We start from the raw sequence: 72,089 nt of genomic DNA, 5'->3' as shown, positions 1-72,089 counted from the left end.
CCAGGTGTTTCACCTCCTCCCTGTAGTCCATGTCGTTGTTGTCACGGATGAGGCCCACTACTGTTGTGTACTTCACAATGTGGTTAGTAGTGGACCTGGCGCAGCAGTCATGGGTCATCAACGTGAACAGCAGCGGACTCAGGACGCAGCCCTGTGGGGAGCCGGTGCTCAGGGAGATGGCACTGGAGGTGTTGTTGCCCACTCTCACAGACTGGGGTCTGTCTGTGAGGAAGTCAAGCAGCCAGTTGCATAGGGGGGTACTGAATCCAAGGGGGGCCAGTTTGCTCACCAAGTGCTGCGGGATGATGGTGTTGAATGCCGAGTTGAAGTCCAGAAACAACATCCGCACGTGTGTGTCCTTTCCTTCCAGATGTGCTAAGCTCAGGTGGAGTGCAGAGGAGATGGCGTCCTCTGTGGAGTGGTTAGGGCGATAAGCAAACTGGTATGGGTCGAATGTGGGGGGAAGTCTGGAGACAATGTATTCCTTTACCAGCCTCTCGAAGCACTTCATTACAGATGTTTTTTGGGATAAGTCAGTATTTTAACATAAAAGTGTTTGATTGTGAGGCATTAAAAGCCATAAAATGCAACGGGTCCATCAGACCCACGAACACTGGCTGAGTAACAACAATATGAACACCACACAAGGGTTAACTTACCTTTCGCTTAAAATACCTGTCATTGTCTTTTAAGTAGCAAATGCTCCACACACGTCATTGAAACGGTTGTGGTGAAGGATGCAGCCGTACAAGGTGAAGGGCGCTTGGCTTCTTACTCAAACACACTTGAAGCTTTTCAACAGAATGCCAAAGTCGATAACAAGCTGAAAGAGAGACTACTTATCCTTGTCGCAGCTTTTACTTGACATTCATTAGTGGTAGGCCTTCGTGTTCATGGTTCGGTTAGAATACTAAAAATATTCAGTATGAGGGACTGTACCTCTTTACCTTCTCCATTTTATGATCATTCCTATTATACTGACAAGTTGTCTGCTTCTGGTTCCCCTTCTCCCCCATTATCTGGCCACCGTTAATATATTTTATAACATGGAACTCCAACTTTCATCATTATGAGAACTACTTTGACAAAAACAAAGGACAGAAGAGCTATTTGTGATGTATCTACAGTAGGTGATATTGACATTTTTAAATTGTACTGTATTTTCAAAACAGATCTGGCAACAGTGTTCAATCCAATCAACAGCTTCCCTTGTTCTACTCAGTAGGAGTAGCAAGAACACAAAGTGCGGAGCAATGGAGACGTTTCTGACAGATGTGACGAGTCGTTAGAGACAAGTAAAACAAGTAACAATAACCGGAATAAAAAGACCCGGAAGCATACAGTCGTGGTCAAAAGTTACAAATACACTTGTAAAGAACATAAATAACATTTTTGTTTCATCTGACCACAGAACTTTCCTCCAGAAGGTCTTATATTTGTCCATGTGATGTCAGATGAAACAAACATTTAGCTGTTTGGCTACAATACTCAGCAATATGTTGGGAGGAGAAAAGGTGAGGCCTTTGATCCCCGGAACACCATGCCCACCGCCAAGCATGGTGGTGGTAGTATTATGCTCCGGGCCTTTTTTGCTGCCAATGGAACTGGTGCTTTAAATGGGACAATGAAAAAGGAGGATCACCTCCAAATTCTTCAGGACAACCTAAAATCATCAGCCAGAAGGTTGGGTCTTGGGCGCAGTTGGGTGTTCCAACAGGACAATGACCCCAAACACACGTCAAAAGTGGTAAAGGAATGGCTAAATCAGGCTAGAATTAAGGTTTTAGAATGGCCTTTCCAAAGTCCTGACTTAAACGTGTGGACAATGCTGAAGAAACAAGTCCATGTCAGAAAACCAACAAATTTAGCTGAACTGCACCAATTTTGTCAAGACGAGTGGTCAAAAATTAAACCAGAAGCTTGCCAGAAGCTTGTGGGTGGCTACCAAAAGTGCCTTATTGCAGTGAAACTTGCCAAGGGACATGTAACCAAATATTAACATTGCTGTATGTATACTTTTGACCCAGCAGATTTGGTCACATTTCCAGTAGACCCATAATAAATTCATAAAAGAACCAAACTTCATGAATGTTTTTTGTGACCAACAAGTATGTGCTCCAATCACTCTATCACAAAAAAATAAGAGTTGTAGAACTTATTGGTAACTCAAGACAGCCATGATGTTCTTTACAAGTGTATGTCAACTTTTGACCACGGCTGTACATAGTTTTTGGATTCACCGTTACTTCGCTAGGGAATTGAGGAAAGACTTTGTGTTTTGTCATTCTACTACCCTTTGCAACAGGGTGTTATGTGCAATAAAAGCAAAGTACATATCTGAGTTCAAGAGCAGCAATATCAAGTTTTTTTTTCAGATTTTAAAAAGGATGTGCAGCGCAAAAATGGTTCCCAGCAGGCACTAAATAGCAGTAGAATAATCTATTTTTTAGTTGTTCTAGATCAGGGGCCGCATGGAGGAAAATCTGTGCACACGTGTGCCGGACTATTAAAATCAAGGCATTTAAACTAAAAAATAAAGACAACTTCAGATTGTTTTCTTTGTCTTACTTTGGCCAAAAATAGAACAAACACATTCTGAAAATTTTACAATAAAAATATAGAAAAAAATACCGGCAGCGGTAAAGTTTGGATCCATGAAGGAAAGAAGAAAATGAATGAATGTTTATAACTGAATACATTTACATATGCATAAAAATGTGTTTTCTTTTCTCTTATTTTTTTTTAAAATGAATTAAGTAACGTTTATGACAACCTTTTTCCAAAACACAATATAGAATGTGAGATATTACAGGATAATGCATACATTCATCATTTGTTTTCAAAACGCTTACAAAAAAGTGGGACCCCAAAAATTTACTGTGGGACCCCATTTCTATGACTTGATGGGGTCCCTGGGACCCCATTTTGAAAATTCCTAGCGCCAACACTGATGAGTATATTGGTGCGTGCAAAACAGCATCAAGCGGCTGTGGCCTGTGGGCCGGTTCTAATACTAATCAAATTTCATCCCGGGGGCCATAGATCATTCATTGCGGCCCGTGGGCCTTGACTTTGACACCTATGTTCTAATCTATATTGTCTGTACCTTTGGCAAAGTAATGTCAAATTGCATTGAAATTAACCTTCTGGGGCATGCATATTGCAATTAAATAGCAGGTAAGTGCAGACAGTGTGAAGTCCTCAAGGCATTCACTCACAGTGCATAAATATTTGTTGTATTCATATTTTTTTTCTACTTTTTTGTGTCCTTTGTGATGCAAGGACACATAGTCGAGTTTTCTTCCAAGTAAACCCAACAACCTGCTTTCTAGATCCAATTCCTACATCACTGTTTAGAACATTTGATGGATTATTTGAGGAACAGCTTTTATGCATTGCTCTATTCAGAGGGTCATCTTAGATGAAAAGTTGACATGGAAAGCTCATATATTGCATGTGAAAAATAAGGTATCTAAAAGTTTATTTATTTTGAACAAGGTTAAATACAGTTTCCTGTATAATACAATGAGAATGTTATATTGCTCAATTATTCTACCGTAATTCAATTATTGTGCAGAAATATGGGGAAATACATATCACAGCAACATAATGCCTTTATTTCTTTCACAGAAAAGAGCAATTCGTATAATTTTTACAGTAGGATATAGAGACCACAAATCCACTCCTCATTAGGGCAGGATTATTAAAACTAAAATACATTGGCGTTGTTAGGCCTATTTTAGGGGGGCTCAAGCCCCCCTAAAATGTTCTTAAGCGCCTCTAAATAATTTGGTGTTAAAAATATATATATATATATATATATATATATTTTTTTTTTTTTACAAATACATGCCGACATATTCATTATAAAGTGGCCCGAATATGAGTTTAAATAAATAATCATATAACCTGTCATTATTCACTCAGTTTCCCCTCACTTCATAGTGTAAGGTAGAGAGCCCCTTTAGTGCGTCGGTATCCAATCCATTCCACTTGTTCATAGAGAAAATGCCCACATCACTTAAAATCCAGTCCGCATTTTCTCTGCAACCTTGCTTGCGGTCCTGCAGGTGTACGAAGCACATTAGCACACAGCACTGCAGAACAAGAACCTTGTGTCTGCAATTGCAAATAATTTAGTTTTTAAGTTTTGTGTTTCTTGTAGAATCTATATAAAGTAATATACATTAGCCTATTGTTAAAATAATGAAAACAACATCATTAAATATATTTGTTTTATTGTATTGTTACATTAATAGCTGTTGTTTTATTATAGGATGGCTTGTTAAACATTGCATAGGATTTTCAGAGGGTGGAAAAACCAAGACATTTAATATAAAATGTAAAATGAATAAATAAATAAAAAGAAAAAAAATGGTTAAAAGCCATCGTCCCGGGGAGCATTTAATTTCGTCCCGTGCATTTTTTTTACCGTCCCCGGGACGACGGGACTACATTGATGTCAAGCCCTGGAAGTTACATTTTATTGTTTGCATTATTTGTTTCAGCATTGCACTTTGAAAATGGTCCCTCAGCTCTTTGACAGCTTTGGCTCTTTTTCAGATCAGCAGACTAAGTCTTTCTTATTTACAGTATATGTAAATGTTTCTCATTTCTATTCAGACTTCCATATATATTTAATTTCCTTAACGGCTTGCCATAATATATATATAAATATATTATATACAAGCCAAATTATCCCGATCCAGATATTACTTTAATTCAAGTAATTAAGTAATATTTCCAGGGCTTGAATTTACAACCATTTTAGTCACATATGTGCCCAAAATGTAATCTGTGTAACTTCAAAATATTTGGGAACAAACAATTATTGTATTGTGAGCGAAAGTTGTTGCATTAGCCTCTATGTTGTGAATTAAAGGCCTACTGAAACCTGAAACTACTACCGACCACGCAGTCTGATAGTTTATATATCAATGATGAAATCTTAACATTGCAACACATGCCAATACGGCCGGGTTAACTTATAAAGTGCAATTTTAAATTTCCCGGGAAACTTCCGGCTGAAAACGTTTCGGTATGATGAGGTTTGCACGTGACGTCACGGGTTGAAGCAGACATTTTGGAATAGCACGGTGGCCAGCTTAAGTCGTCTGTTTTCACCACATAATTCCACAGTATTCTGGACATCTGTGTTGGTCAATCTTTTGCAATTTGTTCAATTAACAATGGAGACTGCAAAGAAGAAAGCTGTAGGTGGGATCGGTGTATTAGCGGCTGGCTGCAGCAACACAACCAGGAGGACTTTGAGTTGGATAGCAGACACGCTACCGTGAGTACAGCTTTGGCTTCCAAACATTTGATCGCTTGCCCGTACGTGCGTGCCGCTATGTGCATGTCACGTACGTAACTTTGGGGAAATATATGTTTCTTGCCGACTCTGATGGCGGCCGGGGTGTCGTCAAAAGCTACAACGCCGCCGCGCCGCTGTCCTCACCTGTCTGGGTTGACTTCCTCCGTCTCCGGGCCGCCGACCGCACCGATCATCGTGGTGAAGTCCTTCGTCGCGCCGTCGATCGCTGGAACGCAGGTGAGCACGGGTGTTGATGAGCAGATGAGGGCTGGCGTAGGTGGAGAGCTAATGTTTTTAGCATAGCTCTGTTGAGGTCCCGTAGCTAAGTTAGCTTCAATGGCGGCGTTAGCAACAGCATTGCTAGGCTTCGCCAGGCGGCACAGCATTGACGGTGTGGTTACAGGTCCAGGGTTTGGTAGTATTGTTGATCTTCTGTCTATCCTTCCAGTCAGGGGCTTATTTCTTCTGTTTCTATATGCAGTTAAGCACGATGGTATCATGTTAGCTCCGTAGCTAAAGTGCTTCGCCGATGTATTGTCGTGGCGATAAAAGTCACTGTGAATGTCCATTTCGCGTTCTCGACTCTCATTTTCAAGAGGATATAGTATCCGAGGTGGTTTAAAATACAAATCCGTGATCCACAATAGAAAAAGGAGAGAGTGTGGAATCCAATGAGCCCTTGTACCTAAGTTACGGTCAGAGCGAAAAAAGATACGTCCTGCAATGCACTCTAATCCTTCACTCTCACTTTCCTCATCCGCGAATCTTTCATCCTGGCTCAAATTAATGGGGTAATCGTTGCTTTCTCGGTCCAAATCGCTATCGCTGCTGGTGTAAACAATGTGCAAATGTGAGGAGCTCCACAACCTGTGACGTCACGCTACTTCCGGTACAGGCAAGGCTTTTTTATCAGCGACCAAAAGTTGCGAACTCTATCGTCGATGTTCTCTACTAAATCCTTTCAGCAAAAATATGGTAATATCGCGAAATGATCAAGTATGACACATAGAATGGATCTGCTATCCCCGTTTAAAAAGAAAATTTCATTTCAGTAGGCCTTTAATAACATAGAGGCTAATGCCATGACTTTCATTGTGTTTCAGTGTATCTTGAAGGATCATGCAAGTAATTGTTTCTTGTTGATGCTGTAAACAAAATGTCACTGTGCAAACCCATGTTTGTTGTTGTACTGAACACAGATTGAAACTAAACCGCCTGAAATAATAATAATAACAATGACTAATTTCTAAGTCTTTGTAAGCCGTTTGTGAAGTTTTGTGCTCGTGCGCTACGTTGGCTCGCATCCTGCATCTCCTGGGGGCTAAGCCCCCCCTGTCCTTAAAAGCTAGCGACGCCCCTGCTAAAAGACATTGTAGAATTGCATACTCTATTAGTGATGTTCAAAGCTAGAAATAAAGTTCTTACGAAGGACTTAGAAAAGTTATTTGTGTTCACGTCTGAAGATGAGAATCCCAGAAGGCCGTATGACTTGAAACATCCGAGAGCGCGAACAAATTTGAAACAAATGTGCTTGTCTGTTGTTGGTGTGAAAGAATGGAATTCTCTAAACAAAGACTTAAAAAGTTGCAAGAATATCTTTGAATTTAAAAAGAGTTACAAAAAGAGACAACTGGAATTATATCAAACTGATTTTTGATTTTGATTGGACGTGTCATTGTGAAAATGCTTAAACGAAAATTAAAAGTATGTTGGTGTTCGGGTGTTGGTGGAGGGAACAGTGATCGAGTCATCTAAAATAATTTCTGTTAAAAAGGGGGCAGATAAATATAAGAATATTATTCTTCCATCTGCTCCTTTCTGATCATGGAAATGTATGAGAAACAAAAAAACAATGAAAGTGTCAACTGTATATGGTTTGTATTTGCATTTTCATGAAAGGAATAAAAAGAAAATGATGAAATGAAAAAATGATGATTCAGAGAAGGGGTGAGGCCCCTTCTGAAGAAGAGCAGTTTGGATCCAAAAATAATTAATACCTACTGACCTGTATCCAACATACAGTTCTTAAGAGCTTAGAAACACTGTTTTTTAACCAAGTCAACAACTTTTCAAATAGAAATTGTGACAATCTGTCGCTTCATTTCTGGTAAAGGTTCCTGGTTTGGTGTTTGTTTCCTGTCGGCGCTCTTATTTTTATTCCCCTTGCTGCTTTTCTCCCCGTGCGCAGTTTCCCCTCACCTGCTGCTGATTGGCAGCCTGGCCACACCTGGTGTTAATCAGCAGGCTGCTATTTATGCCTGCCTCGCCTGCTCCTCAGCGCTTAAGGATGGACTATTGTTTAAAAACCTTACATGCACGACTGCTTCCTTCTCTGTTTTAGAGTATTAAAATCCTCTTACCTGATCATCACTCTCCTGGTTCCTGCATCTTGGGGTCAGAAATACCACAGCCATGGAGTTCCCAACAGAAATAACTTTTTAGAAAGACATCAGTCTGGTTTTAGGATGACCCGCGGTACAGAGACACCGCTTTTAAAGATTTTGAATAACATCAAGGGGTCTTAGGGGGTGTTATGATATTTTGTTTTTTTTTGTTTTGTTTTGTTTTTTTTGTCATAAAAAAAGAAAATCATGTGTGCTTACGGACTGTATCCCTGCAGACTGTATTGATCTATATTGATATATAATGTAGGAACCAGAAATATTAATAACAGAAAGAAACAACCCTTTTGTGCGAATGAGTGTAAATGGGGGAGGGAGGTTTTTTGGGTTGGTGCACTAATTGTAAGTGTATCTTGTGTTTTTTATGTTGATTTAATTTTAAAAATATATATATATATTTTTTTTAATTTCTTGTGCGGCCCGGTTGGGGACCACTGCTTTAGACTATTGTAATGGCCTGCTCTCTGGCCTTCCTAAAAAGAATATCGAAACTCTAAAATTGTTGCAAAACTCAGCTGCACGCGTGCTGACAAGGACCAAAGGGCGGGATCACATAACACCAGTTTTAAAGTCACTGCATTGGCTCCCGTCTGCTTCAGGGTCGATTTTAAAGTTCTATTATTAGTTTTTAAATGGTGTAATGGCCTTGCGCCTTCTTATCTATCTGATTGCTTTTACCGCATCAACCCTCGCAGATCCTGAGGTCCTCTAGCACCGGCATTTTATCTTTACCAAATAGTGAAAAAAAATATGAATCCAAAAATGTTTTATAAACTCTTATCTCCTTGAGGACTATTTCATCCTTGCGACACTTAACTGGACTAAAGTTATTTTCAAGCGTATAATTGATATATGAAATAATTTGAATAAAATATATATTAAAATCGAACACGGAAAAAAATAAAATCCATTTGGAGTAACGCAATTTACTTGAAAGGTCGGAAAAGTCTCTATGTACTTTTAAGGTTAAATGTGTTAATTTTTTTATTTAACCAGGAAAAATCCCATTGAAATTAAAAAACTATTTTTCAAAGGAGTCCTGGCCAAGAGTCAGCAAAGTTACACATAAAGTTACATTCACATTACACATAAAATGACAGGATGGACATCAAGTACAAAACCCAAAACCAGTGAAGTTTGCACGTTGTGTAAATCATAAATAAAAACCGAATACAATGAAATGCAAATCTTTTTCAACCTATATTCAATTGAATAAACTGCAAAGACAAGATACTTCACGTTCGAACTGGTAGACTTTGTTATTTTTTGCAAATATTAGCTCATTTGGAATTTGATGGTTAATTGGGAACAGGTGGGTGCCATGATTGGGTATATCATTGTATCATTCACAAACAAGGATGGGGCGAGGGTCACCACTTTGTGAAGAAAGGCAAACTCTACTATGCAAAGCGAAAGCCATTTATCAACAACACCCAGAAACGCCGCCGGCTTCGCTGGGCCCGAGCTCATCTAAGATGGACTGATGCAAAGTGGAAAAGTGTTCTGTGGTCTGACGAGTCCACATTTCAAATAGTTTTTGGAAACTGTGGACGTCGTGTCCTCGGACCAAAGAGGAAAAGAACCATCCGGACTGTTCACGCAAAGGTCAAAAGCCAGCATCTGTGATGGTATGGGGGTGTATTAGTGCCTAAGGCATGGGTAACTTACACATCTGTGAAGGCACCATTAATGCTGAAAGGTACATACAGGTTTTGGAGCAACATATGTTGCCATCCAAGCAACGTTTTTTTCATGGATGCCCCTGCTTATTTCAGCAATATAAGTATAAATATAAGAGTCCCTACTTCTTCGTGTAATTAATGTACACATGTAATCGGGCAATAGTCCCAGAAGAGCCTTGTAAATAAAAGTGTACCAGTGACAGTGTCTCCTAGTGGACAGAGAAGGCCATCCCACCCGAGGGTACAAGTCACAGTGGGGTGTCATGGCTCTACAGCAGGGGTGTCAAACTCAAATACAGAGTGGGCCAAAATGTAAAACTGAACAAAGCTGCGGGCCAAGCTTGAACAAATTAACCTTTTAATAGGGACCCAAACAAGTTTTGCATTGAATATTGAACAAGCAAGGCTTATATAACTTTATAGTGACATGCAAAATCGAGTTTCAAATAATAATAATAATAATAATTAAAAAATATCAATGGCACATCAAATAAAATGTAAATAAAAATTGAATGCCTCTTTTCTATTTGCAGCCTTCCGAGGTAAATATCAAAATACACTTTTTCCACAGGCTAATAATAAATTGGAAAATAAAATAACAATAATGAATGAATCAAACATTCAAGCCTTGAAGTAGCAAGAGAAAGTGCATGAATAAAACGTTAATTATTGCTCAGTTTGCTACACTGATTTACTTTAACACTGAATATGGAACAAGCAACGCTTATATAACTTAATAGTGCAAAATCAACTTTCAAAAAACAAACGAAAAAACATCAATGGTATACTAAATACAATTTAAATAAAACAAATTGAATGCCTATTTTCTATTTGCAGCCTTCTAAGGTAAATATCAACATTAACTTGGTGGGCGGGGGCGGGGTTTGGTGGTAGCGGGGGTGTATATTGTAGCGTCTCGCAAGAGTTAGTGCTGCAAGGGGTTCTGGGTGTTTGTTCTGTTGTGTTTATGTTGTGTTACGGTGCGGATGTTCTCCCGAAATGTGTTTGTCATTCTTGTTTGGTGTGGGTTCACAGTGGGGCGCATATTTGTAACAGTGTTAAAGTTGTTTACACGGCCACCCTCAGTGTGACCTGTATGGCTGTTGAACAAGTATGCCTTGCATTCACTTTTGTGTGTGAAAAACCGCATATAGTATGTGACTGGGCCGGCACGCTGTTTGTATGGAGGAAAAGCGGATGTGACGACAGGTTGTAGAGGACTTTGAGGAGAGTGCCTTTAAGGCACGCCCCCAATAATGTTGTCCGGGTGGAAATCGGGAGAAATTCGGGAGAAAGGTTGCCCCGGTAGATTTTCGCGAGGGGCACTGAAATTCGGGAGTCTCCCGGGAAAATCGGGAGGGTTGGCAAGTATGAGTATTAGCAGTGAAGGTGCCGCTGTATAATACCGGCGGGCCAGCTCTAATGTTAATTTGATATTGCCTCAAGGGCCAAATGAAATTACACGGCGGGCCAAATTTGGCTCGCGGGCCGGAGTTTGACACCCATGCTCTACAGTTTGTGATGAACCTCAAAGAAGCATGGTAAACAGAGTCCACCATCTGAAGACAGGAACCAGTAACAGTCATATAAAAAAGATCACCATAATCTAGCACGGATAAAAATGTGGCAGAGACAAGGCGCTTTTTTATTTACTTATGCCGACTTCTGGGGCATAGGCCGTCAACAAGTGATCTCCAGGCTTTTCTGTCTTGTGTCTTTTTAAAAAAACATGCTCAAACATATATCCAGTAGTTTGTAATGTTTAGTTATTAATTCCACAGACTGAACAGTCTTGTGTAAATGTTACAAATTGACTTTATAAACTTTTGAAATTGGTTAAAGCAGGGGTGTCCAAACTTTTCCCGCTGAGGGCCGCACACTGAAATATCAAAGCAAGCGGGGGCCATTTTGATATTTTTTATTTTAAAAACCAATACAATATATGTATAAAAAATATACATTTAGGCCTCCACTCAGGCTTGATCCTGGGGACCCCAAAGGGTTTAGGTAAAAAAAATATTTAAAATGTGTCATTATTTAGTATTATTATTATTATCCAAGGTTTAAATCTCCAGATCAACATTAGGTCTATCTGTCAATATAACGTTTTTTTTTCTCCAAGATTTACGCTGTATGCTCTTTTTGTCAAAGAAAACCCTGTTTTTTTTATGGAAAAAAACACAAAATATGCAACATTTTCCCCCAATAACATTTTAAAGTGGAATATTTGAGATTATATAATAATTGGAGCTCATAGCATAACTCAAAACAACATTGATTCATTATTATTGTTTGAGCAATGACACTTAAAATTTTTTTTTTAAAAAAGTCCCACTAATAAAGGGTCCAAAAGGGTCCTGCTCAGTAAAGTATTAAAAAATAAATCATACATTTTTTTTTTTTACTTTTAACAATAGTCTCAAGATCAACTTCAGATCCATCCGTCAACTATAACTTTTATTGTTGTTTATGTTTTTTGTTTGTTTGTTTTAGGCCCTTGTTTAAAAAAAAACGCTTAGTTTTTTTTATGGCAAACACAAAATATGCAACATTTTCCCCAAAAAATGGCTCAAAGTGGAATATTTAATGTGACGTAACTGGAGCCTTGAATAGGTCAATAATTCATAATGACATTGATTTTGATTCATCATTATTTTTTAAAGAAAGAAACAGCCTGCATGGCAGCTTTGTGTTATTAGAGTAAACATTGAAACATTTTATTGTTACATTTCACCTGTTTGCTCTTTTATACCACTTTTTATGTTTATAATTTTTTTAAATCGTATTTTTAGAATGTGCCACGGGGCCGTTACAATATTACCTGCGGGCCGCAAATGGCCCCCGGCCCGCACTTTGGACACCCCTGGGTTAAAGTTATTGCAGACGTTATCTCCGCTTATGTTAATCTTGTTTGATGATTAGATGATTACATAACAAATGTAACTCCCACAGTGCATTGTACAGATAAATAGTATCAAGTTCTCAATAGTAATTTAATTAAAGGCGTTTCGGAAACATTTCCGTCCCCCAGGAGGGTCATGACAAAATAAGTAACAAGGAGTTGAAGCGAAAAGAATTTGATCCTTTGGTGAGTCACTTAAAATCATGTGGCAAAGCTGGCAGCACCTCATTATTGTTTGGAATTTTGGATCGCTCTTAAAAATGTGTTTATTCAACAGGATGTGTAAATGGTAACATCCATCCATCCATTTTCTACCGCTTATTCCCTTCGGGGTCGCGGGGGGCGCTGGAGCCTATCTCAGCTACAATCGGGCGGAATATTCAACTGAAAACATGAACAACTTTTATTTTTTGAAAGGCAGCAAAAACATTTGAGAAAGGGCCATGATATAGTAATGATAACGTTCCAACGAAACAAACATGGTGCATTTTTGCTTATATAACTTAAGTGCATGAAATAAATACAAACTACAAAGTCCATCAGTTCGTTTGTTTGGAGAAACTTTCTTTTTTCACTAAATCGTTGTGGTCTGAAGTTGTCCTTCATGAGTTATACTACATCTTTATATGGTGGCAAACACTCCCCACTGGTGTATAAGCAACGAAACCAAACTCTTGGGGGAACCCAACTGGTGGGAAGCTGGAATGTTATTTTATTTGTGTTCTTTGCAACAGTAAAGGAAGTCCCAATTATTGGCTGGAGAATAAAAGACAAAACAACCCCTTTTATGGAAACTGACCTTAGGAGATTCCTTTTAAATTCTAAGTAAACACAAAGGAATTTGAAACATCGAAAGCAAGTTTTAAATACGGAGTCAAAATATATGTATTTCAGAGTTTAATACAAGCACGATGAGGCCTAGATATACTGTACTTACAACAACAATGTCAGATTGTGACGACTTCACAGATTAGAACATTTGCATTTCAAACAACAACAACAATATTAAGATAGTAACAACACTTCCATTGGTTTCAGAGACAAATCATATAAACCGCAGATGCATTTATTCATTCATTCGTTCTCTACCACGAATCCTGTTGTGTCTTTGGTGAGCTGGAGCTGATCCCAGCTGTCTAAATTCTAAACGACTGGCATGGTACAGCAAACATACAGTCATGGGCAAAGGTTGACATACACTTGTAAAGGACACAATGTGAATTTTTGTTTCATCTGACATCACATGGACAAAGATAAGACCTTCTGGAGGAAAGTGCTGTGGTCAGATGAAACAAAAATGTAGCTGTTTGGCCACAATACCCAGCAATATGTTTGGAGGAGAAAGGTGAGGCCTTTAATCCCAGGAACACCATGCCCACCGTCAAGCATGGTGGTGGTAGTATTATGCTCTGGGCCTGTTTTGCTGCCAATGGAACTGGTGCTTTACAGAGAGTAAATGGGACCATGAAAAAGAAGGATTACCTCCAAATTCCTCCTCTCTGAGCTGCCACCTTACCGTGGTAGAGGAGTTTGCGTGTCCCAATGATCCTAGGAGCTATGTTGTCCGGGGGCTTTATGGCCCCTGGTAGGGTCTCCCAAGACAAACTGGTCCTAGGTGAGGGATCAGACAAAGAGCAGCTCGAAGACCTCAATGAGAAATAAAAACTATGAACCCAGATTTCCCTCGCCCGGACGCGGGTCACCGGGGCCCCCCTCTGGAGCCAGGCCCGGAGGTGGGGCACGATGGCGAGCGCCTGGTGGCCGGGCCTGTCCCCATGGGGCCCGGCCGGGCACAGCCCGAAGAGGCAACGTGGGTTCCCCCTCCAATGGGCTCACCACCCATAGCAGGGGTCATAGAGGTCGGGTGCGATGTGAGCTGGGCGGCAGCCGAAGGCAGGGCACTTGGCGGTCCGATCCTCGGCTACAGAAGCTAGCTCTTGGGACGTGGAACGTCACCTCGCTGGGGGGGAAGGAGCCTGAGCTAGTGCGCGAGGTGGAGAAGTTCCGACTAGACATAGTCGGACTCACTTCGACGCACAGCAAGGGCTCTGGAACCAGTTCTCTCGAGAGGGGCTGGACTCTCTTCTACTCTGGCGTTGCCGGCAGTGAGAGGCGACGGGCTGGGGTGGCAATTCTTGTTGCCCCCCGGCTCAGAGCCTGCATGTTGGAGTTCAACCCGGTGGACGAGAGGGTAGCTTCCCTCCGCCTTCGGGTGGGGGAACGGGTCCTGACTGTGGTTTGCGCTTACGCGCCAAACCGCAGCTCAGAGTACCCACCCTTTTTGGATTCACTCGAGGGAGTACTTGAGAGTGCTTCCCCGGGTGATTCCCTCGTTCTACTGGGGGATTTCAACGCTCATGTTGGCAGCGACAGTGAAACCTGGAGAGGCGTGATTGGGAAGAATGGCTGCCCGGATCTGAACCCGAGCGGTGTTTTGTTATTGGACTTTTGTGCCCGTCACAGATTGTCCTTAACGAACACCATGTTCAAACATAAGGGTGTCCATATGTGCACTTGGCACAAGGACACCCTAGGCCGCAGTTCCATGATCGACTTTGTAGTTGTGTCGTCGGATTTGCGGCCTCGTGTTTTGGACACTCTGGTGAAGAGAGGGGCGGAGCTTTCTACCGATCACCACCTGGTGGTGAGTTGGCTGCGATGGTGGGGGAGGATGCCGGACGGACCCGGCAGGCCCAAACGCATTGTGAGGGTTTGCTGGGAACGTCTGGCAGAGTCTCCTGTCAGAGAGAGTTTCAATTTCCACCTCCGGAAGAACTTTGAACATGTCACGAGGGAGGTGCTGGACATTGAGTCCGAATGGACCATGTTCCGCACCTCTATTGTCGAGGCGGCTGATTGGAGCTGTGGCCGCAAGGTAGTTGGTGCCTGTCGTGGCGGTAATCCTAGAACCCGTTGGTGGACACCGGCGGTGAGGGATGCCGTCAAGCTGAAGAAGGAGTCCTATCGGGTTCTTTTGGCTCATAGGACTCCTGAGGCAGCGGACAGGTACCGACAGGCCAAGCGGTGTGCGGCTTCGGCGGTCGCGGAGGCAAAAACTCGGACATGGGAGGAGTTCGGGGAAGCCATGGAAAACGACTTCCGGACGGCTTCGAAACGATTCTGGACCACCATCCGCCGCCTCAGGAAGGGAAAGCAGTGCACTATCAACACCGTGTACGGTGAGGATGGTGTTCTGCTGACCTCGACTGCGGATGTTGTGGATCGGTGGAGGGAATACTTCGAAGACCTCCTCAATCCCACCAACACGTCTTCCTATGAGGAAGCAGTGCCTGGGGAATCTGTGGTGGGCTCTCCTATTTCTGGGGCTGAGGTTGCTGAGGTAGTTAAAAAGCTCCTCGGTGGCAAGGCCCCGGGGGTGGATGAGATCCGCCCGGAGTTCCTTAAGGCTCTGGATGCTGTGGGGCTGTCTTGGTTGACAAGACTCTGCAGCACCGCGTGGACATCAGGGGCGGTACCTCTGGATTGGCAGACCGGGGTGGTGGTTCCTCTCTTTAAGAAGGGGAACCGGAGGGTGTGTTCTAACTATCGTGGGATCACACTCCTCAGCCTTCCCGGTAAGGTCTATTCAGGTGTGCTGGAGAGGAGGCTATGCCGGATAGTCGAACCTCGGATTCAGGAGGAACAGTGTGGTTTTCGTCCTGGTCGTGGAACTGTGGACCAGCTCTATACTCTCGGCAGGGTCCTTGAGGGTGCATGGGAGTTTGCCCAACCAGTCTACATGTGTTTTGTGGACTTGGAGAAGGCATTCGACCGTGTCCCTCGGGAAGTCCTGTGGGGAGTGCTCAGAGAGTATTGGGTATCGGACTGTCTGATTGTGGCGGTCCGCTCCCTGTATGATCAGTGCCAGAGTTTGGTCCGCATTGCCGGCAGTAAGTCGGACACGTTTCCAGTGAGGGTTGGACTCCGCCAAGGCTGCCCTTTGTCACTGATTCTGTTCATAACTTTTATGGACAGAATTTCTAGGCGCAGTCAAGGCGTTGAGGGGATCTGGTTTGGTGGCTGCAGGATTAGGTCTCTGCTTTTTGCAGATGATGTGGTCCTAATGGCTTCATCTGGCCAGGATCTTCAGCTCTCGCTGGATCGGTTCGCAGCTGAGTGTGAAGCGACTGGGATGAGAATCAGCACCTCCAAGTCCGAATCCATGGTTCTCGCCCGGAAAAGGGTGGAGTGCCATCTCCGGGTTGCGGAGGAGACACTGCCCCAAGTGGAGGAGTTCAAGTACCTCGGAGTCTTGTTCATGAGTGAGGGAAGAGTGGATCGTGAGATCGACAGGCGTATCGGTGCGGCGTCTTCAGTAATGCGGACGCTGTATCGATCCGTTGTGGTGAAGAAGGAGCTGAGCCGGAAGGCAAAGCTCTCAATTTACCGGTCGATCTACGTTCCCATCCTCACCTATGGTCATGAGCTTTGGGTTATGACCAAAAGGACAAGATCACGGGTACAAGCGGCCGAAATGAGTTTCCTCCGCCGGGTGGCGGGGCTCTCCCTTAAAGATAGGGTGAGAAGCTCTGCCATCCGGGGGGAGCTCAAAGTAAAGCCGCTGCTCCTCCACATCGAGAGGAGCCAGATGAGGTGGTTCGGGCATCTGGTCAGGATGCCACCCGAACGCCTCCCTAGGGAGGTGTTTAGGGCACGTCCGACCGGTAGGAGGCCACGGGGAAGACCCAGGACACGTTGGGAAGACTATGTCTCCCGGCTGGCCTGGGAACGCCTCGGGATTTCCCGGGAGGAGCTGGACGAAGTGGCTGGGGAGATGGAAGTCTGGGCTTCCCTGCTTAAGCTGCTGCCCCCGCGACCCGACCTCGGATAAGCGGAAGAAGATGGATGGATGGATGGACCTCCAAATTCTTCAGGACAGCCGAAAATCATCAGCCCGGAGGTTAGGTCTTGGGCGCAGTTGGGTATTCCAACAGAAAAATTACCCCAAACACACATCAAAAGTGGTAAAGGAATGGCTAAATCAGGCTAGAATTAAGCTTTTAGAATGGCCTTCCCAAAGTCCTGACTTAAACGTGTGGACAATGCTGAAGAAAGAAGTCCATGTCAGAAAACCAACACATTTAGCTGAACTGCAACAATTTTGTCAAGAGGAGTGGTCAAAAATTCAACCAGAAGCTTGAGGATGGCTACCAAATGTGCCTTATCGCAGTGAAACTTGCCAAGGGACATGTAACCAAATATTAACATTGCTGTATGTATACTTTTGACCCAGCAGATTTGGTCACATTTTCAGTAGACCCATAATAAATTCATAAAAGAACCAAACTTCATGAATGTTTTTTGTGACCAACAAGTATGTGCTCCAATCACTCCATCACAAAAAAATAAGAATTGTAGAAATGATTGGAAACTCCAGACAGCCATGACATTATGTTCTTTACAAGTTTATGTAAACTTTTGACCACGACTGTAAATGATCCAAAGAGCACCTTTTATGTTGTGTGCCCTCACCACCATACTAACACATTTCACATTATTATCTACTATACAAATCAGCATCAAACTTTTTTTTTAAAAATGTTATTATATTTCGAAATGAAATATTTATAAATGTATATTTAATCTTATAGTATTGATAACATGTACATATATATTTTTACTATGGTATTAAGTACCAGGAAAGGGTGCTTAACAATCATAGTATGTGTCATTTACAAGTTTAAAAGCCTGGCTCAGTGAAAAAAAAGGCAACACTAATGTGAGTCAGTGTCTTTGCTAGCTACTGTATTATAATAGACCCTTAATAACCACACACACTTTTTCTAATGATGCAGTTAGGTATTCAAACAAGAATAAAGCAGGAAAGCTCTTAGTCGCCGCATTGATTTTTTTTGTCATTGAAATATGTGGGAGTGTGGAGCGACTAAAATTGGAGATTCCTGTCGCAACTCGCTTCAAAAACAATGTTTTTCTTTTTCAAACAATACAGAAAAGCAGTAAAACGTTCAGTATGGAATATTACATTATTCTACTGCGATACCATGTGGTATAGTACATCCTTTTAAAAGCCCAAACAACCCAACATTGCAGTATTGAGGAACTTACAAAGTAAAATCCAGACGTAGTACAATTTAGAATTTGACCAACAATTTCTGAAAAATATACATACAAGTCACACAAAAAGGTTGAACCGGTGTTTTGGCGAGACATGCTCCACATTGGAATCCATGCACCCCCTGCATGAATTTAATTGCACATTGAAGGATTCTTTTTTTGATTGATTGATTGAGACTTTTATTAGTAGATTGCACAGTATATTCCGTACAATTGACCACTAAATGGTAACACCCGAATAAGTTTGTCAACTTGTTTAAGTCGGGGTCCACTTAAATCAATTCATATCTTGTGAGTGCAATTGTTATCCAATGTATGATTTGTGAAGATGTCAAATATCAATTGCCGCAAGGCATGCTGGGAGTACTGTCAGTTTTCCAGCAAAAAAACCCATAACCTAACAAATCATACATTTGATCATTTGTAGTCTGAAATGTCTATATTAAATGACAAAATACAAAAATATAGTGTTATTTAGGCCAACCATTGTACTCAGGTTGTATATTTCTTTAATGCATAATAAGATTTCTGCAATCCCTGGATCCATAGAGGCAGGGGGTGCATGAATTTCAATTGGGAGCACGTCTCGCCAAAACACCGGCTCTATACATAATAGTTCAACAATTATGTCGTGTGTAGTGAGATTTTTAATCATTTGCATTTTCTATTTGTGTGTGTGTGTGTGTTCTTGTATTTCAACCCTTCTTGAGACATCAACAAGGAAAAGTACCTTCCATATGAGGACCGGTGAACAAGTTACAGTAAGACCGAAATCATGGTCCCAGTACGGAAAACCATTGCATCTAATAGAGAGCCAAATACTAGAGTCCGTGAACATTGCTCCAAAGTCAGGATTTTTTGTTCATTTAATGTGCATACAAAAGTAAACATTGACAGGTGCAAAGGCAGCAATATATGATAAAACAAGACGGCAGCTGAAGACGGACTTCCCTATTCATCCCCCCAAAAAAACACCAGCTGATTTTACGACTTCCGGTGCTGACGTAAGACAACCCGCGTTCCATATGTGACTATAAGATGAACAAATACATTACGCTAGTAAGACTATAGTGGCCATTAACAGTTAGCTTCTACAGCTGGGTTGCCCAATGTGCGGCACAGGGGCCATCTGTGGTCCGTGACTTGTTTGTCATCGGGCTCAAGCACATTACCAAAAAAAAAAAAAAAAGTGGAGATCTCATTTGCACCCCTGGTGGTGAAATCTACCAAAATTAGGGTGGTCCTAAAGAGGTAAGCATTTTTTAGAGGTCTCAAGAAGGTAACAAATACAACAATGTGTGCGTGTGTGTGTTCTTGTATTTCAACCCTTCTTGAGACATCAACAAGGAAAAGTACCTTCCATATGAGGACCAAAATCATGGTCCCAATACGGAAAAGTATTGTATTTACGTATTATCAGCTGGGATATATTGTTTTAGAACTGATATTACTGTATTACAGAAGCAGAGGTTTTTATACTGTATCTAAGGTTTGGAATATTGTGTTTGCAATTGTGGGATGTTGTGTGTTAACATTTGTAAATAATACAAAAACAATCCATAATTTTGTTTGGAGGTATAGGTTGTCTGTTAAGAAAATGTAAGCATTACATAAATGTGTTCACTGACTGCATACTGTGTTAAAACAACATGAAATGTGTGAATGGTATGGCCACAAAGGACCGATGTTGTGCTAATCGTGTTTAGAGTTTTGAAAATGTGACTACTGTTTAGAAAAACGCTTGTTAGCGACTGAAAAAAACTGTAATAGAGAACCAAATACTAGAGTCCGTGAACATTGCTCCAAAGTCAGGATTTTTTGTTGATTTAATGTGCATACAAAAGTAAACATTGACAGGTGCAAACGCAGCACTATATGATAAAACAAGACGGCAGCTGAAGAAGGACCTCCCTATTCATCCAGCTGATTTTACGACTTCCGGTGCTGAAGTAAGACAACCCGCGTTCCATATGTGACCCTAGGATGAACAAACAGACTACGGTACTAAGACTATAGTGGCCATTAACAGTTAGTTTTTACAGCTGGGTTGCCCAAAGTGCGGCACAGGGACCATCTGTGGTCCGTGACTTGTTTGTCATCGGCCTTAAGAACATTACCTAAAAAAAAAAATGTAGATCTCAATCTGACAAAATTAGGGTGGTCCTAAAGAGGTAAGCATTTTTCAGAGGTCTCAAGAAGGTAACAAATACAATAATGTGTGTGTGTTTGTTTGTTTGTTTGTGTGTGTGTGTGTGTGTGTGTGTGTGTGTGTGTGTGTGTGTGTGTGTGTGTGTGTGTGTGTGTGTGTGTGTGTGTGTGTGTGTGTGTGTGTGTGTGTGTGTGTGATACAACCACAGTAGGGTACCAATTATGGCGAAGAGGAAAAAAGTGATGATCACCACAGAACCATAATCATTTTTTTGTGATTATTTAAACTGACAATTTACAGCAATACAATACCAGTCGGTGACAATATTATTTCTGTCTATGCACAATTATATGTTTCCAAACTGTACATGAACTTCAACAAAATGTTTGTTTTATTTAGTAATTTTTTTTCCCTTTGGAAGAGTGAATGTTAAAAAGTGTGATTGTCGGAGTATAAAGCCTCCTACTGTATCAGTATTTTTGTTTAGTTTTATCTGTACAATTGGTAACAACTCTGTCCAGCTATAAATTGTATCGAAGTAAGAATGTTATCTAAGACATACATTGCACAGCTAATACATGTTGTATGATTGCCGCATGGTCTGCATCCCAACATGTTTCTATCTTGTTCAGTTCCTCTTCTGCCTGATAGTTTTTAATGGTTTTGACTTGTTTTGTTTGCTAAGTTCATTTACGGCCTATTTTTTTACAGGTACTTTATTGTTTATCTGCTGTCTTATGTTTTAACATCAGTGAAATTTAAATATGACTATGAGCAGATTCGGAGCGTCAAACTCAACTTTAAAAATTTCACATTGAAGAAAATCAAATGCATATATATTTTATAAAATAATCAAGTTTTGAAAATAGTTTTTTTGGGCCATATCTGCGCTTACTAGCTGTGCGTTTACGTCATACGTCAGCAGCTTTTGTAACCTGTTTTGAAATTTTATCATAATTTTATACCAATTGATATATTTTGAGGATTTAATCGAGAATTGATTTTGGATCAAATTGTCACCCCAAGAACCGGAATCGAATCGTGGGCTGTTGCAAGATCCCTAATTGTTAGCATTCTCTTTTTTAGTATCATAAGCCACAAGTATCAATGATTGGCAGTACTCTGATTGGTTGGTCTGCTTCAGCCAATCAGAAATGACAATTGACAATTTACACATAAAAATGTTCTTATTTGGCTAACCATACATTCACATATAACTTTGTGATTTTTCCTATTCCTCAACTATCAAGTCATTGACCCAGTAGAGGATTATTTCACTCACTGAAGGCAACAAGACACACAAACCACTTGTGCAATTATCATCACAATGAACAGCGCTTACGTGGAAAAAGGAATATTTACATTTCTGTGCTGCTATTGTACAGCATCTCACAAAAATAAGTACAACCCTCATAGCAACCCTTTGTATTATTATTCATCAAGGGACAACACTAAAGATATACTTGGATAAACAACCATTATTATCTAATGAGCTGGCAACACAAGTGTATATGTGTCATACTGCCGTAACCCTCAGGCGTGGACTTCATTACTTTCTTACTTGCGAGCATAATTTAAATAAACTTTAAAGAAGACCACAATATTTTGACAAAAAGACTGTAAGCACATGCGCTGAAAATGAATTGGGCGATTAATCTGCGTTTATACATGATTCATGCGGTGTTTTGTTATGAGTCAAAGCGTTAACTTTAAAAGACGTAGTGGCAACATAAATTCATAATTAAGATGAACACTTTTCAACTGTAAAACAATCGCGGAGAATGCCTACAGATTGTGGTCGATAGAGCAGACAATAAGAGAATGTGGAAATAGTGTCTAAGTGCTTTGAGTTCCTTAAAAAAAAAGGTAGAAAAGCGCTATACAAGTATAACCCATTTACCATTTTACCTTTATTATTAACAGTACAGTAATTTGACAATGAACTCAGAGAACATGTCAATAAAACAAGTGAAACATCAATACTAGAGGTGTCGCGATTCCTATTTGAAAAATTCTTAATCATTAAAAAAAATTGATTTTTAAAATATAGATTTTTATTTTTATTTATGTATTTATTTTAAATTTGTCCTGTCCAGACACTCGGACAAATCCTATTGTTGATGTAGATGCCCATATCTGCTGTGCAGATTTATTTTACCAAAGAGACATTTGGGATACTTATCTTCTTGCCTTGTTTGAATTTGAATTTAGTAAATATTTGGGAAGAATTAATTTTAAGTAATATAAAAATGTATCACAGCTGTTTATCTATTTTATGGAGGAATGTAGTTATTCATAGAACTGGCACCCAATGTTATTAAAAAAGTATTGATTTTGAATCGAGAATCGATTCTGAATGGAATCGTTACCCCCAAGAATCAAATCGAATTGTGTGGTGCCCAAAGATTTACAGCCCTAATCAATAAATGTTTTTGTTTTGTAAACTATGCACACATTTGTCATCTCTTGTACAGAGTTGTGTTACATTTGTTGCAATCATGTGTTTTTTATGTTCAAGGTTACAAAGTGCACCTAAAGCAGGGGTGTCCAAAGTGCGGCCTGGGGGCCATTTTTATTAGAACTGCGACGCATTCGAATGAAAAAATAAACAAATACCGGATTAAAAATTACATTAAAAAAAAAGAAAAAAAAGAAATGCGACTCACCCAAATCTTCGCAAAAATGGAATTTAAGGACCAAAATGGCCGACGACCTGTGTGGCTTATTGTCCATGGCATTTGATGATTTGCGTGCGTCCTGTCATGTGTGCACTTTTCTTGCAAGATAACACTTTTCAAGTGTGCTAAAGCCCTCAAAAATGACTTAGTTGACGGATTAATAAAATTTGTAAAGAATCATTGTTAATGAATTAGCTCAAGTGGTTTAGATTATATATTACACCAAGCTAAGATGTGGATGTTTTGTTCACAAAGTGTGACATACATTGTTGAACTTACATTATGTTGGTATTAGCAGGGGTGTCCAAAGTGCGACATAGGGGAAAATATTTTAATGGCCTGCGACACATTTAAAAAATACTATTACTTAAAAAAAGAGGAATAAAAGGGCAAATGTGTGCTAAAAACAAGTCAATACCAGGACAGATCACTTCCTGCTTCTTATGATACCAGTAACTTATATATTATTTTTTTTAAATTTGGATTAACTGTAGTTTATGTACACTTTATTTACAGCTAGCTTTGTGGCATCTTCTCTAGCAGCAGTGGAAGGTTTTTAAAACACCACCGTAGCAATGCCGACTGATAGGGTTTGATGTGTTGAAGCGTAATGCTTCTTTTATTTTCTCCTCACGGAATGTTTGTAGAACATTTTTTTGCAAATAGCACACGAAACGTCTTCCTCTGAAACAGTGAAGAAGTCCCAAGCGATCAATGCCATGTTTGTTTACAATGGAGGACCTGACGACACAGCACAGTACGGGGGAATCTCGCCTCGTTCGAGCAGTTTTTGTTTTAAATCAGCTACCAGAGCTATTTTTTTTAAATGCCACAAAAAAAAAACGTTTTCTGCAACCTTCTGAAAAAGCTGTCGCAAATTCAGCCATGCAAGGCCGCGACAATCGTTAAAAAAAGCTGCAAAATCCTGGAGGGACTGATGGAGTAAGTCAAGCTGTACATTGACTACTCAAAAATCTATAATATTCTTCATTAAGAAGATATATAGAAATGAACATGGTCGCAGAAATGTGAGGGATGTACTCACTTTTGTGAAATACTGTTCACAATATCACTATTGTGTTATTCTAGCACCCATCCCCCACCTTGACGGTCAAACATTGGTGCAGTTCGTTGAAGGCGGTGTGTCCACCTTATTCCGCATCTCCCGCATCTCATTGAGCGGCGGGTCTTCCGCTCCAATCTGGCATTTGAAGACCTGCTTGTACGCCTTCCTGAAGTTCTCGGACAGGAAGGCGTAGATGACCGGGTTGACGGACGAGTTGCTGTAGGCCAGGCAGTGGGCCGCCACGCGTAACACGAAGGAGGCCTGGTTCAGGGGGAAGGTGCCAAACTCTGCCCACAGGTGGACCACATGGTGAGGCAGCCATGACAGGCAGAAGACCACCACCACCACCAGCACGGTCTGGGCAGTCTGAAATCAGCAACACATAAATAGAAATGAACACAGAGAATTATAGTGCTTTTATTATTCGATTGATATTTGATAATCCATAAGTGAGATTGGCCGATGCCGATCACATGTGTTAACTGTACATTTTTAAATGTATTTATGGTGAGTGCTATTGACAGTTTAACAGAGTCAGCACAATGTTTAAACTTGTTCTTTTATTACATACAATTGTTTGAGCAAAACAAAGTCAATAGTACACAATAACTAACCAAAACGATCAACTACTATCTACTACTCGTTGATTTGCTTGATTGTAAAAGATGTCGATCGAGAAAGTGGTCTGCAGTAAAAAAAAAAAAAAAGGAGCAACGTTTATATGTTCTTAATATTTAGTGTTTTATCGTTCATGGTTAATATTGTAAATCTCACTTCTTTATTTTCATGTACATTCAGTACACAAATGAAAAATTCTAATTAGTTTTTTGAGGTTGTTGTACAAAAAACAACTTGCTTGAGTGTAGATCACTTCTACAACACTGGAGGGCATTGAACGCATCATTGCATCAGCAAGCTCTGAAAGTTAAGGTGAACTTCATGTCAATTGTATAATTGGCAGAGTGCGTCAATACAAAGTGAGTTACTTTATATAGACTTTAATATCACTTGCTATGTGCTTAAAACTGATTTGCAACTCATTTTGTCCATTTTATTGTAGTCTAATAGCTGTTTGGGGTCAAGTTCACAAGCTAACTGCTAGCTGAATATCATACCCTTGTTGGGGCCTGTTTGTAGCATTGGACATGTTTGTTAGCCCCAATTTACAGTTGTCATTCAATCAGACAGAGGAGTACACTATGTGTGAAGACACATACAGTAATTAGCTGGGGACTTAAAATAAATACAGTGGAACCTCAATTTACAAACCTAATTGGTTCTTGAACATTCTTCGTAAATCGAAAAGTTCATACAGTGAAGCAAAGTTCTCCATGAGAAGCAATGTAAATATGAATAATGAGTTCCAGCCTTGACACAAGTCCATATTTTAAGTTAAAGTTAAAGTTAAAGTACCACTGATTGTCACACACACACACTAGATGTGGCGAAATTATTCTCTGCATTTGACCCATCACCCTTGATCACCCCCTGGGAGGTGAGGGGAGCAGTGGGCAGCAGCGGTGGCCGCGCCCGGGAATAATTTTAGGTGATTTAACTCCCAATTCCAACCCTTGATGCTGAGTGTCAAGCAGGGAGGTAATGGGTCCCATTTTTATAGTCTTTGGTATGACTCGGCCAGGGATTGAACTCACAACCTACCAATCTCAGGGCGGACACTCTAACCACTAGGCCACTTTAATGAAGGTTTGTACACTTTGAACACAATAAAAAGTGCTATATGGTATCAAACAAACATTACATGGGGGTGATGCCGGATTAACTTTCTAATTAAAAGAAAAGTTTAAAAAAAAAAATGCTCTGCTCTGCCAACACACACACAGAAGTCACTATGGTGCCCTCAAACAAAATCACAAAACTTAACATTAACAACCACATGGCTACAATAATGAACATTTTAAATATTAAAATCCACCAACATTATCATCGGCATCGGAGCTGACGAGAAGCAGCAGACGGAGGGAGAAGGAACGGGGAGGGAGGAGTCGAGTATGCGTGTTTGTGCTTTGGAAGAGCTGAGACCGAGGTGGAACAAAAGTGTCTGATATAAGTCTGCTCTGGCATATTTTTTCAAAAAAGACCAGACTCATCACAGTTAAAACTTGATGTGGTTACTTGCTGTGCTATGCTGTGGTTATGCTTGTGAGCGCCATTAATCTACTCCTCGCAAAGAGCCTCTGTGTTTTACTCCACAGCGCTTCCTTCCCTTTTGGCCACACTGGTCTGTTGAGTTTTTGGGACTCTTATTGAGTTTTGGCAACCCAAAATGTTGAAGGAGCCAAAAATACCCCCAAAAATATGTCTGGAGATGCAAAAAATTAAAAGGCTTTCATAAGTGTTATAATGAAGACAACACATGATGTAAGGGTCTATATTAGCTATATTAGCCTACTATCAAAGGCTGACGCAAATCTTTGTTGACAGAAATTTTGTATTCTAATTTTTATTCTACACATTTTTGCAACTTTGGAAATCATTAGTAAAATGGAGGCTTCTCACAGGATAAGATAACTTCTGGAAATTAAAGGTATAGATGTGTGTGTCTAAGTTAAAGGAAACGGCAATAGATTTATTACAATCTTTGCAAGCTGGGTAACGTTTGCTGTGGTCTGAAACAACATGACACACAAAAAACTATGAGAAATGTAGACGACTATACATACAGATAATGTGTCATGAGACATGCAAATATAAATTAAATACACAGAGGACATAAGTAAAGGAAATTAAATGAGCTCAAATATACCTAAAACGAGGCATAATGATGCAATATGTACATACAGTTAGCCTAAATTGCATGTTAGCATCGATTAGCTTGCAGTCATGGATTGATCAAATATGCCTGATAAGCACTCCAGCAAATCAATAAAATCAACAAAGCTCACCTTTGTGGATTCACGCACAGCATAAAACGTTTGGTGGACAAAATGAGACAAAGGAGTGGCATAAACATGTCTTTCTGTGGCAGCATCGCATAAATTTGTACAGGTAAACAAACTACGATGAGTTCAAGGATCGCTGAAATAAGTAGGACAAAACGGTGCTTGCCAAATACTCTCATCAGTGAAGCATGTATAACGTAAACAGTGGGATTTCTAACAATTAGGAAGGGTTGTTTCATGTTTGTTCTTCTACAGAAAATATATTAAAACAACATGTATTTATTTTTTCTTTATCTTTATCCATTTTCACACATCTCTGAAAGAGGTCCAGGGAGCCACTAGGGCGGTGCTAAAGAGCCGCATGCGGCTCTAGAGCCGCGGGTTGCTGACCCCCGAATAAGCAGAATGGAAAAAACTTGTCAGTAGGCAAAAAAACGAAGAAAAGGCACACATGCTAAAGTGTCCAGACGTGACTCCTCCTGTGCAGAAAGTGAAGTGGAGGGCTTTGCCTTTGCAACAATGTTTCGCCCTGCTTTCTTCCCTGCAGGCGCCTGTATGAAGCATTTGTACACAGAGACATGGTTCGCACACAGGGGCATATTTGGCTTGATCGAAAAGTTCGCAAATAGAGGGGTTCAAAAATCAAGGTGCCACTGTATTAGTATTAGCCAGAGAGGATCAGAGTTTATTATCACATTATATTGCATTAATCTGCAATGGTAATTCCTGAAAATCGGCCGATACTGATTGGTGTCAGGTCGATCGGCTCATCCCTATTGAACATAATACTATTCCCTCAATGATTAACAATGTTTTGTTCTTAAAAAATATCTAAACCTTGGGGACTTTATTACAAAGCACGCATTGCAGTAATGCCAAAAGGCACCATCTTTCAAGATCAGGTTAGCACAAAATTAATGTTTGTGCTAATTAAAATTCAAGGCTAACGACCGTAAAAGGGACTATAATAGAGGAACATGAAGGTCACATGTGCTGCCTTTCAATGCACACAATTACATTTCACAAGCGTTGACTGAAATTCAATGAATCCCATGTATTGGAAATAGATGTAATAATAGACAAGCAATCTCAAGGCTCAGCACACTGGACAACAGCATCCACAGTGAGGGCAGTATTTGGCAGACGTGATCGAGTTTTTAACAGCCTGGTATCCCTGGCAATATGTCTACACAAAGAATCAGCCTATGATGATCTGACAAGCAAGTCAGCCATCATTTGTATACCACTTGTGCTCATTAAGGTGAGCTGGAGCCTACCCCAGCTGACTTGAGCGAGAGGTAGGTACACCTGAGGCTGGTCTCCACTTAATCCTGTTTGGCACCCTGGGGTAAGAACCCCCTCACAACAATATTTTGTTATATATCATCTTAAATACAAAAAGGTAACGAGAAATATAATGTAAACACCAATGTAAATTGCACAAATACAAATGAATAAAATGAAATGAATAAAAACATTATTGTTAAGCATGGTTATGGTTTCGGTTTATTTCGAACATGCATACAATTACAACATGATACATCACAATTTCCTGTTTCTGTTTTTAAAATGTTTAAAAAAAGAGAGGAATAAGCAGAGCTTATTTAATCATACTCCTTTTCCACTACATAGCAATTTCTAACACCTTTGTTCACTTCCTATTCTCAATGTATTCACAATATGCACCCTGAATAATGCAATAAAAAAATAAATAGTGAAGTAAGTTGTATTTCTTATTTGAGATAAATAATATTATCAATATAAATAATATTATCAATATGCTTGAAATGTTTATCATGGTTCTTCTTCTTGGTATTTGGTAAACAGTTTGAGTTTGAACAGTTTCTTAAACTGGATCATATTAGTACATTGTTAGATGTATTTACTTAATCCATTCCATGATTTACTTCCATATATTGATATAAACTAAAAGTTTTAAGTGTTGTACGTACATACAAATGTTTTAAGTTACATTTTTATCTGAGGTTATATGTCTCTTGTTTTGTTGAGAAGATGTTTTGTACATTATTGGGTAGAAGGTTATAGTTTGCTTTGTGCATAATTTTAGCTGTTTGCAAATTCACTGTATTGTTGAACTTCAATATTTTCGATTCAATAAATAAAGGATGTGAATGTTCTCTATATCCAACATTATGTATTATTTTAATTGATCTTTTTTGTAACACGGTTAGTGACTGAAGTTTACTTTTGTGATTATTTCCAAATATTTCTACACAATAAGTCAGATATGTAACACTAGCCATTAGTAGGACTAGATAGCAAAGGTGTAAAGTGCAATCTAAAACCTGATTTTTTTATGCCTTCTTTGATGCAAAAACATCAAAGACATCATCATACAAAATCTGTTGTGCAGTTGTATGATTGATAGTGATGAAGTCCGGAGAGACGTTCATGGGACATAGTGGACCTCAGGTTTCAGCTTGAAAAAAACTTTTGTCCATGATGAATTCCGAGTTCATCCTCAGGCACAGGAAAAACAAGAATCTATGCATGCGTCTATGTGACGTATTAACTAGGGGTGTCCCAAACCGATATTGATAACGGATATATGTCTGATATCAGAAAGGCTTGCATCTAAAATCGCTTATACAAGCGGTCTTGCAAAGCTGGACAGCAAGTTAACATCTAAATGTCCTCCATTAAGCACAAAAGGTTGGTTGTTTCTTGTATTTCAGTGAAACCATTTACAAAAGGTAAACATGGTATCTAGGCTACTAGAAGCTAGCAGCTACACAACAGCGAAGCACACAACAGCACACAAGCCAGACATATGTATTAAGTGTCCTTAATTAAACAAAATTGCAGGCTAAAAAAACACATTTGTCAATATAAACAAATATCAAATAAATATGAATGCATATTACTTATACGTACAACATCTCCAAAGCAGAAGTGTATTAGAAAGTGCCCCGTAACAAACGTGTCCGCATCATTCAACTTACTGCGTCATGCCCTAAATGTAATGAATTATTGTGACCACAGAGCGTCGCCAAACACAAGTCAACACTTCACTTCAAAAGCATACATCTGCCATAAGGTTAGTGTTTTTCATATCTACCATTGTTTTCTAAATTATTCCACACCACAAAATAATAAATGTATATACTATCAGTCCTGCTGATATCGTATCGATATGTAAGTGAAAAAGTCAAATAAGTTAATAATATTAACCCACCTGCATGTACAGGTGTGAGTTTTTTGTACTTTTTTAAAAACAAACTTTTTATATGACCCACTAGATTACATATAGCTACAGCATGTGGGTCTATATCAGACCTGGGAAAATTAAGGCCCGTTAAGTTTTTTAATCTGGCCCGCCGGACAGTCCCAAATATTTTTTTTAGATCTTCAAGATGGAAAGTGTAGCTGCCATTATGATGTGCAGTCATGTTTTCTAACGATCGTAAGTCTTGAACTATAGAAAGTATTTCAATGGTTGGAATCTGCGCTTTTGGATGATATACCAGTTATTATGGTAATCTAATTACTTACTATGGTCATCTAATTAGTTACTATGGTCATCCACGTCACAGCAGCTCAGACGAGGCACCAAGCAGTGTGGGCGGGAAGCGTTTCCACAGACGCGGAAGGAGATTTTCACAAAAAAGTTCTAAAGCTTAGTGATATATCAGATGTATCAGATTGTAGGTGGGTTCACTGTGTACCCTTCGCGTTCCTATTTCACTGTTTGTTGCATTTTTGTTGCGTTTCACTTGATTGTAAAATATGTCGATCGAAAGGGGGTGTGACGTTCATATTTTGTCAATGTTCAGTGTTTTATCGTTCATAGAGAAATTTAAAATTCCATTACGTTTTTTAAGGCGGTCTGTCATAACGTTTTTAGCATTCGATCAGACATTATTGTGAGGTTTTGTATAAGTGTTCTTAAAAATAGATATACCAGCCCCCAGACACATTTTTTTCTCTAAATGAGGCCCCCGAGTCAAAATAATTGCCCAGTCCTGGTCTATATTAATTTTACGAATAAAATACAATTTAGTGAGTTAATCCCTCTCTCTCTCCACCTTTCAACCTCTGCAGTCGCAAATTGATGCTCCGCCTGCCAGTGACTCACACACACAGCCTCATGACACAACTTCTCATATTGTAATATTGTAAAAATAAAATGTATTCATTACCAATGAAATCAATTATTAGGTAATACACTAATTTGCTACATCACTATAATAATAAATAAAAAAAACTACAGTGTAGATTAGCATACAGTATATTGACCTAAATTAAAATGGCCACAACATCCTTCCATTTTTCTGAATGCGGCCCTCGATGGTTGAAGTTTAGACACCTAAATTAGACAGCATCTGCAGTAAAAGGCCATTCTACAGAATAGTAGGATTGTTTCACATCGATGTTCCCTCTCAGCAGTAATTTTAATTGAGACAGAGAGATTTTTGAAAAATCTGGAACTCCTGACTGCAAGGTAGCGAGCGATCATATATTCCAATTAAAATGATGAAATAATGGATACGAGAAAATAACTGGGTACTATTGCTACAGGCGATACAGTTAGTCATGCAGCTGGAGCGTGTCATTGTAGACAAAAAACTAATTGCATGCCTGCTCATTTGAAGTACTAAGAAGCCAGTCAATTGATTCCAGAACTAATTAGTCACCATTGTGGTAAACACAACTACTAAATAGCCCTTAAAAAACAGAAATACTGCCGCTTTCTTCGTGTTTTTTTGTATCAGGAAGTCAATAAATAACTTCAAAACCATGTAGAAAAAAAGTAAAACAATAAAATTGGTCCAAAACAACACAACATGGACTAAAGCAGGGGTGCTCAAAGAGGGGACCCCCGGGCCAATCTTGGCCAGCCGAGTCGAGTCGATCTCCCCTCCATTTTTCATGTTCATTTAATTTCATTTAATAAACAGGAAAGATTAAAAGCAACATTCATGTTCAAATTAATGGGGCCTGACTCTGCAGTACAAAAAAAAACACAATCAAAACAGGAAACACACATACAGGAAGGCAAAGGTATCCAAACTGCGGCCAAGTGCGCCAAGTGCGACATCACAAGTATAACAAGAAAATTGGTCCGAGCGTATTTTGCCCATATTTATTCCAGTGTGGATTGAATTTAAGTGAACTTGCCGGCCTCCTGTGGGCGAAGACGGAACCGATGGTCAAAGACCATGAGCTTCACTTGAAAATGATTGAAGCACAGCATCAATTTATACGACCCAATCCAAACAACTTTGCACACTCATGGTGTAAATGAACTATAACCAACAAATAATGTCAACACATATGACACACCTCCTGCTCCTTGAGTTTTGTGGACATCATAAAACACGTATATATGAATTAAAATTACACATTTATAAATCCATTATAGTGCATGATGGGTGATAAGCAAAACACTCTCCACACTTCCATGTGTTTGGCGCTTTTTAGCTGCTTGATATTTCTGATTGATTACAAAACTTTAAAGAGGTCGTCAGGGAAAGAAACAAGGTAGGGGTCGAACTTTCACATACTCTTAATATTCAATGTTTAATCGTTTATACTTCATATTGCATCGTCGTCAGGGTCTGATGTGGGGTAGTTGGTTAAAGTTGAAGTAATGGAAGTTATGTGATGTTGTTCAGTCTGTTATAGCTTGCATTAATCAATGCAAACTGAAGTGTTATTTTGGTACGGATTGTTGTTACATCATAATTAACGCTCTGCCGTGTGGCAAAAAGCATCGTAATGTGTGTATTTGTGATTACCCTCGAAAATATTGCTTTACCTCAGTTTGTACTGTTCAATTCGGTATGAAATGAATATGCAGACTGGAAGCATTGCAATTGCAGATTACGTGTAAAAACAGCTGTGTAAACGTGATCACAGATCACTCTGAGACAGCACACATTTGTAATAAATAACAATTAAAAAACAACTGAATTTAGTGTAGTGATTTTGATATCAAATGTATTTAGATGCTTATACACATATATATTTACACATACAGTACTTCAGAAGTGTATAAATATACATTTTGTAAATACATGGTGTGTATGTGTATATATATATATATATATATATATATACATCATACTTGCCAACCTTGAGACCTCCGATTTCGGGAGGTAGGGGGCGGGGGCGTGGTTGGGGGCGTGGTTAAGAGGGGAGGAGTATATTTACAGCTAGAATTCACCAAGTCAAGTATTTCATTTATATATATATATATCTACATCCTGAAAATATGCAAACAAAACTGTGTTTAGATAATTGATACTTAAAACTTGCATAAATCAATCTTAAGGAATATAACATAACTTGGCTTCTGAGAGCTTCAAAATGTAATGAAGAAAATGCTAAAGTTGTTGATAAACAAGCAATTATTTTAATAATTAAATATGGTCATTTTAAATGAATTATTATGATCATTAATTATTTCAAATATGTTTATTTTAATGTATAATTCTATGGCTGGATGTAATAAGGAGTCAGAAATAATACAAATAAAAATACAATTAATTTTGATGTTTTTAGCAAAATATAGTAAACATGTATTTAGTTGTTTTTTTTTAATTAATAAATATATTTATTTTTTGGTAAGATAAACATTATAATACAATTTATCTCTAGTCTGGATGATTTAGTTCTTGTCACCCTGTTGTCCTCCCGTCTCTTCCCCGAGGATGGCTCCATGAGCTGGGCAAACGCCTGGAGATGCCCTACGTCAGGGGTCGGCAACCTTTACCACTCAAAGAGCCATTTTGGCAAGTTTCACACATTAAAGAAAGTAATGGGAGCCACAAAATATGTTTTTAAAATTTAAAATGAAAAACACCGCATACAAAGCTTAAACGCTTTGTGCTATGTTAACTAGGGGTCCCAGACACACGCACCGGCACGTACTTTAATGTGGAAATTTGATGTTAGTGCAGCCCGCGAGTTTAGAATGAATGTCGCTTGCGTCATACTTGCCAACCCTCTCATTTTTCCCGGGAGACTCCCGAATATTAGAGCGTGATGACACTGCATTTGGTGCCCTCTAGAGTCTGCCCAATCAGTGTATCTGCTCGGCCACAAGTGGAATGCAGCTTTGGCTTGATAGCGTTACAGACAGCAAGGCTACTAAGTCAACAGCCACACATCTTACACTGACGGTACCAATACCCAGAATCCCATGCAGCCCTAACTCTTCCGCTCAACCAACGCACGGAGAGGGGGGGTTGATGTGTGGGGGGATTTGGTGGTAGCGGGGGTGTATAATGTAGACCGGAAGAGTTAGGGCTGCATGGGATTCTGGGTAATGGTTGTGTTGTGTTTATGTTGTGTTACAGTGGGATGTTCTGCAGAAATGTGTTTTTCATTCTTTTTTGGTGTGGGTTCACAGTGTGGCGCATATTTGTAACGTAACAATGTTAAAGTTGTTTGATACGGCTACCGTCAGTGTAAGCTGTGTGGCTGATGAGTAAGTATGCTTTGCTGTCTCCTGTGTGAGCAAGTAATAACAACATGCAACATGTGGCTGAACTGGCACGCTGTATGTAAATGCAATAGAGGACAATTACTGCAGTGCAATTAGGGCATGCCCTTTATATAGTAATTAGAGTATAAATAGGATTATTTTTTCCTGGGAGTAGTCTATGAGAGACACTGACATCCATAAGTCTCCTGGGAAAATCGGGGGGGTCGGCATGTATGTAGCTGAGCCGCATCAGAGTGGTCAAGGAGCCGCATGCGGCTCCGGAGCCGCGGGTTGCCGACCCCTGCCCTACGTCAACAACACGGTCGGCGGCCCGTCGGTGCGCAGCTCGTACATCGCCGCCCTCAGCAGCCTGACCAGCGTCGGCTTTGGCAACGTGTGCGCCAACACGGACGCCGAGAAGATCTTCCCCATCTGCACCATGCTCATCGGCGGTATGCCGGACGCCTCGTATGGAATAACGTGATTGGGCAGGCACGCTGTTTATATGGTGGGAAAGCGGACGTGAAAAAGGCTGTCCTCACTCAGGTCCGCATGGGGCTGGAGGGGGCGTGGCCTCCAGCTCCGGCTGAAAATCGGGAGATTTTCGGGAGAATATTTGTCCCGGGAGGTTTTCGGGAGAGGCGCTGAATTTCGGGAGTCTCCCGGAAAATTTGGGAGGGTTGGCAAGTATGATATACATGTATCATACTGTATATGTATATAATATATTAATATAAGATCGATATACAGTATATGTACACATATTCCTTAGGTGAGGAAAAAAGTGGATGAAATAGCCTCCATGCGTTTTTTCCTGACCGAAGCAATATTAAGCTCTACTCCGGTATTGAGCACTGTTTAACGGATAAACAACAGCATATATATGTACACATATATACGTATAGGCTGTATACAGTAATGTGTGTATATATATTGTTACTTTGCATGCAGTCGGCTTTCGGCCCCCGGCCAAATTGTTTTAGTCCAATGCGGCCCCCGAGTTTAAAAGTTTGGACACCCCTGCAGAAAGGCAACAAGGGCCATTATGCTTGCATCACATCCACACATACTTCAGATCAGGTCTGTCAGTGCTCACAGGAGAAGCTGTTCAACAGAAACAATCTGTGTTCTTTTTTGAAATGTGAAAAAGTACCTGTATGTGTTGTCCTAATTTGGAAAAAAATACTGTTCCACACTTTAGTGGAAGTATGAAAAAAATAAGTTTTTGGAAAATTGTTTTTAAAAGCCAGGACAAGGAGATGTTCCTGAGAGATCTTATGATAAGGGCATGTCCAGTGCTCACATTTGTAATGAGAGCACTCAAAACTTGACATAGAGAGTTATTTTTTATCTGGAAGTAAATGTTACCAGCACCGGACCTAGGGCAATCTGGACCAGTAGCAAGGGTTATAAGGGTCTTGTCATTCCTATTCTATGTTTCAACATGCCAATACTGGTGTCTGGTAGTAATAAGGTTCAGGACTGAATGGGTAAAATGTCACGGGATATGAAACATAAGCAAACTATAAGCTATTGCATTCTTGGAAGGAGTTCGCAATGCCTTCGAGCCCAGACCCTTGTGTGGAGCTCAGTGAACTACAAGGGTCTGGCGAGAGTCAGGTTAGGCTTTTTGGACACATGATGGACTTTCCTTTTTTAATGGCAGTTTATTAACAGGTAACAGAAGGTTACGGTGCAGAACACGGAGAGACTGGTCCCGTGTTTGCGGTTGAATCCTGTATAAAAGCCCATCTTCAATTTTTTCAACAACACAATGGATTATTTTCTCCCAATAAGCGCAAAGTTTACCTGGGCCTCCTCTCTCGGACAGATTTCTGACAGGCAGCCTATCACCTGGTAGCATACAGATGCCCTTAACAAGTTGATTGTAGTATTTCTTTCCCTTTGCTAAACTCTTTTCACTGATATCAGAAGCGATTTTATATGCTTCCTTTATTCGATTAGCCCATTTTTGCGCATACTCGTGTGTGTATTGTACTTCCTTTTCCGCTTTAAGGTCAAAGAGTAAATCAATCGGCAAACGTGGGTCTCTTCCTTACAAAAAAAAAAATGGTGAATAACCTGTTCCCTCGTGTCTTGTACAATTGTACGCATGGACTATGGTAGATGATCCTTCCACTCTGACTTTTTTTCGTCTTGCAGCGTGCAAAGCATCTGTAGAAGTGTCCAATTTAAGCGCTCAATTGGATTCCCTTGTAGGTGATATGAGGTACTTTGGGAATAGGAAATGCCAGCTATTTGCTGATGTAGGCCCTGTGATGAGGTGTACCTCGCCTACCACCCGATTGCAGCTGAGATAGGCTTCAGCACCCAACGCAACCCCAAAAGGGACAAGCGGTAGGAAATGGATTGATGGAAGTTCAAAAGGGGCCCTTGTTGTTAAGCATCCTATCATCCTATATTTAAATTTTCCTGAGGGAACTCTCTTGAAGGAATCAATAAAGTACTATCTATCAGTGCTTCTTCCGAGATGCTTGGTTTTTTCTGCTTAATGCACTGGCATCGGGGAGTTACATAGTCTTTGATATCACGTTGCATAAATGGCCAATAAAGTCCTTCTCTCGCTAGCATGGCCGATATATCATCATGCAGGTGTTTTAGCACAGTCGGCTTCAAATCACGAGGAAAAATCCATTGTTTTTGTTGTACTGTCTGCCTGTATGAGTTTGTTCAATTCATGTACTAGTCTTTGTGTTTCCAGTTTCATTTGTTTCTTGACTTTATAATTAGGCTTCCATTATCTCATCAAGTTGATCACCTCATTTATTGGGAAGTCTTCCCTGTGAGCTTCTGTTTCACTTCCTGAGGCAATAACTAGAATGCTTTCAGGAGGTTTGTCATCTAACTCAAGATATAACTACAGTGCAGCCACCCATGGCACATCACTATCTTGCTGAGCTTGATCTCCTTGCCACATGGCAGATATTATATCTGGGGGTATTATCTCTAAGTAGTCAGTCAGGTGGTCATGTAGACCATACAACATTGCAATAGTTTATATGTGGTACAAATAGAGTCTGATACATAATTAGGAGAGTGTTAAGAGGAAGAAAGTGCCTCAATTTTGAGAGTAGACCGACATATTTAAATAGTTTATTCATTAAATATTCAATATGGCTTTTGAAATTTATAAATCCATCAATGTATAAATCAAGGAACTTAGTGCTCTCAACTCTCTCAATTGCTTTACCACTTATTTTAATCAGTATCCTATCAAAGCTTTTACGGCTTCTATTTGAATGAAATATAACAAAGTTTGTTTTATTTATATTTAAGGATAATTTAGTACATTTGAACCAATTATCTACTTTGACTAATTCACTATTGACAACAGCTTGAAGGCTTTCAGGATTTTTGTGTGACATGAATGTGACATGACTGCTGTACACAGTCATTACATCTTAGCCAACGTTGTGGCCTGAGGACCAGTTGTTGTCAAAGAGGTCTTAACAAGTGTCTACTTGTCATAATGTCTCCTTGTCATCATGTTTTACCATTTGGGACAGATGTTTGGTCAGTGAGGATACCTGTGCAGTCGCGTCTGTGAAAGCAGCACAATTAGCTTGTAACTTATCATCAACGGTATTACGTTTTACTCGGTGACAAGATTTCAACTGAGTTCTGTTTTTTTATTACTGTGCCAAAGCGCCTTAGTCTTTCTGCTTCGTCACCTGTTGATTTAGTGACTTGGTCAAAAAAAAAGTCATCATTAACTTGCAAGTCTGTCAACAGTGGTTTGAGATCATGGCGAACATGGTTGTTTTTATCATTTAAACCCTGATAAAGGGTATGCAGAAGGTACCTCGAACCAACTTTTTGTCATTGTTAAATTCTGCACCAGGTTGTTTGAACTCAATCAAAACAAGCTGCTTTAAACTCATTGTGAACTTTCTCTGTCCTGTTATTTAGCATTACTTTGCTCTTGAAAAAGTGTATTTGTTAGATTCAAGCTGTGATTTTTGTATGAGAGACATGAATCGAGAAGCACACCAAGATATTTATATGATGGTGTTGTAGGGAGTGTTTGATTTTCCACAACTAATGAATTGGATAAAGATAAGTGCTGCCTTGGGGAGTGAAAGTAAATGCATTCAGTCTTTTTTACACTGATTGTAGGCTGCTTATCCCTCAAGCAGATCTCCAAGTTTTGAAGATCAAGTGATAGCTTTGAGTTAATTGTGCTTGGATTTAGATCAGAGTAGTATATGGCCGTGTCATCCGCATATAATAAAAAGCCTGTGGCACACCCATTTGAAGTGTGAGCCCATGATAGTTGGAACACACCCTCCGATTCCCCTTTTTTTTTTTTTCCCAAATATTTTTATTGAATTTTGCAGACAATACAGCATGATGGATCATGGCAACAGCAAGTTGAAATATCTGCACATTTTTTCAATATGTAACATAATAAACCCCATCCCTTACAATACCCACCCACTTAATTCCAAAGGTAATTGTCGCCTAGTGCCCACAACAAATATAGACACACATGAATATATGCAAACTTAGCTTCAATCTAACAAATTATATTAAGGTAAATAAAGAGTAAATAAGGTAAAATAAATAAATAAATAATACATAAGATATACAATAAAATATAACGTAAAAGTAAATAAACACAAGGAATGAGGGTGGGGGGGGTCTTCAGCGGTCAGTTCTGTCTAAGTTGTGTTACTCGAGGGGGTCTTCAGCAGTCAGTTCTGTCTAAGTTGTGTTACTCGAATCGCTTGGGGTGATGTCAAGCTTGTCCCTAATAAGGTCTAGGAGGGGGCCCCAAGTTTTATGAAAAGATGCCACAGATCCTTTCTGCGAGAACCGAAGCTTCTCTAATTGCAGACACCACAAGACATCTTGTATCCAACTGTTATGGCTCGGCGGAGACGCAAGCTTCCATTTAAAAAGAATTGTACGCCTAGCCAGCAGAGTCGTTAACGCAATGACATGACGAGCGGTTGCAGGTAAACTGTCCACCTGCGGAACGCCAAAAAGGGCAGTCAGCGGGCTAGGTGTTATTGTCCTATCAAGGGCCTGCCCGACAGTGTCAAAAATAGCCGACCAAAAACTTGAGAGTTTTGGGCACGTCCAGAACATATGCAAATGGTCAGCTGGGGATTGTCTACAGCGGTTACAAGCGTCGCTATGGTTGGGGTATATTTTAGCCAGTCTAGCATTAGTGAAATGTGTTTTATGTAGTATCTTACATTGTATTAGGCCATGCCTAGCGCATATAGATGATGAATGCACCAGCCTCAAAGCTTCTCTCCACCGCCCGTCAGGTATAGGTGCCCCAAGGTCATGCTCCCAGGATTCTCTGGCAGGTGAAGTGTTAAGTGGATTAAGAAGGCCGATTTCATTATATATTACAGATATCAAACGTCGTTTGTCAGAGTCGAAGGAGAGAAACCGATCAATTTCTGCTTCTGGGGGGCGGTTGGGAAAATGAGGAAATTGTTTTTTAATAAAATGCCTTATTTGAAGGTATCGAAAGAAATGTGTATTAGGTATATTGTATCTTGTTGACAGAGAAGCGAAGGAAGAGAACACTCCATCGTGGTACAGGTCGTTGAGAATTTTAAGGCCGTTAGTCGACCAGGTGCGAAACGCGGAATCAGAGCAGGCAGGGATAAAGGCGGGATTGTTCAAAATCGGAGCACCGCTGGAAGCTTTGTGCAGGCCATGATGTTTCCTAAATTGAGTCCAAATTTTAATAGTATTTTTAACAACTGGGTTTAGGGAGGTCCCCAATGAACATAAGGGTAGCTGTGAGCAAATCACCGCGTGCAGGGAACCATTAGACCAGGGGTGGGCAATTAATTTTTACCGGGGGCCGCATGAGCTACCCGAGCACTGCTGGAGGGCCACATCGACAATATTTCAATTAAATTTTGCTCAATATTATTTTTTATATATACCGTAAGATAAATAATAATAATAATAATAATAATAATAATAATAATAATAATAATAATAATTAATAATAATAGTAATACTTCAACATAGTGTGTGTAACAGCATTCCATGACTAATATAAATAAATTAACATTAATAATAAATGACAGTAAAATAAGCACACGTATGACTGAGGAGTCATAGTGTAACTTTGTGTGGTGTTTGAGTTGTCCGACTTTTTGTGTGGCCATAAACGCACCAGTGGTTTAGTGCTATGCGTGTTGGTGACAGATGACAAGTTGGTTTTGGCCTGGTTTGTACGGCAGAAAATGACTAGTTTTTCGAGATAGAATTGTTTTACTCATGTTTTTGGTGTGGTTATGTCCGAATATAAACAGTTTTGCTCAATAAAGTGATCGATATAATTCCTGTCCTCGAAGCATCTCGATAGACGTTACAATAATTGAACGGTGTTCAATTGAACGGTGTTGTAAACGGTGTTGACGAACACCATTAGGGCCGCTTGTTGTCACTGTCACTCAAAGTTGCATTGCAAAATTCCATAGAATAAATATGTTTATTTTGTTTAGAATTCAGATGGGATTTGATTTGGTGCGCGGCATATACTTGCTGCGCGCAGCGGACGCTTGAGCAGTGCGCAATTGCGCAGGCACGCACCTTAGAGGGGACGTTGCTTTGCAGTTCATGTCTTGTTGAAAACACGGCATTCCTCATCAACTTTTCTCTTTTTAGCGTCTCGGGTGTAAACCGTGCATCACTTGTCGCTGCATGTGCACCTTCACTCGCAGGTTACACACGGACACACGCCCATAAATAATACTTTTCAAAATAAAAGCAGCACAGTTGTATTGCGCGCAGGACATAGATGTTTTTTCAACTTTATTTTGTAATTGCAGCTGTTCACATTCACTCACAATCACGCACATGCATACGTCCACACGAAAGTAATACAAATAACGATTTTCAAAACAAAAGCAGCACCGTTGTATTGCACACTCGACATAGATACTTTTTTAAATTTATTTTGTAATTTATAATTGGCCTCACGCGGGCCGGACAGGGACGCACAAAGGGCCGGATGTGGCCCGCGGGCCGCAGAATGCCCAGGTCTGCATTAGACGATGCCACCTCTATGTGAGCCCAAGGTGGACAGGCGGCTGGGGAGTCGCAGCGGACCCAGTACAGAAGTTTATTAATATTGCAGGCCCAAAAATAATTTCTAAAGTTTGGAAGTGCTAGACCACCCTCCGTCTTAGGGAGCTGTAGAATGGCTTTCCTAAGGCGGGCTGGCCTGTTTTGCCAAATGAAAGCAAGAAGTTGTTGATCAAGGCCAACAAAAAATTATTTGTTGAGACATATAGGGATGTGTTGAAAGAGATATAAAAATTTCGGAAGTAAAATCATTTTTATGAGGTTAATGCGGCCAACCAGGGATAGGGGGAGGGCAGCCCACCTGGACAAGTCCGCTTTACATTTGTCTAACAGTGCTTGAAAGTTTTTACGTAACAGCTCTGTGGGAGAATTCGAGACAAACACTCCAGATATTTAAAACCGTCCTCCGAGATCCTAAAGGGGAATTGTGAGCGCGGGAGTGACCTTGCCAAATTATTCACAAAAAATTGTTCGCTTTTCTGAATATTCAGTTTGTACCCTGACAAACGACCGAACTGATCTAGAATCGATAGTATATGGGGAAGCGAGGACGATGGGTCCGAAACGAACAACAGAAGATCATCGGAATATAGGGAGAGCTTATGAACCCGACCGAAACGAGTGATACCCTTAAATTCCTCCGAATTCTTAAGCCAAATAGCAAGCGGTTCAATGGCTATATTAAACAGCAAGGGTGAAAGCGGACATCCCTGCCGGGTCCCACGCTGGAGGGGGAAGTAGGCTGAACGGATGCTGTTAGTATGTACGGAGGCAAGCGGAGTCTCGTACAGGACTCTAACCCAAGAAATAAATTTAGGATCAAAACCAAATTTCTCCATAATAAATAAATAGCCCCACTCCACCCTATCGAACGCCTTCTCTGCATCCAGCGCCACAACAACCTCCGGAGTATCAGATGGCGGAGAGAGAACGATGTTCAACAATCTTCTGGTATTGAAGAATGGATGCCTCCCCAGCGTGAAGCCTGTCTGATCAGCCGAAATTATTGAGGGCATCACGGTTTGAAGACGTATAGAGAGAACTTTTGCCAGAATCTTGCAGTCGACGTTCAAAAGTGAGATCGGTCTGTAGTTACCACAAGAGTTAGCATCCCTGTCTTTCTTAAGAAGTAATGAAATGGAAGCCTCTGACAGAGTCCCTGGTAAGCGGCCGGCGTTGAAGGAATCATTGAACATTCTTGCTAAAATGGGGGATAACAGTAATGAGTAAGCCTTGTAAAATTCAACTGTGAAGCCATCAGGGCCGGGCGACTTTCCATTTTGCATAGATCGAATTGCCTCCTGTATCTCTGACGAGGAAATGGGTCTACCCAGCTCCCTGGCAATGTTTACATCAATGCAAGGATATGTTAATGAATCGAGGGGGTTGGGGCAAATCGCGGAGACAGGAGAGCATTCAGAAGTGTATAATTTAGTGTAAAATTCAGAAAAACACTTATTAATATCAACTGGATCAGAAGTATAACTACCATCGGGTGGTCTAATTTTGGGAATCGACCGCGATGCGCAAGCAGCCCTGGCCCGTTGAGCTAAAAGTCGGCCGGCCTTGTCTCCATGTTCATAGAAGCATTGTTTGGATTGTCGCAGTTGTCTTTCTACTATGTGCGTCATAAGCAGGTCATGTTCCGAATGTAGCAGAATACGTTTTTTATACAGGGTTGGAGATGGACAAACAGCGTATACATTGTCGAGGTCGAGGAGTTCTTTAGCAATTTCCGTCAGCCTAGCCCTCTCAGTCCTCCTCATCCTGGAAATATAAGCGATCACCTGTCCTCGGACAGTAGCCTTAAGTGCTTCCCACAAAATGCTATTTTCAATGTCAGGGGTGTCATTAAACTCAATATAGGTACGAATTTCTGTTTCAACAAAATCTTTGAACTTAATGTCCGAGAGCAAGTGAGAGCTGAACCTCCACATTGTGCGGCCGGTTACACCTTGCGGAAATTTAATGTCGACTGAGATTGGCGCGTGGTCAGAGACGGCTATCGGGTGGTAGTCGCATGCGTTAATACAATGCAAGAGATTGTTATCTATTAAAAAGAAGTCAATACGGGAAAACGAATGGTGAACGTGCGAGAAGAATGAAAATGCCTTCCCATGCGGGTTCCTGAATCTCCAGGGATCTGAAAGTCCTACTTGGTTTGCATAAGATGACACAGCCTCTGTTGCTTTGGATAATGTATTTCGAGTATGGGAGGATCGATCAAGAATCGCATCCTGGACTAAGTTAAAATCCCCGCCTACGATTATGCGGTGGCTATCGACGTTGGGGATCCTAGCAAAAAGTCTTGTGAAAAAAGTGTCATCATCCCAGTTAGGTGCATACACAGAGACTAAAATTACTGGTGTGTTTTGTAACGTGCCCGAAACCACAACATAGCGACCTTCATTATCTTCTATAATGTCTGCTGGCTCAAACATAACACGCTTATGGATAATTATGGCCGAACCTCTAGCCCTAGCAGAAAATTTGGAATGGAATACGTGGCTCATCCAAGACCTCTTAATACGGAGAATTTCTGATGTCTTCAGGTGTGTTTCTTGCAGAAACATAATGTCCCCTTTAAGATGCTGCAGCCGAGTTAAGACTTTACCAATTTTAACAGCGTTGTTCATGCCCTTGGTGTTCCAAGAGATGATACGCACTCCGCCACTCGTCATCCTACCAGCATCCGCCATCTATTAGACCCCAACAGTAAATCTGTGTGACGCGCCTTAGACCCCACGGGGACGGACGGGAGAGAGAGGGGGAAGACATAGAAGCAAAAAAATAAAAATAACAAAATAGAACAAAACACCAAACTAGTAATGACAGAAAGACACATTTCAACAAACCCCAACAGATTAGAATGCAATTACCCTTACTACCCACCCTAAATAAGAACCTTATCTGAGCTCTCTCGCTCTTACTTAGCCTAACTTGACTAATGTTAACTTCCGGAGTCTCCTCCCTTACAGTAGCAGTAATGAACTCCATAAAACGAAGTAAGAATTTAAAGTGAGCCTACATTCATGAGACGCATCCCAACCTGAGTGTATAGTAATATAGGAAATATTAAACCGAAATAAACAAACAAGGCACATACCAAAATGTACAGTGCACTGCACCAGTAGCTTTAGTGATGTTTTTTGGACCAAGGAGTGCCTCATAATGTGCATACGAATGACTAGTTCAGATTAAAACAAATTAGGATGCATAATCAAAATGTGTTACAAATAGCTTGGCCCCTCAGGAAAAAGAAGAAATAACGCCCGGTACCGAGCGGAACAAACAAACAGAACAAAAAGAGTTACGACCATCCATGTTGGAAATTATGTGACCGTTAGCCAGTGTGTAAATTGCAACACTCAAACATTGCTTCCTATTATGAGCACACGTCTAAAATGGTGGTCAGGGCTTAGAACAGCAAAACAAACAAAGGCCCACAATGTCCACAATGAATGCAAAGTTGTCATAAGTCAGGCCTCTGAAAAAGTTTGAACTTACAGTTTTTATTCCAGGAGCTGCACAGTCCAGGTGCAAATTGTTGTCATGTCCAGCCGTATTGTAGTGGTAAATAGCCGTCCAAGCCCATCAGGTATCTTGCGTGCGGATTGATGTCAAGAAGTCCTCAGCCTCTGTAACCGATCCGAGTCTCTTCTTACCACCATCCTTCGTTACTATGACAAGCCTGGCCGGGAACAGTAATGCTGGTCGTAGGCCCATTTGGTAGAGCTCCGACATCACATCGCGGTATTTTTGGCGTTGTTCCACCACTTCAGGTGCGTAGTCCGGGGTACCCTCGGTATTGTAGCTTGCCTCTCCTGGCCCTGGCCTCGCGGATAATTCTCTCCTTCACCTGGTACTTGTGTAGCCGTATCAGAACGGGCCTCGGTCTCTGGTCTGGCTTCGGCTTGCTAGCGAGTGTTCGATGGGCCCGGTCGCACTCCGGCGGTGATTCAAAGAAATCCTCGTCAAAAATCTCCTTCAGTAGTTCAGCAAAAAAGGTAGTTGGACGTGGCCCCTCCACGGACTCTGGTATGCCGACCACTCGGATGTTATTTCGCCGACTCCGGGATTCGAGGTCGCTAACTTTAGCCCGTAGCTTAGCCTCGAGCTCCGTTAGCTTAGCACATGTTGTTTCCAATGCTAGCAGGCGTTCGTCTTGCAAAGTAGCATTTTCTTCGAGTGAGGTAATTTTCTGAGAGTGTTCAGAGACCTTGGTGTGTACCTTATCAATCTTTGTCTCGAGTGTAGAAATTGCTGTCCTGAAGTCCGTGGAGAGGGCCTGGCGGTGTTCTTCCAGAAGACCAGCTATAGCCGACATGCTGACTTCACCGGCACCTCCGTCGGAAGAGCAAAGTCAGGCCCCGGTATCTCTGGCGTTCCGCTTCGTCGAGTGAGTTGGCATTTCTTGCCGGTTGCAACCGGAGTAATATATTCACCCGCTCGTTGGCTTTGTTTATGGAGTTTTAAAAGAGTGGCAATGTAAAAAGTTGTGGGAGGGAGACTCAACACGTGTCTACTCCATCTTGCCCAAACCGGAAGTCTGATTCCCCTTTTTAAATAGAGGAACCACCACCCCAGTCTGCCAATCCAGAGGCATCGATCCTGGATTGGCAGGGCCTTGTCAACCACAACAGCCCCACAGCATCCAGAGCCTTAAGGAACTCCGGGCGGAACACAGAGTAGCTTCTTAACTACCTCGGCAACTAAAACAGGAGAGGCCACCACAGAGTCCCCACGCACTGCTTCCTCATTGCAAGACGTGTAGGTGGGATTGAGGAGGTCTTCGAAGTATTCCTTCCACCGATCCACAACATCCCCCAGTAGATGTAAGAAGCACACCGTCCCTATGGTGTTGACAGTGCACTGCTTCCCCTTTCTGAGGCGGCGGATGGTGATCCAGAATTGCTTCGAAGCCGACCCGATATGACTCCTTCTTCAGGATGACGGCATCCCTCACCGCTGGTGTAGCGGGTTCTAGGATTACTGCCATGGCAGGAACCAACCACCTTTTGGCCACAGCTTCCGACCGGCTGCCTCGACTATAGAGGCACGGAACATGGTCCACTCAGACACAATGTCCAGCGCCTCCCTCGTAACATGTTCGAAGTTTTTCCGGAGGTGGGAATTCAAACTCTCTCTGACAGGAGACTCTGCTAGACGTTCCCAGCAGACCCTAACTATGCGTTTGGGCCTGCCAGGTCTGTCCGGCATCCTCCCCCACCATTGAAGCCGCCTCACCACCAGGTGGTGATCAGTTGAAAGCTCCGCCCCTAGCAGCTCCTTTGCATGAATTTTACCGTAAAAAACAGTGCTACTGTTTTTCCATTCAATTTACTGTGATATGCTGTAAAAAAATAAAATAAAAAATATTATGGTAAAGTTCTGGTGACTGAGCTGCCAGTTTTTGCATGGTAAAATTTCAAGATATACATATATATATATATATATATATATATATATATATATATATATATATATATATATATATATATATATATATATATATATATATACATATATATATATATATATATATATATATATAAAATATATATATATATATATATATATATTAAATATATATATATATATATATATATATATATATATATATATATATATATATATATATATATATACATATATATATATATATACATATATATATATATATATATATATATATATATATATATATATACATTAATATTCATATATTTTTCACTGTTACAATAGGCCCTTTGAGGGCAACCGTAACTGCAATGTAGCCCTCAATGAAAATGAGTTTGACACCCCTGATTTAGGGCCACGAAAAAGGCCCTGTCTTTTTATCTTAAAGGGGAACTGCACTTTTTGGAATTTTGCCTATTGTTTACAATCCTTATGAGAGACAAGAAGACAACGTTTTGTTTTGTTTTTTTACAATCTAATGTGTAATAATGGGCTCATTCTAGGTGGCTGGCAATGCAGCTAAAAAAATCAATCCATTCTGCCTCTAAATCGCCTTAAAAATGCATCCAAAAACGGCCAACAATACTTTATTTATGTTCCGTGACCTATATAATAACCAAACTGTAGCGACATTGTTATTGTAAGGGCGAACACAGAGGAACTGTTTTGCTAGCGTAGTAACACATCGCCTTGCAACGGCATACTACAGTATTAGCCGTAAGATAGCTATGGCAAGAGGTAAGCGTGTTACTGCATCAAAGGTTGAGATCAGTGCTCTCAGTTATGCTGAAACAAAAAACTTCCAGACTTCAAGGCTAAGGGAAGCAGATAAATTGATTTGGACTATAGAAGAACAATCCCAGAATGCCTGATTAATTAGATGTGTGTGCCCAGACTATTGTCCAGATTGTGTATAAGCAGAAAATGCATTTCTTGCAAAAAACAAGGTAACAAGATGAGGTTCTCACCCAGCCTTGCAAGTATCTATGGTGACGTTCCCACAGTTTGAGCAGCGGTAAGTTAAGAACAGCGCTTTGTTTCGATATCCTCCATAATACGCCCACAGATTCACCTCATACCCTTGAGAGTCAATCAGTGAGGTCTGTATAACAACACCATCACCACAGGCAGAATTAACTTCTTGCTTTTCAGCTCCCCCTGCCTCACTGCCTTTGTGGTATTGATTAGTTGACGTCTGAAATGGGGAACTGATGAAGACAACCATGTTTCTGCTGAAAAGCAACACAGTGAATACTTTTTTTCTCGATTGAGCCACCAGATATGCGACTTTCAAAAAGTCGCATATCTGCCTGGGCTTTAGCAGGGATTGGTGCATATTCAGTCACCATTGTTTTTGGCATCTCATTTGCTCCCTCCATCAATATAACACATGACTGTATCTATGTTGTGTCACATTGAGGGTTTTTAATTTGTGCATGTAAATCCTCATTTAATCATTTTAGCTGATTTTTGTACATTTACATTCTTCCAAGGGAGCCTTAACAGCGATCTGGTACCACCCACCCATAAAACAAGGGTAAATTATCCTTTGACAGCACTGTGACGCAGGTTTGGAAAAGTCTACCCCCAGTTCCTCCAAAAATGCAGTTTGTTCAGCTCTTTTAAAACAGCCCTGAAAATTCACCTTTCAGGAGCCCAAAAAAGGATGTAATACCATGTTCTCCCACCAAACAGACAGGCTCTCCCAGACATTGTTGTACATTTGGTTTTGTTCTGCTTTTTTATTTCATGTTTTACTGCATGTTCTTTTTGGTGTTATTCCCCCTTTATTTTTGTGATGTTTTTTACTCTATGTCTATTAATTGAATAGAACCCCAACGGAAAAAAGACGCAAGATATTTTTTGGATGGACCTGTTGTTAAGTTAAAGTTAAAGTACCACTGAGGTGTGGTGAATCACCCTCTGCATTTGACCCATCCCCTTGTTCCACCCCCTGGGAGGTGAGGGGAGCAGTGAGTAGCAGCGGTGGCCGCGCTCGGGAATCATTCCGGTGATTTAAACCCAAATTCCAACCCTTGATGCTGAGTGCCGAGTAGGGAGGTAATGGGTCCCATTTTTATAGTCTTTGGTATGACTTGGCAGGGGTTTGAACTCACGACCGACCGATCTCAGGGCAGACACTCTAACCACAAGGCTGTTTTACATTTTTTTGCCTAATAAAATCAATCAATCAATCAATCAATCAATCAATCAATCAATCAATCAATCCACAATGTATAAAGTATAAAGTATAAAGTATGAAATACAGGCTGAAACCACTAATATCTATTACTTGTAAACAATGTAAATATCACATTTTACAATGACTCACTTTAATTGCCTATACTTAAACTTTAACCTAACTTAGACTAAAAACCCTCTTGGGGAAAAAAAAAATATATATATATATATATATATATATATACATAATTTTTTATCTCTGGAGCATGCACCTGTTTTGTTTACAAATGCTGTTAAAGTATTTCTGATCAACTTAGTCAAAAATTCCGTGTGACCAAGTAATTGTTTCACTTATAATTTGTCATGACCATGTCTTGTTTAGTTTTGTGTTTTTTTTCCCCTGTTTTGGGTTTACTTTCTGTTTTGTCCTCTTATGTTGGTCCTACTTCCTGTTTAGTTTGGGTTGTCGTGCAGTAGTTTCACCCCTGCTTCTGAGCGCCATTCTTATTACCTGCAGGTGATTAGCAATTATATGTTTCACCTGCTGCTAAGTATCTACTGAGGGCTTTAAAAGGCAGTGTGGAATGCTTGTTTGGAGTTATGAATGAACATGGTTAGTCGTACTCAGATCACTGCTAAGTATTTGTTTGCTATAAGCTCTTCCTAAAAGCATTTTTATTTCATGCTTTCCCTGTGCTTGTTTTGTGCATTTCCCGGCTGCACCTTCTTAATGTTTGTATTTGGACTTTTTTGGCATTAAATACTCTTCACCTGCATGCTGTCTCCTGCATTGTGGGGTCGCAACTACCGCTAATCCCATCCGGATGCCAAGAGTCCATTAAAAAACTAAATTAATTGCCAATTAAAATGAGCTTGTCCCCGGTAAACAAGGGCATGAGTTAAGCTGTCCTTTTATTGATTTCTACAATTAACAACTGGAATATAAATGTTTTAATTACTGGTGGAGATTTAAATACCGTAATTTCCGGACTATAAGCCGCACCTGACTATAAGCCGCACCAGCTAAATTTAGGGGAAAATACAGATTGCTCCATATATAAGCCGCACCTGACTATAAGCCGCAGGGTTTTGATGTGTAATTACCGTAGTATATAGGGGTTCCTGCTACCACGGAGGGGATTGTCGGGACAGAGATGACTGTTTGGGAACGCAAAGCGTCCCATTTATTAACAATAAATCTTTCAATCATTCAATCAAACTTTCACATCTTTGACATGGCGAACAGCATTCGTGCAGAGTACAAATAATACAACGGTGCAAAGTAATACAAAGTGCTCGCCTGTACGTTATCAAAATAACCAGCCTACCGGTATATGAAAAGTCTGTCTTTAATCATTGTGTCATCGTCTTCCTCCTGCGTACTAAAACCACCGAAATCCTCTTCGTCGGTGTCGGAGAAGAACAGGCCGTAAATAAGCCGCACCGTTGTATAAGTCGCAGGGACCAGAACGAGGGGAAAAAGTAGCGGCTTATAGTCCGGAAATAACGGTAGTTGTCACAAGTTTTGTAGTGCACTGTGTACAGTCAAACAATTAATATCTTTAATAGGATATGATACAATAGACGTATTTATCCCACAATGAGGAAATCATGAGGTTGCAGTGCATATTTTATATACAGCAAAGCATAAAACAGTGAAAACAAAGAAAAACATAATTACAAAAAATAATAAATCAAATGAATTGCTGAGGATTATCACAATCAAATACTCATTTTTAATCTACATTAATTATATTACATTTTGCATGAGCAAAGAGTCAAAAAAATTATTTATTCTACTGAATCATGATTCTTATTTGTAACGATTCTTATTCGATTAAAAACAATTAAAACTTGATTTAAGAAAAAAAAATGTTTTAATCTGTCCCGTTCGACCACTTTATTAAATGTTTGGGTATAATTTTATTAAACAAATCCAGTTTTTTTCGAAGTAACATAGAAATTTATCAGAGCTGTGAATTTAATTCATGGAAGAATGTAGTAAATCGTAGAACTGGCACCCAATGTTATTGAAAAAAGTATTGATTTTGAATCGAGAATCGCTTTGAATCAAGACTCGATTCTGAATTGAATCACTACCCCCAAGAATCGAATCAAATCGAATTGTGTGGTGCCCAAAGATTCACATCCATACATGCACAATGTGTACATACAAAACAAACATTTATCAACATTAATGCTGGCTTGTTCCTACTTTTGTGTTATTAATGTCCTATTTTAAGATGACAGTGCTTCAGTGAAAAGAGCACTCCTTCCCACTGAGTGTGCATAAAACATTTGACGTCAGTTGACTGTTCATTCATGTTTTGTTTGGACTCAAGTTTCCCAATGTGCTGTTTAGCTTATTACATATTGACTTGTTTTGTTCAGTTTTGTGACGCTAACACTACTAAGACAAACTGCCTTGTCAAGACGTTTCAGGGATTTTTAATCACTCTACGCAACACATTGAGTTGTTAAAAATATTTATCTGATTAATAATGATGATGGATTGATCTGCATTAAAGGGGTCATATTATGATATTTTTTCCACATTAAAAACATTTCCTTGTGTAACGTGTAATGGTGATTCTTAGGTCCAAATTTTGCATGGATTATGTTTTACAGACCATCTTCAAGCCGCATTCTGACCGCCTCTTCAGGATGCACAGTTTTGTGGGCGGTCTTATTTATGTGCCTCCACTTTGACTATTTCTTCACCCCGCCAGCCATGCTGTAGTTTTTAATACACTATTTGGTATTAGAAATGGCAACATTAGAGGATGCATGTGCACGTATGAGCTAGTCTGCCCCACAACAAGAGGAAAAAAAGAAGGAACTTATTGACTATGTCAGACTACAATGGCGGACGCGCGCAAAGCTCTTCTGGTAAACTTCTGACGTCACCAATTGGAAAAATGTCAAAAATTGGTCAAAATCCAAACAGCTAGTTCGGAGGAAAATTATTTTATAAATATCTCTTTAATGCCTCCATGGTTTGATTTCAACATTTTGGGACTTACGCAGATCCCAAATTGACAAAAACAAGGCAAGAAAATGTGTTTTTGCATTATAGGTCCCTAAATAGTTACTACATTTGACAGCCCTAATTTTTTGCACATAGACCTTATAGGAAGTGACCTATTTAATGACTTTCAAAAGCTGTGCAAATTATTTTGTGAGGGCAGAGAGTGCCATACACAAACTTTCTAAACAAATGGTATTTTACAAGAGCAGTGGGAGTCACCCTGACTTTACCAGCTGTTACTAACATTCATTTTCACAGGCCTAGAGAGAAACTTCAATGAGCTGAGACACAGAAACACATTCAATGCATATCTGAACTTAGTCTTTAGTGTAATCATGATCGATCATACTTTGCATTCAGATGCATTTGGATAATGTATGACTTAAGTGTTATTATGACAATGACAATAAAGGAATTGATTGATTGATTGATAAAAACGTGACGGAACACCTTTAATGTCTACAAGTGAAAAAAATAGCTTGGAAACATGTTAAACATGTTAGCTTGGTTTTATGTGTTTTTACACATACAATAAATGTACATTTATTACATTTCTGAGTCTCATTTGTAAATATTGTATTGTAGTCTTTGCATGCAGGTGTAATTCCACGACATTACATGGGAGTAGTGCATAGACTACGATGCCTTGAAGCTAGTCTAGTCCTACATTGCGCCCAAAAAACTGTTTATACTGTAAGTATTGTACTTTATTACATACCAGCTGTTTGATTGTAATGAGCATCTTAGTTGTATGCTCCATTATAATATTTGTAAGTGTTGAAATCGCCATGTAAAGTACATTTTGGCAAATTGAAACCATGTTTTTTTCTGTCAGGCAAACTTGATTTGTTGGCATTGAAAATTGCAACATTATCTTAAAGTTGGGCATGTAAAAAAATCATATTATTTTTGCCTAGCACTGCAGATGGGTGTGGTGTTGTCAAAACCACTGCAACTCCAAATACATATATGTAGGCAAACTGTCTTGTTGTGCTGCTTTGCAGATTTATGTGCGTTCAAAAGAATATAAATCTAATTGTATTGTTTTGGATGATTGTAGATGCCACCTCATCTTATATGACAATGGAGTGTGCTGCTTTACTGACAAATGCATGTACAGTACAGTCCACATTGTGCCACAGAAGTCACATAATTATACCATAAATACCAAGTTTGAAGTTGCTGTAGACTAGGATCGAGTGAGTGTTTCAACATTTCTCATTGCTGTTGTGCTGATAAAGCACACTTAAAGACACGGACTGCATTTGTTCCCTAATGCATGCTATATGCCATGGGAACATTGTGTACGTACGTGTGTACCATAAATACCAAGTTTCAAGTTGCTGTAGACTAGGATCGAGTGAGTGTTGCAACATTTCTCATTGCTGTTGTGCTGATAAAACACACTCAAAGACACGGACTGCATTTGTTCCCTAATGCATGCTATATGCCATGGGAACATTGTGTACGTACGTGTGATGTCTAGTACAATACAAGAAGTATAAGGACACTTTCATTTTTTGGACTAAGAATAGCATATAATATTATCTCAGTTGGTATTGAAATTCAATGAGTTGGTACGCTTGCAAGCAACTAAAATTATGCACACAGCAAACTGTAACCTGCTATCCAAAATAGGAGAAATATAACCTGAGGAAATATTTTTACTTGAAACATTTGTATGGACGTACAACACTTAAAACCTTTAGCACAGTGGTTCTCAAACTTTTTTCAGCAAGTACAACCTAAGAAAACAGGCTCTCCAAGTACCACCATAACATTAAAACACAGTAGCGTAGTTGGCCTAAATATTCATTAAAAACAAGGCAAAGGTTTTTTTAATGAGTATATTTAATATTTTGGCCACTGTAACATTACACACAGTTTGAATAGTAACACTGTTTGAATATTTAATTAAGTGATTACTTGGCGTACCACTAGATGGAGCCAGTGTACCACTAGTTTGCCACAGTTTGAGAATCACTGCTAGCGTATCACTATGTGTAATTCATTTATGGAATAGACTGAGAAAAAAAAGTCAAACAATATACAAATATGATCTATGTATTTTCAAAGTAAAAGGAGGAAGAATCCTGATGAACATATGAAAATGATTGATGAATGGAGACATAATCTATTATATCACATTACGTGAATTACAACTTACAGTATCTATTCATGTCAACTTTACTTATGTGTTTATTTTAGGGCTGTCAAAATGAATGAGTTAACTCATGTGATTAATGGTAAAAATATGTTTTGCATTAATCATGAACACACCGTGATTAATCATGTACTTTATTTTGACCGTACAAGCTCTTTTATCTCAAGCGCTATACGGTCAATGATCAGGTCAATGCATATGTCATTACAAAAATGAGCGAGGAGACTCCAACTGGTGTGCTTGCTGGCAAATTTCACTCCAAAATACAGCTTGAAAGAACTTCAGATAAAACCAAGTTTTGTGCAAAATAAATTACAGGCATTCTAGTAAAACGTTTAAAAACGTTCCTGTATGACATTCTGACAATAACATTGCATTTGTGTACAAATATTGGGGTCGTTTCTTAAGCTAATTTCATTTAGGCAAGCGAGTAATTACCTGTGATTAATCATGATTAATCCAAATTCCAAAATAAGTTTAATCTGAGTAAACAAATAATCATTTGACAGCCCTAGTTTATTTACTTATTTGGTTGTTTGTGTTACGGATTGAGTATAGGAAGTGGAAAAAATGTGTAGGATTAAAAAATATTTGCTTCTTCCTACTCCTTTTCAGACATGTTGAAAATGTAAAATTGTCAATATGTGATGCACTACATTGTAATCGTATGCATGATCAAACTACAAACGTTTGTAAATGAATACAATAACCAAAATAATCTTTACCAAGTGGGAAGAGGAATGACTTCATTGAGTAATATGATTATACTCATTGTGAACACAATACATGACTTGAGAATGGAATAGTAATAATCTCATTATTTCTTTTTAAGTATAGTACTTACCTTTTTCTTTGATGCCTCAGACTTTTTGGACATATTTCTTAGCTTTTTGTGCAAATGATTTAAAACCTGCAAGAAATGAAGGTATAATATGAGTGGCATATAGGGCTGCAGTTAGGGTTGTGCGATATACAGTCGTGGTCAAAAGTTTTGTTCCATTTTTGTTTCATCTGATATCACATGGACAAACATAAGACCTTCTGGAGGAAAGTTCTGTGGTCAGATGAAACAAAAATGGAGCTGTTTGGCCACAATACCCAACAATATGTTTGGAGGAGAAAAGGTGAGGCCTTTAATCCCAGGAACAACATTCCTACCGTCAAGCACGGTGGTGGTAGTATTATGCTCTGGGCCTGTTGTGCTGCCAACGGAACTGGTGCTTTACAGAGAGTAAATGGGACAATGTAAAAGTAGGATTACATCCAAATTATTCAGGACAACTTAAAATCATCAGCCCGGAGGTTGGGTCTTGGGCGCAGTTGGGTGTTCCAATAGGACAATTACCCCAAACACACGTCAAAAGTGGTAAAGGAATGGCTAAATCAGGCTAGAATTAAGCTTTTAGAATGGCCTTCCCAAAGTCCTGACTTTGGGAAGGCCAATGCTGAAGAAACAAGTCCATGTCAGAAAACCAACAAATTTAGCTGAACTGCACCAATTTTGTCAAGAGGAGTGGTCAAAAATTCAACCAGAAGCTTGCCAGAAGCTTGTGGATGGCTACCAAAAGCGCCTTATTGCAGTGAAACCTGCCAAGGGACATGTAACCAAATATTAACATTGCTGTATGTATACTTTTGACCCAGCAGATTTGGTCACATTTTCAGTAGACCCATAATAAATTCATTAAAGAACCAAACTTCATGAATGTTTTTTGTGACCAACAAGTATGTGCTCCAATCACTCTATCACAAAAAAATAAGAGTTGTAGAAAGTATTGGAAACTCAAGACAGCCATGACATTACTTTACAAGTGTATGTAAACTTTTGATCGCGACTGTATATGGTCGATACTACGATCGTTAGATTGATATTTTTTGCTATCACAAAATCTTTTGTAATTTTAATCATTGTTGACAAACTCAGGAACGACGTCTAAGGACATAAGACAGCAAAAACCGAAGGATTTAAATCAGAGCCAATATTCAGAAATAATTTGAATGTTTAACTTAATATTGTTACACCATCATGCTGCGTTTTTGTCTGATCATAATTGTGATCAAATTTGCAATCATTCAATGATCTTCAAGATTTTAAGTATAAGTTCCAGTATTGGTATGAACAATATTGCCCCTGTGAATACTTGGTATTGGATCGATACCCAAATGTATATTATCACTCAAAACTAATGTAAAGGCGCCAAATACAAAGGTGTTGATAGAACCACTTTAAAACAGAAAGTAACAAGATATTACCAGCACATTTGCAAGTAAAATATGTAAGGATACAAATTTAAAAAAAGATGTGCAGATCAATCAACCGATTTTCATGAAAAAAGTATGTGATCGCCATTGCCAATTAATGCATTTAATTGCCGATCACAACGTCGATCCCCTTTGACACTGTATTCATTTTTAGCGACATGGGTGACAGGCAGCTAACAATGTGTCTCCATACACAGTGTGCAGCCACTCCTCTAAAATACTATTAATATACTTCATTACTGCAAATAAACTGTATTTCTTTGTATTTTAAGTACCATTATCACTGGAAGAAAAAGCTAAATATGTTACACACAGAAGAAGAGAATAAGGAACTCGTTAAAATATTCTATTGATACTGTTAAAGTCACCATAAATATATTTAAAAATGTACAGTTAATACATGTGATTGGTATCGGTATTGGGATCGGTCAATCTCACTTATGGATGATTGGTGTCAGAATCTGCAGCATAAAACCCTAATCGAACATCCCTAAATAAATAAAAACGTTCGCCGTTCCCCGCCACACACACACACACACACACACTCACACACCACCAGCATGCTCATGTGCGCTCAATTGTAGCAGCTGTGTGTAAACTTTGTCTGCATATTTATGGTTCCAGGCACTCATCAATTTGTATTAGTTGCACTCATTAAACCAAGGGTGTCAAACTTGTTTTTATTCAGGGCCACATTACAATCATCGTTAACCTAAGAACATTAAATAATAATAATAATAATAATAATTAAATAACATTAAAATTATGTGGCGGACCACTTTAAATGACGTGACGGACCACATTAAATGATGTCGCAGACCACATTAAATGACGTGACGGACCACATTAATGATGTGGCAGACCACATTGAATGACATGGCGGACCTCGTTGAATGACAAGGCGGGCCACATTCAATGACGTGACTGACCACATTAAATGATCTGGCGGACCACATTAAATGATCTGGCGGACCACTTTAAATGATGTGGCGGACCACATTAAATGATGTAGCGGACCACGTTGAATGACAAGGCAGGCCACATTCAATGACGTAACTGACCACATTGAATGACAAGGCAGGCCACATTCAATGACGTAACTGACCACATTGAATGACAAGGCAGGCCACATTCAATGACGTGACTGACCACATTAAATGATGTGGCAGACCACATTAAATGACGTGACGGACCACATTAAATGATCTGGCGGACCACATTAAATGATGTGGCGGACCACATTAAATGATGTGGCAGACCACGTAAAATGATGTAGCGGACCACATTAAAATTATGTGGCGGACCACATTAATTGATGTGGCGGACCACTTTAAATGATGTGACGGACCACATTAAATGACGTGACGGACCACATTAAATGATGTGACGGACCACATTAATGATGTGGCAGACCACATTGAATGACATGGCGGACCTAGTTGAATGACAAGGCGGGCCACTTTCAATGACGTGACTGACCACATTAATTGATGTGGCGGACCACTTTAAATGACGTGACGGACCACATTAAATGATGTGGCAGACCACATTAAATGACGTGACGGACCACATTAATGATGTGGCAGACCACATTGAATGACATGGCGGACCTAGTTGAATGACAAGGCGGGCCACTTTCAATGACGTGACTGACCACATTAATTGATGTGGCGGACCACTTTAAATGACGTGACGGACCACATTAAATGATGTGGCAGACCACATTAAATGACGTGACGGACCACGTTAAATGACGTGACGGACCACATTAATGATGTGGCAGACCACATTGAATGACATGGCGGACCTAGTTGAATGACAAGGCGGGCCACTTTCAATGACGTGACTGACCACATTAAATGATCTGGCGGACCACATTGAATGACGTGGCGGAGCACATTGAATGACATGACAGACCACATTAAATGATGTGGCTGACCACTTTGAATGACATGGCGTGCCACATTAAATGATCTGGTGGACCACATTGGATGACATGGCGGGCCACATTCAATCATGTGACTGAAAACATTAAGTGATCTGGCGGACAACAGTAAATGACATGACGGACCACATTAAATGACGTGACGGACCACATTAAATGATGTGGCAGACCACATTGAATGACATGGCGGGCCACAATCAATGATCTGGTGGACCACATTGGATGACATGACAGACCACATTAAATGATGTGGCGGACCACGTTGAATGACAAGGCGGGCCATTTCAATGACATGACTGACCACATTAAATGATGTGGCGGACCACATTGAATGACATGGCGGGCCACATTCAATGATGTGACTGACCACATTAAATGATGTGGCAGACCAAGTTGAATGACAAGGCGGGCCACATTCAATGACGTGACTGACCACATTAAATGATGTTGCGGACCACGTTGAGAGACAAGGCAGGCCAGATTAAATGACGTGACTGACCACCTTAAATGATCTGGCGGACCACATTAAATGACAAGGCAGGCCACATTCAATGATGTGACTGACCACATTAAATGATGTGGCGGACCACGTTCAATGACAAGGCAAGCCACATAGAATGACGTGACTGACCCCTTAAAATGATGTGGCAGACCACATTGAATGACAAGGCAGGCCACATAGAATGACGTGACTGACCCCTTAAAACTGCTTCTCTCTTAAAGTCAGAAAGAAATTGGTGACAGCAACTATCTTGCCTGTAATTGATTATGGAGACGTGCTTTATTTTAGTGCTTCATCTAAATGCCTCCAGTCCTTGGACACTGTTTTTCATTCAGCACTAAGATTTGTTACTGGCTGTCGTAGTCTCACCCACCATTGTCAACTGTATATGAAGTCAGACTTATCTTCATTGAGTGCACGCAGATACACACATTGGCTGACTATCATTCATAAGGCTCTTTTAGGTTTAATACCTCCATACTTGTGTACTCTGTTACAAAGAAAAAGCAGCTCTTACGCATTACGTTCTAACAATTTGTATGTTTTAACTGTTCCTCATGTACGGACTGAATTTGGCAAAAGAGCTTTTGGCATTGCTGCCCCTATGGCATGGAATGCATTGCAGACGAAACTGAAACTTACAGAACTACTTCCATTTGGAGCCTTCCGTTCTGTCCTGAGGGACTAACAGCGAGAGACGTTTGCACAGTGCCTGTGTTTCTAAAGATGTAAATCTCTGTTGTTTTACAGTTCTCTTATGTATTTTAAAATGTATGTCTTAATGTATTATTTTTGAAACTGCTCTGTGACATGTGCTGTTGACCTCTTGGCCAGGTCACCCTTGTGAAAGAGATCTTGATCTCAATGGGTTTTCTTATCTGGTTAAATAAAGGTTCTAAACATGTGGCAGACCACGTTCAATGACAAGGCAGGCCACGTAGAATGACGTGACTGACCCCTTAAAATGATGTGGCGGACCACGTTGAATGACAAGGCAGGCCACATAGAATGACGTGACTGACCCCTTAAAATGATGTGGCGGACCAAGTTGAATGACAAGGCGGGCCACTTTAAATGACGTGACTGACCACATTAAATGATGTTGCGGACCATGTTGAATGACAAGGCAGGCCACTTTCAATGACGTGACTGACCACATTAAATGATGTGGTGGACCACAATGAATGACAAGGCAGGCCACATTCAATGATGTGACTGACCACATTAAACGATGTGGCGGACCACGTTGAATGACAAGGCGGGCCACATTCAATGACGTGACTGACCACATTAAATTATGTGGCGGACCACATTGAATGACAAGGCGGGCCACATTCAATGACGTAACTGACCACATTGAATGACAAGGCAGGCCAAGTTCAATGACGTGACTGACCACATTAAATGATGTTGCGGACCACATTGAATGACAAGGCAGGCCACATTCAATGATGTGACTGACCACTTTAAATGATGTGGCGGACCACGTTGAATGACAAGGCGGGCCACCTTCAATGATGTAACTGACCACATTTAATGACAAAGCAGGCCACTTTCAATGATGTGACTGACCACATTAAATGATGTGGCGGACTACATTGAATGACAAGGCAGGCCACATTAAATGATGTGACTGACCACATTAAATGATGTAGCGGACCACGTTGAATGACATGGCAGGCCACCTTCAATGACGTAACTGACCACATTGAATGACAACGCAGGCCACATTCAATGACTTGACTGACCACATTAAATGATGTTGCGGACCACATTGAATGACAAGGCAGGCCACATTCAATGATGTGACTGACCACATTAAATGATGTGGCGGACCACGTTGAATGACAAGGCAGGCCAAATTCAATGATGTGACTGACCACATTAAATGACGTGGCGGACCACATTGAATGACAAGGCGGGCCACATTCAATGACGTGACTGACCACATTAAATGATGTGGCGGACCACGTTGAATGACAAGGCGGGCCACCTTCAATGACGTGACTGACCACATTAAATGATGTGACGGACCACATTAAATGATGTGGCAGACCACATTGAATGACATGGCGGGCCACAATCAATGATCTGGTGGACCACATTGGATGACATGACAGACCACCTTAAATGATATGGCGGACCACATTGGATGACATGGCGAGCCACTTTAAATGGTCTGGTGGATCACATTGGATGACATGACTGACCACATTAAATGATGTGGCGGACCACATTGAATGACGTGGCGGGCCACCTTCAATGACATGACCTCTCCACATTAAATGACGTGGCGGACCACGTTGAATGACAAGGCCACCTTCAATGATGTGACTGACCACATTAAATTATGTGGCGGACCACGTTGAATGACAAGGCAGGCCACATTCAATGACGTGACTGACCACATTAAATGACGTGGCGGACCACGTTGAATGACAAGGCAGGCCACATTCAATTATGTGACTGACCACATTAAATGATGTGGCGGACCACGTTGAATGACAAGGCGGGCCACATTCAATGATGTGACTGACCACCTTAAATGATGTAGCGGACCACGTTGAATGACAAGGCAGGCCACATTCAATTATGTGACTGACCACATTAAATGATGTGGCGGACCACGTTGAATGACAAGGCGGGCCACATTCAATGATGTGACTGACCACCTTAAATGATGTAGCGGACCACATTGAATGACAAGGCAGGCCACCTTCAATGACGTAACTGACCACGTTGAATGACAAAGCGGGCCACAGTAAAATACGTGACTGACCACATTACATGATGTGACAGACCACTTTAAATGACGTGACGGTCCACATTAATTTATGTGGCGCACCACGTTGAAGGACTGGTGGGTCAAATGTAATGAAGATGCGGGTTACATTAAATGATGTGGCTGGCCACATCTGGCCCTTTGGCCTAGAGTTTGACACCTGTGCAGTAAACGATTAATCAAAGCAACAGAATATAAATTGAAGCTTTTTAATGCTCAAAAATGCCATTTAAATGAGTCTCCTCACCTTGGAGTAGCAGAAGGAGATGAGCAGCAGGGGCAGCACATAGCCAAAAACAAAGGTGCAAACCACGTAGACTTTCTTCTGGTTCTGATCCGGCCACACTTCCCAGCAAAATGTCAGATTTCCCCCGCCGTGGAAGATGTTCTGGTAGTACATGATGGGCGCCGCCATGGCCAGAGACAGCAGCCAGATGACCACCACGCCAACGAAGGCGTGCTTGGCCACCCTGATGGTGGACGACTTCCTGGAGTGGACGATGGCCACGTACCTGTCCACGGACATGGCCGACAGCGTGAAGATGCTGACCAGCATGGACACGGTGAAGAAGTAGTGGATGAACTTGCATATGAAGGCGCCGAGGACCCAGGTGGGCATCATGTAGATGGTGGACTGGAAGGGGATGCAGAAGACGAGGTAGGACAAGTCCGCAATGCTGAGGTTGAGGATGAAGATGTTGGTGGTGCTGCGCGGTTTCCCCGGTTTGCTCCTGGCCAGCACGGTGATGACCACGGAGTTCCCCAGCACGCCGAGCACGAAGATGAGCGCGAACACCAGCAGCGTGACCACATTATCCGTGCCGATGCCCAGTAAAAGTTTCCCGTCCTCCTCCGCTCGGCTGAAGTTCCACGGCTCTCCCACCAGCCAAAGCGACTCCTCCGTTAAATCCATGATTGACTTCGGACGAATCTGGAGAAGCGCCCGCGGTGTCAATTAGGACGTCTTCATAGTTCGACGCGGTCAAAGGCGCCGAAGATTTCCGAACTCCTTTTACGTATTCCTAAGAGTTACATTAAAAAAATAAATCTTCCACTTAAAGTGTGTCGTGTAATGCGTGGAGTCAAGTCTTCCTGAGCGCGCACCTGATGCGTCTATACGCACTGAACGCGCGCAAGCCCTCTGGCAGGCTTTCTGCGCGCGCACTTTCTCACACTCATGATAGCAGGGGCTGGTCTCAGCGCCACGTCACTAATTTGCATATTTCTTATACGGTATCTTAGATTCTAAGAAAAAAGTGTGCCGTGAAATACAGTCTGGTGTGCCGTGGGTGATTATCTAATTTCACCTAATTGGGTTAAAACTTTTTTTTTTTCAATCCAGTAATTATAGTCTGCAAATTATGTGTTGTTGTTGAGTGTCTGTACTGTCTAGAGCAGTGGTTCTTAACCTTGTTGGAGGTACCGAACCCCACCAGTTTCATATGCGCATTCACCTAACCCTTCTTTAGTGAAAAATAAAAAATAAAATTTTTCTTTCAAATCCAATACAAATGTATATGGGTTTTTTTTACTGGTGCAGAAAATGAACCGTGCATGAACATCACCTTGTTCAAAGAACAAAACCAAGACAGAGCATGAACTCAGACCAAATTACACACCTGCAAATCAGTGTGACTTCTGCTGTTGCCTTTGAGAGACCAGTTTAGATATGCGTGGCTTCACCTTGGCAAGTGCCACTCTCATGTTATTTTCACAGCAAGGTCTGTTCCTTTTCTTCGTTTTTATGTCCAGCACCCTCGAAAAGGATTGCTCGCAAAGACTGGGGGTATCCATAATTCGCCGATAGGGAGAAGTTTTTATTTACACGATGAGTCGGGTGTGTCTTGACCTCCGCGGCGGAGGCTCCGCCGAACCCCTGAGGCCGATTCACCGAACCCCTAGGGTTCGATCGAACCCAGGTTAAGAACCACTGGTCTAGAGCTCGGCGGAGTAACCGTGTAATACTCTTCCATATCAGTAGGTGGCAGCCGGTAGCTAATTGCTCTGTAGATGTCGGACACAGCGGGAGGCAGCTGCAGGTAAAAAGGTATCTAATGCTTAAACCAAAAATAAACAAAAGGTGAGTGCCCCTAAGAAAAGGCATTGAAGTTTAGGGAAGGTTATGCAGAACGAAACTAAAACTGAACTGGCTACAAAGTAAACAAAAACAGAATGCTGGACGACAGCAAAGACTTACTGTGGAGCAAAGACGGCATCCACAATGTACATCCGAGCATGACATGACAATCAACAATGTCCCCACAAAGAAGGATAAAAACAACTGAAACATTCTTGATTGCTAAAACAAAGTAGATGCGGGAAATATCGCTCAAAGAAAGACCTCTAACCACTCAGTGGCCTGGCGGTTAGAGTATCCGCCCTGAGATCGGTAGATTGTGAGTTCAAACCCTGGCCGAGTCGTACCAAAGACTATAAAAATGGGACCCATTACCTCCCTGCTTGGCACTCAGCATCAAGGGTTGGAATTGGGGGTTAAATCACCAAAAATGATTCCCGAGCGTGGCCACCGCTGCTGCTCACTGCTCCTCTCACCTCCCAGGGGGTGATCAAGGGGATGGGCCAAATGCAGAGGACAAATTTCACCACACCTAGTGTGTGTGTGACAATCATTGGTACTTTAACTTTAACTTTAAAGTTAAGTTTGACTTAACTTGACAGGAAAATACCAAAAAAGAGAAAAAGCCACCAAAATAGGAGCGCAAGACAAGAACTAAAACACTATGTACAGGAAAAGAGCAAAAGACTCAAAATAAGTCACGGCGTGATGTGACAGGTCGTGACAGTACACCTACTTTGAGACAAGAACTATAGTGATGGTTTAAAGTCATATCCAACAATTGCGACAACGACTTTTTACTGTCAACTGAGTTTAGTTTTTTAATGATTTCTGTTGGTGGTGTGCCTCCGGATTTTTTCAACGCAAAAAATGTGACTTGGCTCAAAAAAGGTTGAAAAACACTGGTCTTAGAATATATCCGGATATCACACGAAAATGTAAAATAATTTAAAACAATCTCCAAGTGATTACAATGTACAAACAATGTACTAATATGATCCACTTCAAGAAACTCTTCAAACTTAAAGTGTTTACAAAGTACAAAGAAGAAGAACCATGACAAACATTCTCAATTTATTTCATCCATCCATTCATTCATTCTTAAAGTAATCTTACTTATCTCAACATATGAAATATGACTTACTTCACCAATTATTATTATTAAATTCTTACTATTATTTATTTTTATTGTGATTACTTATGGAGTTTATTGTGAATAAATTGTGAACAGGAAGTGAACAAAAAGTTGTAGCAACTGTTATGTAAAGAAAAGGGGTAGGATTAAATAAGCTCTGCTTCTTCCTACTCCTTTTCGAACATGTTGAAAAGAGAAACTGGAAATTGTGATGTATCATGTTGTATGCATGCATGTTCGAAATAAACTCAAACTTAAACTCAAACTCAAACTCAATTATATTGTAAAATATATTATAGTAAATTCACAGTGAATTAGTGTCTAATAATAGCATGACTTTCCCAGTAACATTTACAGTAATTTGCTGTGAAACATCTTTACAGCTACAGTATATTCACCCTAACTGCAGAACTGTGGTTTTACTGTTATTTACAGTAAAGCCACAACTAAATGCCGTAACTTCGCAGATGTAAATTTATAGTTAATTACGATTATATAATACCAAATTATTCTGATACTTTTCGGTACTTTTCTAAATAAAGGGGACCACAAAAATTGCATTATTGGCTTTATTTTAACAAAACATCTTAGGGTACATTAAACATGTTTCTTATTGCAAGTTTGTCCTTAAATAAAATAGTGAACATACAAGACAACTTGTCTTTAGTAGTAAGTAAACAAACAAAGGCTCCTAATTAGTCTTCTATAAAATCCACTACACCTCCCTGATACCGAAGTACATGTCAAACTACTTCCTTAATGTAAATGACCGCCATAACCACAACACCAGGGGGAGCTCCACTAACCACGTTAAACCCAGATTCCGAACTAACAAAGGTCTTAACTCATTCTCTTTCTATGCCACATCAATGTGGAATGCGCTCCCAACAGGTATAAAAGAAAGGGCATCTCTATCCTCCTTCAAAACCGCAGTAAAAGTTCACCTCCAGGCAGCTACAACCCTAAACTAACACCCTCCCCGGATTGCTAATAATCAAATGTAAACAATCAAATGCAGATACTTTTTCTTATGCCTTCTGATCTCTCTCTCTCTCTCTCTCTCTCTCTCTCTCTCTCTCTCTCTCTCTCTCTCTCTCTCTCTCTCTCTCTCTCTCTATGTCCACTACTTGCTGTCCATATCCTACCCCCCCACGCCCCTCCACACCCCTGATTGTAAATAATGTAAATAATTCAATGTGATTATCTTGTGTGATGACTGTATTATGATGATAGTATATATGATAGTATATATTTGTATCATGAATCAATTTAAGTGGACCCCGACTTAAACAAGTTGAAAAACTTATTCGGGTGTTACCATTTAGTGGTCAATTGTACGGAATATGTACTTCACTGTGCAACCTACTAATAAAAGTCTCAATCAATCAATCAAATTCTGACATATGCAGTAACATATTGTGTCATTTTCCATTCTATTATTTTGTCAACATTATTAAGGACAAGGGGCAAAAACATGCACCTGGGGATAGGTTGATTGGCAACACTAAATTGGCCCTAGTGTGTGAATGTGAGTGTGAATGTTGTCTATCTATCTGTGTTGGCCCTGCGATGAAGTGGCAACTTGTCCAGGGTGTACACCGCCTTCCGCCCGAATGCAGCTGAGATAGGCTCCAGCACTCCCCGCAACCCCGAAAGGGACAAGCGGTAGAAAATGGATGGATGGATAGGTAGAAAATTAATGATTAATCTACTTGTTCATTTACTGTTAATATCTGCTTTCTTTCTCTTTGAACATGTTCTGTCTACACTTCTGTTAAAATGTAAAAGTCATTTATTCTTCTGTTGTTTGATACTTTACATTAGTTTTGGTCTGGATGATACCAGAAATTTGGGTATCGTTCCAATACCAAGTCATTACAGGATCATACATTGGTCATATTCAAAGTCCTCATGTGTCCAGGGACATATTTCCTGAGTTTATAAACATAATATGATTTTTTTTAAACGAAAAAGATGTTGTGATGCCAAAAAATATCGACGTAATCATAGTAGTATCGACTAGACACGCTCCTGTACTTGATATCATTACAGTGGATGTCAGGTGTAGATCCACCAATGGCGTTTGTTTACATTTTGACGCCGGTGAGCTACGGTGTGTAGTGAAGCATGTTTAACTATTCCTCGTCCTGCAGGGATGATACTTGTAAGAAACATACTTTATTTGTCGCCATGGAGACAAGGATTAGTGATTTAGAAGTAGCTAAAACATTGCCGACGGCGGATGGACCTCTTCCTGAGGGTGTTTCAGTATTATAACTTCAACTTTATGGGTAGTTTTTAAGCCAAAATGCATCCATTCTCCCTTTTCTGTCTACACACTGTGTCTGCTTATAAGTACTCCGTGATTGTGCGCTGCCGAACATGATACTGGGGGTGCGGGACCGGTACTTTTCAGAGGCGGTATCGTACCGAATATGATTCATTAGTATCACGGTACTATACTAATACCGGTATACCGTACAACCCTAATTACGATTAGATGTTAGCTATATGCTGTAATTTCAGTTGTATTGTTAATTACTCTTTCCTTTTAACAGCAATGCATACTGTACGAAAATGTGCAACGTGTACGGAACCCCTTAAAAGGGAACTGCAGTTTTTTTTAAATATTGCCTATAATTCACAATCTTATGAGAGACAAGAGCACATTGTTTAATGCATTCTAACTTGTAAATAAAAGTCTGCTTACCATGCAGTGAATGGTATCCATGACGTCATTGCGTCTATTGCGTCTTTTCAGACCATAAAACCCAATAAATAACATCTAAAAAGCTCCAACAATTTACATTTTGTGACCTGAATAGCGATATTGTTATTATAAGCGCTAATGTTAAGGACCTACATTTGTGTCTTTTAGGGTCTAAGTTGGCTGTCAAAATTTACCAACTTCTCAGTTCATGTCCACATTATTTTACTATCCTGGTGAGAGCAATGATTCATAATCAAGAATTAACTTTCACAAGCTCCGAGGAGAGAAAGCAGCTCACCAGCTCATGATGAGATCAAGTTAAATGGGTGCCCTGAGCAGAATTGTATTTGTAGCCCCCACCCCCCTCCCTATTACAAAAAATGTTTATAATTTTGTATCTATGTTTCATACTTCAAACTTGAATTAAATTGTATGCATGATTTGTACCAAAAATTATTAATTGGAAGGAAATTGTTCAATAATAACATAACAATAAAGGCCACGGAGAAGACCCAGGACACGTTAGGAAGACTATGTCTCCCAGCTGGCCTGGGAACACCTGGGGATCCCCCGGGAAGAGCTGCACAAAGTAGCTGGGGAGAGGAAAGTCTGGGCTTCTCTGCTTAGGCTGCTACGCCCGTGACCCGACTTCGGATAAGCGGAAGAAGATGGATAAATAACAATTATTAACATCATTAAAACCGGAATTTTTAGATATAGCTACCTCAACTCCGGCAGGACCTTGAACTTAGTACCTTTTGCCTTGCAAAACAATCACTACAGTAAACCCTCGTTTATCGCTGTTAATTGGTTCCAAAAATGGCCGCATTAAATTAATTTCCGCAAAGTAGATATCCATCCATTTTCTTCCACTTATCAGAGGTCGGGTCGCGGGGGCAGCAGCCTAAGCAGAGAAGCCCAGACTTCCCTCTCCTCAGCCACTTTGTCCAGCTCCTCCCAGGGGATCCGAAGGCGTTCCCAGAACATCCGGGAGATATAGTCTCCCCAACGTGTCCTGGGTCTTCCCCGTGGCCTCCTACCGGTCAGACATGCCCTAGACACCTTACCAGGGAGGCGTCCGGGGTGCTTCCTGACCACATGCCCGAATCACCTCATCTGGCTCCTCTCGATTTGGAGGAGAAGTGGCTTTACTTTGAGCTCCTCCTGAATGACAGAGCTTCTCACCCTTTTGTGATGCTAAAAAATATCGATGTAATCATAGTAGTAATGACTAGATACGCCCTTGTACTTGGTATCATTACAGTGGATGTCAGGTGTAGATCCACCAATGGCGTTTGTTTACATTTTGACGCCGATGAGCTAAGGTGTGAAGTGAAGCATGTTTAGCTATTCCTCGTCCTGCAGGGATGATACTTGTAAGAAACATACTTTATATGTCACCATGGAGACAAGGATTAGTGATATAGATATTGTTAGTTTTTAAGCCAAAATGCGCTTCCCTTTTCTGTCTACAGACATTGGCTGCTTGTAAAAACTCTGTGATTGTGCGCTGCCGAACATGCTCGTCTGCTCGTAAACCAGCAATGACACGACGTGACGACGACGGGGGGGACCGGTACTTTTTAGAGGCGGTATAGTACCGAATATGAATCATTAGTAGCGGGGTACTATACTAATACTGTTATACCGTACAACCCTAATATATATACAGTATACTGTATGTATTACTTTGTAAAGATCACAATGAAGTCCCCTGTGAGAATTTCGGCAATTTCCATTCAATAATTGCTTTGCATCAATTTGATCTTAATTAGTAATATTTCTTGAGTAAGCATAATCAATTACCACAGTATAGTGCTCTTCTTCAAACATGATTTGACTATTGCAATTCATCTCTGATGATATGACCTCTTCAAATGAGAACAATTAATCGATCAATATGATTCTACTTTTTTTTTTTTACCATTTTGATGCTCAAATATTAGAGCACAAACCTTGCCTTCTATTCTATAAAAAATAGTTTAGGGGTTCCATTGAATATGGCTGACTAATACATGAAAGGCTTGAAGCCTTGATGGAGAAATTGGCAAACGTTCAGTTAAAAAGTTAATATGTGTAATCAATGACCAACATACATGATTAAAAAGTATGTTTACACATTTTCAAAATGCTGCCAATTAATACTGACCTGCAAAAACGACTGGGCATGCTGTAATATGCATGCCTGGCCAGTAGTTGGCAGTGTCACTTTGTAAAGAATGATACATGCGTGTGCACCAACTGCTTGTCCTCCCAGCTCTTATCCCAATGTGTATTTGTCAATCCTAATCTGCAGTTTAAAATTTAACTTATGTTGGTTGAGGTATACTCGCACAAGCATATACTTAAGGCACACGTACCATTATGTAAACACACAACCAACGACTATTTTCCAGCAGAAAATGTTTAAAACAGTAAAAAGATACAGTAGCACAACTCTTAAATTCAAACAAAGGTGGTGAAAACCTCCAAAAGTGTCTAATTGTGACCAAGAGAGAAGTGAAAAGCAGCATGTAATAATTCCAAATTCTGCTGGCTCCTAGTAGTTTACAGCCTACCATGTATACTTTTTGTAAATAACTTCACTGAATACAAGAAAAGACCAACATTGTGTGCCTATTGGAGGACATTCGGATGGTAAGTGGCTGTACAGCTTTGTACAAGACAACACGCTGCAGGGCTGCTTGTATCAGGAGCGCTTATATCGGAAAATTTAGATGCAAGCTGATACTTAATCCATTTCTTGTTTTTTTTGCTGATATCGGACCAATATCCCATAACAGTATAATACCAAATGTTATCTGCAGGGCAAACTGTCGGGCAAACGTAGAACCATTGCTTAGCCGAGTAAATACAGTACTCGCAATGGAAAAGAGACATTTTTTTCCACTGCAGCTTCAGGGTGACTGCCTCTCTGAACACCAATGAAAGCAAATTGTTAAGATACAAAGTGAGGATATGTTATTATTACTTATGGAAATCATTTATGGAGTTTGATCAACTCATTTGCTTAAAAGTTCTTGAATAACTGACAAACAGCCTGAGAATGTGTATATGCATTAAGTACCTTGAAGGGGAACTGCACTTTTTTTTTTTTTTTGCCTATCATTCACAATCATTATGAAAGACATGACAAATAGATTTTTTAATGCATTCTAACTCATAAATAAACATATATAAAAGTCTGCTTACAGCTGAGCAAATGGGAGGTCCTCTATTCCGCCCATCAAACCCAATAAAAAAAACATCCAAAAAGCGCCAACAGTACTCCTATTACATGTTGTGACCTGGATATTGACCAACTATTAGTGATATTGTTATTATAAGCGCTAACGCAGACAAACTATTTAGACCAGCGCCGTGCCGTGATCACTAGCGCGTGTGCCAATGTTTACATCATTAAGTGGTAAGCTGCTTCCTCACTTCCTTTGCTCGTGAAACTTTATTGTAGATCATAAATCACGCCTCTCACCTGGATAGCAGCAGGACGAAGTTGTAATCCAACATGTTGGGACACTTTGACAGCCAATTTAGACCCGGAAATGGCAAGAACAACGCGAAAAGACGCTTGGTTGCATCCCCCACTTTTCTTTGCGAGGATTATGAGTCATTCTTCATCTAAAAAGGAATATAATAATATTATATCAGTCGGTATCTTAATGACAGAAGACTTTGTACAGTAAGTGATGTTTTTTATGTTTGTTGGCCCTCATGAAGTCTGCTGTGAGTAGAAATGCTCCGTGATTGCTTAAAATGATCGAAATATGTACATAATAAATATTATAAATGTGCCCGTTACTACATTACATATATACTTACATCTTGTATTTACAACCTTAATGGAGGTGTTTGGATATGTTTAAGGGCTTTTATAGGCAGAATAGAGCGACTCCCATAGGCTCCATTGTAAGCAGACTTTTGATTCCATTTATTCATTATTTGGGATGCATAAAACTTATACTTAGACAAACTTAGACAAACTTTAATGATCCACAAGGGAAATTGTTCCACACAGTAGATCAGTTACAATGATGAAAAGTGCAAGGATGGAAAGGACAATGCAGGTATAAATAGACTAAATATAGCGATATAAAATATAACATATATATGTAATATTTACATAATATATGTACAGTATATTA

At 40.2% G+C, this 72,089-nt stretch overlaps 1 protein-coding gene across 1 annotated transcript; it reads right to left on the bottom strand.

Moving 5' to 3' along the window:
- Positions 1–21,605: 21,605 nt before the first annotated feature.
- On the bottom strand, positions 21,606–63,142 carry galr1a (galanin receptor 1a). Its single transcript, XM_062063577.1, has 3 exons — positions 62,273–63,142; positions 55,379–55,444; positions 21,606–24,634 (listed from the first exon to the last, which is right to left on the bottom strand). Exons 1-3 carry the CDS (start codon positions 62,936–62,938, stop codon positions 24,314–24,316), a joined length of 1,053 nt encoding a protein of 350 aa, XP_061919561.1. The 5' UTR covers positions 62,939–63,142; the 3' UTR covers positions 21,606–24,313.
- Positions 63,143–72,089: the final 8,947 nt, after the last annotated feature.

The sequence above is a fragment of the Entelurus aequoreus genome, linkage group LG11 (genome assembly GCF_033978785.1).
Source record: "Entelurus aequoreus isolate RoL-2023_Sb linkage group LG11, RoL_Eaeq_v1.1, whole genome shotgun sequence".
NCBI classification, from domain to species: domain Eukaryota; kingdom Metazoa; phylum Chordata; class Actinopteri; order Syngnathiformes; family Syngnathidae; genus Entelurus; species Entelurus aequoreus.
This window is presented reverse-complemented; position numbering and strand designations above follow the sequence as displayed.

Coding starts and splice junctions, on each gene's coding strand:
- galr1a (XM_062063577.1), bottom strand. CDS start 62,938: ATGGATTTAACGGAGGAGTCGCTTTGGCTGGTGGGAGAGCCGTGGAAC. Junction 55,445..62,272: donor TCTCCTTCTGCTACTCCAAG/GTGAGGAGACTC, acceptor CATTTCTTGCAG/GTTTTAAATCATTTGCACAA. Junction 24,635..55,378: donor CTGAGGCATCAAAGAAAAAG/GTAAGTACTATA, acceptor TGCTGATTTCAG/ACTGCCCAGACCGTGCTGGT.